At 37.5% G+C, this 72,089-nt stretch overlaps 1 protein-coding gene and 1 long non-coding RNA gene across 5 annotated transcripts; one reads left to right on the top strand and one right to left on the bottom strand.

Annotated features, from left to right (window-relative positions):
- Positions 1-18,828: 18,828 nt before the first annotated feature.
- Positions 18,829-19,608, bottom strand: LOC128091412 (uncharacterized). Its single transcript, XR_008211393.1, has 2 exons — positions 19,442-19,608; positions 18,829-19,225 (listed from the first exon to the last, which is right to left on the bottom strand). It is a non-coding gene; the product is annotated as an uncharacterized LOC128091412 (long non-coding RNA).
- Positions 19,609-19,914: 306 nt separating this feature from the next.
- On the top strand, positions 19,915-69,390 carry TRAPPC8 (trafficking protein particle complex subunit 8). Of its 4 annotated transcripts, XM_052704503.1 has the most exons (31): positions 19,915-20,195; positions 26,019-26,213; positions 28,121-28,204; positions 31,795-31,884; positions 33,230-33,404; positions 33,789-33,942; positions 35,322-35,409; positions 36,006-36,253; positions 37,759-37,874; positions 38,846-38,996; positions 40,138-40,238; positions 41,115-41,220; positions 42,502-42,633; positions 43,777-44,001; positions 45,706-45,814; positions 46,532-46,726; positions 46,892-47,022; positions 48,007-48,081; positions 48,701-48,827; positions 49,816-49,973; positions 50,414-50,856; positions 53,004-53,151; positions 54,141-54,237; positions 55,005-55,073; positions 55,181-55,221; positions 56,490-56,675; positions 57,224-57,325; positions 64,181-64,228; positions 65,560-65,705; positions 67,258-67,347; positions 68,357-69,390. In XM_052704503.1, exons 1-31 carry the CDS (start codon positions 20,039-20,041, stop codon positions 68,589-68,591), a joined length of 4,422 nt encoding a protein of 1,473 aa, XP_052560463.1. In that variant the 5' UTR covers positions 19,915-20,038; the 3' UTR covers positions 68,592-69,390. The 4 variants fall into 4 exon arrangements, with proteins under 4 accessions (XP_052560463.1, XP_052560465.1, XP_052560464.1 ...); XM_052704505.1 differs by lacking the exon at positions 28,121-28,204; XM_052704504.1 differs by lacking the exon at positions 64,181-64,228.
- The last annotated feature ends 2,699 nt before the right edge of the window (positions 69,391-72,089 follow it).

Raw genomic sequence — 72,089 nt, 5'->3', positions numbered from 1 at the left:
TTTAGATGAGGGTAGAGGATGAACTATTCTGTGATCCTGTGAAGGATGCTGGCTCTGTTTTCTTATTCAGGATCTCAGTTATGACTAAGTAAAAATGCTGCTGTCCTTCCAAACAAAAGCTAAGACCCAGATAAAGCTAAAAACTGTCCCAAATACTTCCTTTTTAGATCATACCAATCATACCACAGCAAGATTTGAAGGCCTTTATATACTAGGAGTTGTGAAGTTCATCCACTCTTATAAGCAATTTAAGAGCAAAGTCATCTGGGCTGGGATATTTACTGCACGTGTTTCAGTTCGGGAGAAAGTCCAGTGCCAACAGCAGGACTCCTTGTGCATAGGACTCACAGGAGAGGACAGAGCTGGGAAGCTTAGTCACTGAGGTGAGGTATATTTTTGTACCTGGGACTCTTCTGGCACCTGAGGTAACTGCTGTCGTGTACTCATCTGTTGGAGGCTGCTATGAGTTAGCTGAGCTTTTCCTCAGCTGGCAAAGAACTGCTGCTTGAAGTAATTAACTGGTCTTGTCTGAAATGAAGTAGGAAGCCAGGCCTGTGGATCTGAGAAGGCATAAAAGGTGATGAACTGTGGTTGGAAGCAGTAACTCCTTCAAATCTACAAGCACAGCCAGAATATACCCAACCAAACCTTGAGTGGTAAAGTGTCTGCAGAACACTTTTTTATGTTTACATGCATCAGTTAGGACTATACACTCCCATATAGCCAACTTCAGGTTTGCCACATCAATGCCATGAAACTATACTAAGAGGAGAGTTACAGAGGCCTCAGTTTAGACACTACAGGACTGGGAGGGATATAGCACAGCTTTCAGCTTCAGCATTCTAGACTTATGTGTAGACACAGGCTCCCAAGTCTTCTCAGTCTTCCTATTGGACTGCAGTCAAGCATGTCATCGTGCCTCAGTTCCTCAGTCTCTAAAAGGGGAACAGTTTTTAATCACCAAATAAGGCCGTGGTGAAGGTAAATTAATTACTGCAAGTAAAGAGGCTTGCACTCTCTGATGGCAGGTGTTGAACAAAAGTAAAGATTTATTACTCAAAGATGATGATAGGTCCATTTGAACTTTTTCAGGAGACTGCAGTATTTATGGATTAGTAGCTTTGGCAGGGATAGAAGTTGGGCTGGTGACCTCAGAGAAGTAAAGTAGGGGAAGATGTGTGTGAAGGCATTCATGCTGGAGCTAACATTGTTGTAAATCTTGATCCTTTAATAAAGCTGTGACCTTGGAGTTGACAACTAGTATGCCATGGAGCAATATAGAGCGACGGAACCAGCATGGTAAATCTTAGGCAGTTTTTGCCATTGACATCGACAACATGTAAAAAGAAATCAGGCAGTTGAACATCATGAAACACATTTATTTGAAGCAAAGCATTTTAAATCAAATTTTAGATGAAATCAATGGTCTTGCCAGTTTTTTATTCCTCATAATGAAATGTGCTTGTGAAATGAAATCTCAAAGGTGACAACTTGTAGAACTGCTCATCAAATTTTGCAGTTTTCTGGGGGCAACTGTCACTGAAAAACATTTTAGATCATTTTTGCACAGCTGTTGTACAACTTTGTATAACTACTTTTTGTACAGTAGCTGCTTTGTACAACTATTATTTTGGTAGCTTTCCTCACTGCTGCTGATGCAAGAAGAGTGCACCTCCTACTCAGTGTACAGTGGGCAGCTACATAAAGTTCTGCTGGAGCCATCAGATACACAGAAGCAGAAGAGGAAAGAGAAAACTGTGTTGCTTTTGCCAGGTGTACTACCTACAAGGAATACTTGCAGCCATTGATAGAACTAAGAGGAACTCTTCACCAATGCTAACTTTATTCCTATGTACAAAAAGTTCTCAATTTTTTTTTTTTGTTGTTGTTTGTTTGTTTTTTGTTTTAGGTGTGCAGGAAACCAGAAGTGCAATCATTTGGATCAATCTATTTCTTCACTTTGCTTCTAGGACAGAAATTTGTTTAATTACTCAGATGTTCCCACAAATAAATAGAAAAAATACCAAGTGAATATTACTTCATTTTTTGTTGTTTTTTTTAAAGATGGATTTCACTTACAAACCTCATTAACTCTGAGCCCTGTCTTGCATACACCGTAAATGGAAAGTCAGGTGCTTTCTTATGAGGTCAGTAATACTACTCTTGACAGCAGCCACCATGCCTGATACTGCTTTTTTTTTGTATTTTATTAGACCTGGGCAGCCTGGTCTAGTATTCAGTGTGGAGCTTGATGGCCCTGCCTGTGGCAGGGGGGTTGGAGATTCATGATCCTTGAGGTCCCTTCCAACCTGGGCCATTCTGGGAGCCTATGATTTTTTTGTTCCAATTTGTTTAGTGCTTTGTCACCTGCCTTCAGCGCTACTTTGTCATTATGGATATTCATTAGAGCAGCATGCTCCTGGAATGGAGCTACAATCAAATGGGAGAGGATGCTAAAAAGTTTTATATAAAACTAGAACAATGCTTAAGAAAAAAAAGTCTGAGCAGATTGTCAACACCCCATTAATTGCAAAAGGCTAAATTTTATTGTCCATATTTACCTACAAATCACATGCTTCTGCTGTTATTCAGTGCTCCTTATGTGCTATTTACAGGATTCACATGCACATACTTTAAGAATTATCTGTCTGGAACTTCTACAGTAATAACTTCTGCAGTAATGTTTATGCCCCCAAAAGAAAAAAAGGGGTATTTAATTGAATATTAAGATACTAATTAATTGTTAATATATTTCACTTTGATTACTTGAGTTACTGGGCAACAAAATACTGTTTAACAAAGTTTACTGTTTAACTTTCTACTCCTTAGGAGTAAACACTGCAGCACAGAACAAGATAAGTCATTATGCAACATGAAATAAATGAAATAAATGAGAATGTCAAATGCAGAAACATTAATTAACTGATTATGCAAAAACGAGCAATGTTAATACTATTTATTAAAGAGTCCAATTTGTTGATGCATGGTATATTACTGTGTATATAAATAAATATTAATGAATCAATAAAGTGCTATCATATATGGTTCTGTTTCCATTCTGTGCATGAGTTATAAATTCAAATTACGAAGATGGTTCATAACCTCTGCCCTCCACTCAAACACCATTTTCTTGGTGCTTTTCCACATGAAAATATATATAAATATATACACATATTATTTATGTGTATATAATATACACATATATTATGTGTATACACAATATTTATGAATGTTGAACATAAATGCAGGGATTATGCTAATCCCAGCTATGAATTTGTATCTGCCCACATCCCAAGTATTGTTAGTCTATGTATATTTTATGGTTAATATATTCACTTTGACTATCAAAGAGATTGGACTTGCAAATTCTGCTTTTGTTTTATCGGAAATAAAATCTGTTTGTCATTCAAACTATTTGCTTATTCCTTTATCACCCATTTGTTTATCATCCCAATAATAAATTAATAACAAATAACCCATATACCTGTTGAGATCTGATTCTGCACACTCAGTGGGCTTCAACTGTACAAAGAGGATCACAGTAAGACCTTTCAGCTTTTGTAGACGTTCGGAATTAAGCCACCTATGTGAAGTTATCTTAGCCTAAAAAAACAAAACAAATAAAACAACTACAAATAAAACATACACCCAAAAAAAACCCAAATAAATCTACGAAAGACTCCTATATGAGGCTGCATGTATAAGCAATTCTCAAATAATAACATGTATGGGAACTGTTTTGACTCATGGCCTGAAGCACTGATTGATCACCTGAGGCAAGGACTGGGTCAGCTGTGGGAGCACAGGTGATTTTTACTAGACCTGTGTCTAGTACTAGTGCTATTTTACTAGACCAGGTGATTCACCTGTGTGACTTACAGGGGGGGTGGAGCAAGGCTAGACCCCATTTAAGGGCTGACTGCCACCAGGGAAGGATGTCTTTCTAGAGATCCCTCCTTTTTGGAGTTTTCCACTGTGAGCCTAGATCCTCGGATATGGGTGAGCATTTCATTTTTGATTGTCTCTTTTCCACCATAATAATATTTTCACCTATGAAGTACTATCCTAGCCATTCTACTTTTCCAACTGTACATTTGTTGACTGTGCATAACACAAAAACCCAAATTAGAATACGCAGCAAAGGCTGCACATGAATCTGAGTTATTTCAGTGTAAAGAAATAGCACATGCATGACTTAAAAGCAGACAACTGTAGGGCTTAGAAGGGACCTCTAGATATCGTTGATTCCAACTTTCCTGCTAAAGCAGATTCCCTACAGGTGTCCCACAGTTATACAAGTCACTGAACCTAATAATGCTCATTGTCTTAGCTGTAATTAAATATTTTAAACATTACATCCATCCACACTTCTCAGTGGCAGTGGGAAAGAAGGAAAATATGTTTTTCTTGCAGTGTAAAAAAACAAGTAAGTAATAAGTTTTATTTTTGTTTATTGTCTCCTATCAATAATACTTGCTAGAACTTGTTTTGTCTGTGAATACTCAATGTATTTATTCACCTTACCATATCCTTTCTAATCTGTAGTAAGTGAGACAATGATCCAACAGGTCATCCTCATCTGCACTGGCAAAAATGACAGGAATATCTGGTAATAAGAGATACAAGATTGTTAGTAGCTGCAGATGTAACTGATAGGTCTTTAATAGTACAAGTAATTTGAAAAAGTATTCTGGCTTCTTTGGCCAGATACAATAAGCTTCTTTTATATAGCCAAAACATAGCATAAATGTTTAACATGCATATACATGTGACATATGCTGTGCTAGCAAAAGGTCAGCCTTGCTTATGCATGCCAGCAAGTCAGCATATTGATCCAGAAAAGCATTATCAACCTAACCATGACCTTAAGGAAGAATGGAAGAAACTTCTGAAATACAGACATTTGATTAAAGGCATTAATTCATTGCTATGGTACTCTTAGAGCATGTATGACCAAACTACCAATTCCAAGGAGCCCTCATTAAGCATTAACACAATCTTGCTGAAAATTCCTACCTAGTTTTCAGTACAGAGTATGGTCTTATTGCATGATGGAAACCTTGTTTTCAGGTTACAAAAGTTGTAAAATGTGTGTACATAAAAGTTTCTGTGCATCAGAAGAGCAATAACTGAGCAGCAGGTTTGTCCTCTTAACAAGCAAAGTGAATAATGCATTATTAAAAACTGAAAAAACAAGAAGTGTAGAGACTTTAAATTCAGTAAATTAGAAGCGTTCTAATAATTATGTCGCATGCAATCCTAATATTTATATAAAATATTAGAAAACAGGCAAAACTAAAGCCATTTGATCTTCAAGACTTCAGTCACTGTAGGGTTGTTACATGCCTGATCCATGGATCTAGTGGGTTCCTAAAAGAGAATGCAAAGGACAAAAATGTGAATTTTCAGTATCCGTATATATATATGACTATATATAAAATATATAAACATATGTGCATTTATATACACATAAAAATACGTATGTATGTGTTTTGTAAAAATATATACTATAAATATATAAATAAGAAAAGCTGTCAGTCTTCTTTAGGGAATGTCATCTGTCTCTTAGTATTTGCTTATTTCCAGTGGTTGTACTTGGAAACTGTTTCTGAGGAAAGCATTATTAGAAGTGAGCCAACTATGTTTAGATTATTGTCCTATTCATTCTGAAAACAATACTTTTGAGGATTTTTTTTTTTTTTTAAATAATCATACTTTTCCCCCAAGAAAGATAGCAAAAAGCTGCTAACTTAACAAAATACTATTTTTTCTACAAAGAGGTCACATGGAGCTAAGTTCTACTGAAAAATGTAATTACTGCCAAAAATAGCTCCATTTTAAGTACTACTTGAGCATTATGATTTAAAAATATTAGTACTATATTGATACTGAAATCTATGAAACACTAACAAGTTTTAATTAAAAATTAAAAATTAGATAATTATTTGACCAGTTTAGCTTTACTATGTTGGGTTAACAAACACCAAAGCACTTTGCAATGTCATAATCTTGGTACAGAATTTCTAAGCTTCTATACAGGTCCATATTTTCCTATTGTTTACAAGTTCTCACATGAACTCTCATTTCACTCAGACATAGCTAAGAAAAGAGAAGCAGTAGCTTGTTATGTTTTATACCTATGACTCATTCACACATTGTCCAGACCATTGGTTAAAAGCCTTATATCAACATTACAGCTGTAACTAGGGAAGAATATGTGCTTCCTTCTACTACTGGCACAATTCCTCAGTCATTACTCAAACATACTATCCAACAGGAGCATTGAGCTTATGAAATCAAAAGGAATGAAATAATTATTATTTTGTAGTGAATTTGTTTGTTCCTTACATTGGCCCTTAATATTGCAGAATAAAATCTTGGAGGTTGTAAGGATACATTTCTCGTTTGAGGAGTAGATCCTCCAAGCTCACATCTTCCCCTGTTTTTAATGGTGAAGATCTAGATGACTGTTAAAAACAAGTTTCCCAATTAGGCAGTCCACTTCTGACCTCAGTGAAGTCAGCAGCAAAACATTTCACAAATTCATTGAAGATAAGATTTGGGTTTTGTGTTGCTGCTGCTGCAAGCTATCCCATTTCCTTTAACCTGTGCATGACAGATCTTGTGAAGCACAGTCATGAGTGCTGTGGTTTAACCCAGCAGCAGTTCAGCACCACACAGTTGTTTGTTCGCTCCATGTTCCCAGGGAGATGGGGAGAGAATTGAAAATAGAGCTATTTACTAAGATCGAGAAAGGGAAAAGGATAATTGCTGACAAATATCTATCTATCCATATATATATATATATATATATCTATGAATGTATATAACAAGTAATGCACAAGAAATTGCTCACCAATCCCTGATGAACACCAGTTAGTCCTCTGAGCAGCAGAAGAGAGATAATAAACATTAAGTATAATATATTAATGTTATTCTATAGTCATATTTTAAACATTGATTAACAGACTTGTTGAATCTTGGTGAAGAAATTTCAAATAATACTGACCCATGTGTCTGTACTGTCACTCCAATACAGACAATCATCGTGACTGCAGATGCAGCAGAATGAAACACACTCGTGTCTCAGTCACTTAATTGCAATTTCCTCACCCCATGTGGAAATTGCAAATGAAATTAGTTTTATGGCAACACAGCAATCTGTGCATTGATGTGATTGAGGCACAACAGGAGCATTTGCCAAGAGCGATCTGCCAAATATCAGGAACAATATACAAAGATACATTCTGTGAAACATGATTTTTAAAATATTGAAATTGAAGTCAATATTTAACTACTGTTAATATCAAGGTGTTTACGCAATTCACTGTTATTTTTAAGCAAATTTTACCCACTACAAAATCCATGGCAAGAACAAAAAACAAACAAACAAACAAAAAAAAAAAAAAAAAAAAAAAAAGGAAAGAATCAACAGTATTAACAACAAAAAAATTTTGCTGCTTTTAGGCTCTCTGTAGTTCACAACTCAGCAAACAGCAGCTTTCAGTAGTTTCAGTAGTTCACACATTTGCTGGTGGTTTACATTTCATGGTATTTTCACACTGCTGACAGACTAGCAAGATTGGAGAGTATTGCTTTGCAGCTAGCCAGACAAACAAAATGATAAAATACAGATGTGAATACAGTCAGAGGAAAAATAAGGAGTCAGCACATAAGCTCATAAGCAGCACAAAAAAAATAATGTGTATAAAAGTATGGGGAAGTGAGAGGACTGAAAAGTTCATTAAACAGAAAGACACAAATATGTATTCAAAGATATGGGAGGAAATACTTGGCTTTAAATACATGTTCAAGTAAACATGTATGAATTAAATCTTAACTGTTTTCCTGTTGATGTATGTCCTATCCTCCACCACAATGTCTTCTTTACCATTTGCTCTGTGCCTTGTTTTGATGAATGTACGCGTTCCAGTTTGAACAGCTGCATTTTAAACATTTGCATGAGTAAGTGAAGTTTCAAAGGCTTTATTTAGACCTTACCAAATAGTGGGAATAAAAAAATTCCTCAATTTTATATATTTATGAGGTTTAATAAGTCTGGGTGTAGCCAAGAAACTTACAATTGGGCCATTTGCCTTTTCTCCAGCCAAGCCAATGTACAGTCATGAAGATTCCTTTGCATGGGCTTAGACTCGAGCTTAATTTTTGCAGTGGCACCAGCAGGATATTTTGGAGCACTTTTAGATTTGGAACTTGATAAGTCTAGCAAGAATCAGAAATGTAAGTCTTCTACCACCACATTGGTGGAATTTCTCCATTTAGATGTGCCTTAAAGAAGATCTTAATAGTGTCAGTTCATGGGTAAAACTCTGGAATTATTTGATAACTAGTGATCAAGGTTGCAAACCTGTGCTCCACATTCTGTGCAATTTTCATGTATCTTTGTCATTTTCTTGGCAACATCAACAGCTGGGATTCCTTCAGAAAGGCAACAAGCTTGGCAGTAAGATCAAGACCACGTATTGTTCTTTCAACTTGCAGAAATACAGGAGGGACAGAATCTCTATGTAGAAAGAAACAAAACCACATTAGTTTCCTGCCCAGTCAGGACAGGAAACAGAAGGGTCTCAGCTACAGATGCAGCTTAAGGTTAACAAGGCAAGCACGTATACTGACTGCCAGTTGCCCAACTGGCGGGGATGAAGAAGTCTGCTATGCCAGACTGCATAGAGCCAGCAGTGAGCATGTTACTCAGCCACGATGGGTGTGGGGATGACAGGCACAGACAAACTGGGTGGTGGCAAAAGTCCTTACACCTCTGATAAACCTGCATGTGTGCCCCTCTGCTATATATTACCATCCTGAAGGAAACATGGCAGGAGCAAAACTTGTTTGCAAGTCCAGCCACACACAACTTCATATAAGTAAGCTGTTGGAATTGCACTGAAATAGGTAAGAAGTGGGAACATCTGTTCAGGCACTTCTGCTTAGCAATTTAAATGCAGTATCTTACAGAAGAGAGACACTTAATCCACATAAATCACTGTGGTCACTTGCCAGTCGCTCAACCAACACCAGTTGTCACGCTGAGTCAAGTTTGGATGCTGCAATTCTCACCCTTCTTTGCTACACTTCATGGAAAGCCACCCACCTTTTCTGTCTCCTCTTCCCAACCTGTAGAGCAGCAAAGGAATCAAGTACTTCTCTTTCTTTGATGTTTTAGTGCAAATCCACCTGCATTGCCAGAAAAATATTTCAGCTTTAACCTTTAGCAAAGGTGAATGTTTTAACCTTTGCACCAGAGCTGCTAAGTCAAAGGTCTGCATTCCCCTATTACTGTGCAGACGGTTAACTCCAGCAGAGGACTGGAGTTGGAAGCAAAACCTTCTTTCCACTATGAAACAGCTTGCCAAAGCTTGTCTGCCAATTTCCAACATGCCAAACAGCCTGTGATCTATTACAATAGGGTTCTAGATGTGATATCTTCTTTGGAAGCCTTCTTTGGATAGCCCTGTGGAGCTCTGTAAAAGACAACTAAATCCCCAGTAAGACAGGTGGTGTTTTTTTTTGCAGGAGCACAAATTATTGCACAAAGTGCAAGGAGAGTACAGCCAAGACCCAACATGCTCTCTGTCCAAGGATAAACTCTGAATTGTTACACATGATTTGCCTGCAGGCAGGTTTTAACTTGGATTAGTTCTGTACTTTAGATAGGGTTGAAAAAGTTTCTTTGTGTTCTCTAAATACTCTATAGAAAGACTACGCTTGCTGTGTGAGAGCTTTCCCCTTTTAATGTCTCAAAACATACAGACCATCCTTGGCAGTTTGTTAGCCCTCCCCCTAAACTGTCAGTAGCAAGAAAATAAAGGTAATGTAAAAGATATAAGGGAAGATAAAGAGCATTTACACCTGAGTGCTGTCACTGACCATTGTTATTAGTCAGTGATTTGTTCTACTGACTGTAAAAACAATTAGGATGAACTTCAATTTCAACAATAGAAGATAAACCACCCAGTTTATTTCCATGCTTTATTTGTTGCAGTGAAAACCTAGAGGTAAAAAAAAAAACAAACCAACAAACATCACATAGAGGCCTTAATGCAGCTGTCAAAGCAACCTGCCAAAGAAACTGTTGTCAAAGAAACTGTTGTCAAAGCAACCTGCCAAAGAAACTGTTGTGTTATATTTGTCTGTGATGAGTAGAAATAAGAACACATTCCTTTTAAGTGTCCTCAATTACATGAGCACCTGAAGAACAGAAGTAGCATTGCCAACTATTTCTACAAGGACTGGCAATGTCATGATGCATTTGGTGATGCATGTAGTTGAGTTGGAATCTATCTAGGTTTTTCTCATTTGACTGAAGATTACACCTACTCTGTTAGGTACAGTTAGGGTGTGTTTCAGTATCTTTGGGGCAATGTATTATTTATTATGAAAAGATATTTTTCTTTAATACTGGGGAAATTTGAATGTAGTATTACTAAGAATGACCAATAACTGTGTGTGTGTCTCAGTATATACTTTCCAGAATCCAATGCATATTTTGTTACTTAAATGCTTTTACTGAAGCAAAATTGGGTATGACCCACTTTTGAGTGGGTTTTGAGTAAGAAAGTGAGAAGGAAATACAGTAGATTTGGCAACCCCAAGATGAAAGCATCTGCATGTTCTGTATCTCTCAGTTTGTATCTGGCCTGCAGTAAAACTTGTAATCTCCTGTCAAGTGATCTGCATGGAAATTTCCATCACAGATTTGCTTCTGGAGGCAGATGTCACCCTTTTTTTTGAGCCCAAACTCCATAGTGATGATTATCTCTGCTGAACATTTAAATATAAACAGTTTTGACAGTCATGTTATTAACACGCCAAATCAAATTTGCAATAGCAACAGAAGGATAGCAATATTTCCTGTGCACTTTTTACTCATAAGTTACCTGCTGATGAATAATAAAAGCAAATGTAAGAACATCTTAGAATATCTTAGGTGAAACAAAAAATAATTTTAAATAAAGCTAAATAACAGCATCCATTTTTACAGAAACTGCAACAAAATATGTTCCAGCATATGTGAAATCTTGTCAGATGGAATCAAGTCAATCAATTTTTTTTTGTGAGTTACTGCTTATCTTTAGCACCAAATGCAATATGAGGAAAATTGTAATACCAAGGTTGAACTCTTATCTTGTTTATTGTTATGTTACTTTTGGTGCCACTTGGTTAAGATTTAGATTTCAGTTACACACAAATTTAATTTGTATCACTACATTAATAATATAATGCCATAAAGTATCATTAACCACTGAAAGATACTGAAACACAAAAGCTATGAAAGAAAAATCAATCAGGGGCCAAAACTGTAGTTTTTCCAGTATGTCACAAATTTACAGTTTGATGTAATGAAATACAGTTTGATGTATGGAAAGCATTTAGTCATCAGTGCTAAAAGCAAAACATACTTTTTAAAAAAGCAAATAAGCCCTTAAGTGCCTGTCAATGCTATGTGAAAGTAAAACTGGCATTATAATCACTGATATATGAAGAGGTGCCATGAAGACAGTGGTAATTGGAGCATTGGAGTTTTCAGGAGTTACTAGCAACAATTTTTCAGCACAAAATAGGTACCACACACACAGACCTGAGCGTGGTGGGTAGAGGTAGAACGTTTGCTAGGCTGGAAGCTTGTGATTGCCTGAAGAAAAGTGGTCACAACTGATTACATCAAACAAAGGCAGACAGAGCACAGGCTCAGCCACACTCTTTCATATGCATATGTGATTACACATGAGTAAGCATTACTTATGTGTTTGTATTTACTGGGTGTAGCAATTAGACAGATCAGTATCATGGGAAAGGTACTATACCAGAGGTCTAATGATGGAAGGGCACAATAGAAAGGTGCTATAAAGGGAGGGAAGGTAATCGTTCACACACATCAGAAGATTACAGGTTCACACAGAAAGACCCCACCAAGGAGATCTCCAGAAGAGATCCTTCCCCAGTGGCAGTCAGCCCTTAAATGAGGTCTAAATGCAGCCAGGCTCCACCCCTTCTGGTTGCACAGGTGAATTGCCTTCACTTGTGCTCCTGGGGCTAACCTGGTCATTTCCTCAGGTGCTCAATCAGTGCTTCAGGCTGTGATTCAACAGTTGCCTTACAGTGAGATACACATATGCACATATGTAGATAAATTCTCTACATCTGCCTGGTTTGTTTTCTATTAAAAAAAAAAAAAAAAAAAAAAGAAAAAAAAAAAAAAAAAGGTCAAGAAATATTATGGTCTTAACAAAAATTAGGACATACATCAGAAGATTTAATTACATGGTAAATGTTCCACAGTATTTTAGATATTAAAAAATGCTGTTTTATTAAAAGCTTTTTCTGGAAAAGGAAGGAATGCCAATAATTAAAAGTAGATAGCAATCATAAACATGACAATAAAAAACACCCAAACAAAGCCAAAGAAAATTCAAGTCTAGTAAAACTAGAGACAATAGAAGGAATCCTGAAGCGTAAACACAATAAACTTCTTTATTGTTAGAGTGAAGAAGCACTGGAAAAAGTTGTGCAGAGAGGTGACGGCGACTCCTGTGGTTCTATGAAAATAAGTGAAAACATCAGTAAATGCTTGGTACTAGGTTAACATAAGAAAGCTAATGATGCAAAATATGTTCAGTGGTTAGCTGCTTAGTGATATTTGGTAAGGAGAAAATTAAGTATTTATATCTGATCAGAATATTGTACAACTTGCCAGTCTACAAGCTAAATACTAAACCACATTTATAAGAAACAAACATGGTAAAAAGAGTGCACGGATATCTTTCAATCAATAACTGTAGAAGATCTAGCTGAGGAGTTTTCTGCCTTGCTGAGCATACAATGGAAATCCTGCAAAGTTGAACTCATACAACATGGTTGACCTCATAATTTATAAAATGTAAAAGATGAAGTTCAGTCAATAAAAGCATATTAACACTCTCTAAGAGTTTTGGAAAAAGGCCTCATCAGCTGAATACGGGTTATTCTTTGCTGAACTTAAAAATATATTGATGTTTGCAACTGTGCTGAGGTAATACACTTAGGAACAGTATTTAACTTGATACTTTGTGATCTTCAAACTAAAATGAATTAGTATTGTATAATATTAATAAGGCACATTGGAAAAAAATGTTATGTTACAGATCTTACAAAATAGCATCAAAACCTTAAAAACCCAGTAGCTGGTAATAATTTCATGAATTATCTGGAAACAAATTTAAAAATTAAAATAATGTTTTGGGTTTTTTTTGGTCGGTTTTTGCAGAGCCAAAAGTGCAGAAGAAGTAATAAATGGTGATGACAACTGACATTACAGAATCAATCCGGTTTCCAGGATAAACTGGGCTCATTCAACTATCATGCCTTCTGAAGTAGCCAAATGTAAGCCCAAATACGTTAGTTCTAAAAGAGTAAAAAGTAGCCAAATACAGTGAAAGGATGAGAAGGTTCTAGCAGGCAATATCTTGAAGATACTGATATTTGCCTGCTAGGATGACATCAACAGTGGTTATCAAAGCCATGATGTTTACAGAATGTAATCTCCTGTGAAGGTATATGAGCATCACCTTGACAGAGAAGAACTGGAAACATCATAACAACACAGGGCTGTATGAAAAAACACAGCACATTTTTCCCTCCTGATCCCTAAATGTGGCTTCAGAAGTCTCTTCAGTCAAGGACTAGAATACTTTACTCAGCCTATGACCACAGATTGTCTGACTAAAAGTGCATTAAGGAAACTGGGATAACAGAATGAACAGAGAGATTGCTCCGTAGCAAAGGCTCTGGAATAAATTTTCCTTTGTATATCTTGCACATGCATATAGTGAATATTGCTTCTGGACCACAGCACCTTTTCCCACCCACACAAAAGCCCTGGCTTTGCAGTTGAAAATACTGTCGAAGTACAAATATTTGTTGACAGGCTTACAAAGAGCCCACTGAGCTGCCTTTCCTTCTCGTTCCCTGTCATGCTTAAAAATGCTAAAATAGTAGAGGAGTTTCTCACTTGAGTTTACTGTCATTTATGCAAGTCAAAATGAAGCAAGTATTTCCCACTTCAAAACAGGAGACACTAGAAAACATACGTACATAAGACAGTAATGCTGTTGCTTTGAAATATGATATTTATTTAGTTTCAGTGAGCATCCTGATGGGATGACTCTTCCTCTATTTACCTGCTTTTAATGAAGCTATTATATGAGAAAGTAATCTCCAACAATTATATTATTCAGCATAGCCTTCTGAAACATTAATGTCTTAACCTTTGCTAAAGTGAGTCATAAAATTAAGTAATTGAGTAAGATCAATTAGATGCATACTGCCAGGTGACAGCATGTGTAGCCATTACATTGGTTTTATAAAATAACTGTGTAATCTCTAACATGCCATTGTGCCTTGAAGAACTAGGGAAAATCCTGCTACGTACACTTTAATTGTTAGCATTTTAAGAGAAAGGATAAAATCTTTTGGTTAATTCATGAAATTACTTAATTTCCATGCTTCTTTCATGAAGTAGTAATGAAAAAAAGCAGTACCTGAAATTTATTGTTGGTTGTCAGCATATAGAAAAATAATCTATTGAAAGCCAACTAACTTTAAAAACCCTCTTTAGTACTTTTCTCAGTTCCTTTTGTCTGATGCAGGCTGTATCTGGGGCGTCCATATAGAACCACCACACCTCCCACCTCAGCCACAAGGACTTCCCATCAGGTTTAATCTTTCTAACCTGAAACCATTACTATGCCCTGTTTGTCTAATTGGAGATTTGGATCCAATGCTTCTTCCTGGCAGTACTGCCCAGATACAGCTTTGTAAGTCGTTTTGTTGTTGTTCTTGTTTTTCTTGGTGTTTCTTTATTTCTTTTTCTGCCTATGCCTCCTTTTGTTTTATTTATATAGTATTGCCTGATCAGTAACAATCAGTGCTTTTTTGATCAATTTGAAGAATAAATGTAACAAATGTAACAAATCACTTGGTTTTCTTTCAGACTTCACCTTGTCATGTCTGTTACAAAAACAAGAAGTGGAAGAAAGAGATTATATCCTGTGGTCATGCTTTTCCAGTTTAGGAGCCAGCATTATCAGACTCCAACACACTTTTCCTTCCTCTGTTTCCTTTCTTTCCCAAATAGAAAAATAATAATTATCTGTTCAGTTCTAGTTCCTAACAGTGTAGATGACTCTCTTGTAGGCAATATGCTATCTGAAAGCTGCTGAAAGAGGATATTTACTCTTTCTCCCTGCCTTCCATCTCTTCCCAAGCTGAGAACTACATTCCTACAAATACCAGAGACAAAACAATTCAGACCAGAGTTAATTCCTTTATGCTTCAGATGAAAGTGTATCTCCAGAACTTGAATAGTATAGAACAATATAAGTAACATTTCCCTCATTCAGCAGGAAGACTTATGGGGAAAGATAAATATTAATAAACAGAATTACACACACACTGCCTCTCTGTTGTCAGCTTTTTGGCTGAGCAAACAGCAGCAGTGCTTTCAGTGCAGGAAGCAGTATATGACTGAAGTCACCCCAGAATGGAAGGCATAGCTATGTCTATATTTACAATTAGTGCAGCCTGGAAGTGAATTTTGTAGACTGGATCAGCTGATACTTTTTGCCTTCTGGGCTGAGTGAACGTAATGACTGCACCCATAGAAAGCACTTTATAGTTCAGTTACATCTAAAATCGTTCCTTCACATGAACCCAAAGCATGCTTGCTTCTCATTCAAACCAAAACTGTGACAAAGCTATGTCCTCTATGTTGTCCCTGCATGCCCATTTCATGCCATGTAAGGTTTCATCAGCTCCCTGCTGTTTCTGCAGATGGCTGAGGTTGCTCACAGCCCAGGTTTCCTTTGCAAGACCTGGTCCCAGCTCCTGCCCTGAGCCACTGCTCAGCCACAGTTTGGCGCAGCTCTGGTCAAGTGGTAAGCTGGAACACTTTAAAAACAGGGTTAATTTTCAGATGTCTTAGTTCTTTTCCTCAGCCTATGGTGCACTGTACATCCACTTGAGAAGCAGAGCCAGATTTATGGAGGTAAAAAGTTTTGTTTTGTTTTCTTACATCAGTAAATGAGGCTAAGATTGGCTTGAATTCCTTTGTGAATCCGCTCCTTAAGTAGATATGCACATGGTGGCTCTGAAGATAAATAGGAACGCCCTGTAGTTACTTTTATTGTTGATTTGATTCAGCTACAACTAGGGTTGAAAGAATTATTAAACAGGGCATAGCTCAAAGGTTTTACATGCTATTTGGACTGTTTCAAGCTCTCCCTAAACTCTCCAGACACAAAAAAATGCAGAGAACACGGAACTTAGAAGAACTTTTCCCAAGAGAAATAGGATCATGACCTTAATCTGAAAAATTTCCATGTTTCTCTTTCTCTTTTCTATATTTTTTTTTTCCCCAAAAAAGTAATGATTTTCACTCACAAGGAATCTAAACAGAGTGCTGTCAAGGAATGGTGCAAACTCAAATAACAAAATGGTTACTTGAAAATATTACTTGTCCCATCTTTTTGCATACAACAGAGGCTGTTTTTTTTCTTTGTTTTGTTTAAATTTGTATTTCTTTCTCCTCAGTTGGCCTGAGGTCTGATAGATGAATTGCATCTGCCTGAATGTTAGGACTATTAAATACTAGTAATATTGAGATGGATGACCTTTCTATGACTGTTTAACTGCTTGCTGTGTATTAAGATACATTTTGCAGTTAAAAATTCCACCACTGCTTTAAGTATAGATTTTTTTATTAATATTATTTTGAGGAAAAGTATGTTTAACATGTTTGCTTGGTTTGGTCTATTTTATTGATTGATGGATTTGTAATGCTGTGAAAAGTAATCTGTTTGTGGACAGACAGGAGATTCTTATCATACAAAACACAGGAAATCTCAAATTGATTTTATCCCCAGGAGTAATATCTGGTGAACAATAGAAAACTGCCAGTATTATTCTGATGCATTTATTATTATTGCAGGATTTTACAGTACACAGAGCTTTATTTATGTAACTAAATACCTAGGAAAAATGCCTTATGTGAAATAGTTGATTGTTAACTGAGAATCTGCTGTTCGAGTCATTTTAGCTTTCTCCTTATGCCTCCAACAGTACTTCCTTAAATACGTAGAAATGGAGAACTAGAAAATCTGTTTCAATAAAACAATAGTGAGACACTATTCTCTTTTCAGAGAAAGACTGCTGTTAAGAAACCTTTGCAAGTTCCTCTGTCCTAAGAACGTTGCTGTCTTACTCAGAATATTGAAGTTTAACTGAATAGCAAAAATGTTTAAGTTCAGCACCTCAGATCTTCCAGAAAGCACACACAAATAAAACGAAAATTTTCAGCTTCCCTGTGAACTAGGGTAGCAACAATGCATATGCTAGAAATATAGTTCTGGTCTTAAACCATAATCAAAACTGACTATATTAAAAGCTACAGCATGTAGCTCAAGGAAATTATATCTTCTGCTGTATGTCAGTACTAGACACAGTGTGTCAAACTTAATTTTTGTCCTTGTGTGACTGGCACAAATCCAGGATCTTGTATACGCATGTTGCTACCTTCCTAAAGAGGAAGTGAAGCTGCAGTGCTGTTTCTGAAATTTATCCCAACTGAGATGCATCGATAGAAGTATTATTTCTCCCAGTGGGCAGCAGGTTTATTGATAGTGGTTGTTCCAGACTGGCTGAAGTTTGTAGTTCTACTTTGTCTTGAAGTAAAAGACAAAATAAAGCAAAAACAAAACAAACTCCAACCAGCCAGGCCTCCCCCCCCAGTAAACTAACAACAAGCTTTACCTCTTCCTCTGTCTCACCTTTATGTTTGCATGAGCTGTATCAGTTTCTTACCCAAATACACACAGGACATATATCGTCCTTTCTTGTCCTATCTCTAAACCTACGATGTGAGGATGTGATTTTGCATCACTAGCCATGTGCCCATGTGTGTGTGAAAGACCTGTAGGTGCTGGGGCAGTGGCTGTGGCCCCAGCTTTGGCAGGGAGCAAATCCACAGCCTAAGCAACTGGTCCAGCTGCCTGATGTGGACTTGCTTGCAAAATCACCTTCTAATGACTTCTTTCAAGTATGCTAAAGTGTACCATTTTCCACACCTGGCATGGTAGGGTGGAAGGGAGTGAAAAATCAAACCTGCAGCAGCAAAGCAACAGCAGTAGAGCCTATGCACTTTCAAGATCAGTTTTTTTCAATAATGCCTTCTTTATTTTCACAATTGAGAGAGTGGACATATTTTTGTCTCCATGATTTTCTTTGTTCTGCTTTATTCAAGACACCCTTTCTTACTTTTTCATTCTCTTATCTAGACATCCCTGTCCCACCCTATCACATTACACAGTCTCACTTCTTTCCCACATAACTCCATTTCTGTTTCTCCTCTGCAAAAGAAGCAGTATTTTCAGCTAAATAATCCAGATGGCTAGAATTTGGGATTATGATTATGACTTCTTATCAGTCCCTCTGTAATTCTATCAACTGTTAATCCTACATATTAGTAGGCTGACTTTAAAAGCAAAATTTTGTGCCCAAATTGACAGGCTTGGGAATTATAGAAGTAAAGATGATAAATTATATTTCTTCAGATGTACCTTCTGCCTTGTAAATGATGTTATTTTAATCCTCTGACAGTGGTATTTTAGCAAACAGATCTGAGATACAAACACCCTGAGCTACTGTGTTCCTTGAAGTCGGGGGTGTTACTGTCTCTTTGGTAGAGCAAACGAGTCAGAGGCTGAATCAAAGGTTCTAAGCCATGGGAAAACATGGGAAGTGAAACTGAATCCCTGCTAAAAAGGCACCAGGATGTTCAATATTTAAAAATAGCTTTTAATGTCAAATCAGTTGTGGTTAGGACTGGGACTTCTTTGCTCCATATCAATCCACCAGATGTAGTCTGTGTGCTTTTCTGAAGCATAGGATTAAGGGGGACGGGGGAAATGCACTGTTGTTTCCACATGCCAGGTGGAGGTCCTACTCTATCTCTGGAAACATTATTTTGGACTATCTCTTTGGAGAGCTTCCAAACATGGACGAACCATAAATATCTGCAGAAAGTTGGCCTTTGACTTTTTCTAGTATCCATCAAAACCAAAATATTTTTAATGCCATATTGAGTAGCTTTTGGATAGCATTTCCAGGATCAGCCGTTGAAGAGTGCCCAGAGGAGAGCCATGAAGATGACTGGAGGGCTGGAGCATCTCTCCTACGAACACAGGGTAAGGGAGATGGGGTTGATTAGTCTGGAGAACAGAAAGCTCTGAAGAGACCTCACTGCAGCCTTCCGTACTTGAGGGGAATTCATAAGCTGGAGGGGGACCGACTTTTTACATAGTCTGATAGTGACAAGACAAGAGGGAATGGCTTTAAACTAAAAGGGAGGAGATTTAGATTAGATATAAGGAGGAAATCCTTTACTCACAGGGTGGTGAGGCACTGGCACAGCTGCGCAGAGAAGCTGTGGTGCCCCATCCCTGGAGGCACTCAAGGCCAGGTTGAATGGGGCCCTGGGCAGCTGAGCTGGGAATGGGTTTTCAACCAGGATGGATTCATTCTGTACTATCAACAGAAATAACCTCATCTTTTTGTTTTTAAAAAATCACACGCAGAATAAGGAGAACGATACTCAAGCGCTCCCTGACCTCCTCCTGCTTGTAACCGCGACCACGGCCTCGACTACCACCCGCCTCACAAGATCCCGTCGCTACCTGCCAGAAAGCGGCGGTCGCCGGCGGCTTCCGCCCCATGGGAGCGCGCCGACAGCCCCGTCGTGTGGGGCTGAGCCTCGGCCACCCCGCGGCCACCGTCGCCTCCCCCTCCGCCCCGCCCCTCGCGGCCAATCACATGAGCGAGCGCGGGGGCCGCCGGGACGGGCGCTACCCGAGGCGCTCGGCGGAGGCGCGACATGGCGGCGCGGGCCGCCTGCTGAGCGTTCGGCCGGCTGCGGCCTCGGCAGGAGAAGCGGAGCTCGGCGGAACGAGGTGACGGGTCCTGCTTGGGCTCCCCGACGGCGGCGGCGATGGCACAGTGCGTGCAGTCGGTGCAGGAGTTCATCCAGGACTCGTTCGTGCCCTTGGTGGCCGCGTTGTGCAGCGAGGAGGCGGAGCGGCTGACCCGCAGGAACAACCTGAGCTTCGCCGAGCTGGTGAAGCCCTTCTGCCGCCTCACCTCGGAAGGTCGGTGCCGGCCGTGGGGGTGGGGAAGTCGCCGCCGCTCCCTTCCTCCCGCGGGGGCGAGGGGCAGGGCGGGGAGGAGCAGCCTTACTCCGGGCTACCGGCGCGGGGCCCGGGCGTCCCGGGCTGGCCGGGTTGCCCTTTGGCTGGGCTGCTTCCATTTGTTGGGCTTTTTTTTTTTTTATTATTTAATTTTTGCTCTGTGTAACCTTGGAAGTCAGGCTGTTCTTGGAGGCATGGCAAAAGGCGGCAGGGTCGAGGGAAAAGGTATCTTTAAAGCGTGTTCGTCCGAGTTGCTGTCTGCCTTATGTTTGGAGCGGGTGCTCTGGCTGTGTGCCTTCTTGCTACCCAGCTTCAGAAAGCGTGGCTGGTCTTGCAGCTGAAGTCACAACCAGCATTCTGGAAGGAGTTTACACGGGTAGATAGCGGTAGGACAGGGGGAAACGGTTTAAAACTAAAGGGAGGGAGATTTAGAGTAGATGCTGGTGGGGAAGCTCTTTACTGAGAGAATGGTGAGATGCTGCTGGGATGGGTTACTCAGGGAGACTGTGGATGCCCTATCTCTAGAAGTGTTTAAGGCCAGGTTGGGTGGGCCCTGGGTAGTTAGTCTAGTATTTGATCTAGCAGCTGACAGCCCTGCCAAGAGGCAAGGGAGCTGGAACTTGATGACCCTTAGAGTCCTTTCCAACTCAAGCCATTCTATGATTCTTTCACCTCTTGTTTTGTCATATGTACTTCTTTGTTGATGCTCCTGTGAGTGGGGGCTGTGCAGGCAGAAGGGGAGAACTGAACTGGTTATGTGTCATAAATAAAAACAGCTGTATAGAATTCCAGTAAAACTAGGAATTGACCGTTTCAAAGAAAAAAAAATCAGGTTCTTTAATATGTAAAACAGGTATTAACTTAATCTAATCTATGCTTTTCAGTCCATTCTTTATCAGAAAAGAACTGCAGAACTGCTCATCAGTGTGGCAGTGCGGTGGCTTTTGTCATATTAGGTTTTTGGCAGACACTTAGCTCAGAGAGACTTCAGCTTTGTGTCTTGTGTTGAGAAAACAGAGCAAGAAGATGAGGCTTGTGCTGTCTCTGAAGCTAGGTGTTTTGTGTTGTTGTTTAAGTGAATAGCAACAACTTGAAAGCCAGTATACGTGAAAGTTTACCTTTATTTTCTGGCAAGCCTAGAAATCATAATAGTCATATTTGAGCATTACTTCACTATAATTTTTTTTTGTCTTTTTATAATTATTATTATTTTTTTAAGTAGGGAGCATATAAACAGGAGTGGGAACAGCTGTTTATGAGGGTGGATAGTGATAGACAAGGGGGAGTGGTTTTAATCTGAGACAGGGGAGGTTTAGATTAGATATTAGGAGTAAGTTTTTCACACAGAGGGCAGTGATGCACTGGAACAAGTTGTCCAAGGAGGCTGTGGATGCCCCATCCCTGGAGGCATTCAAGGGATGTGGCTCTGGGCAGCCTGGTCTGGTGATTGGTGACCCTGCACATAGCAGGGGGTTGAAACTAGGTGATCATTGTGGTCCTTTTTAACCCAGGCCATTCTATGGTTCTATGATCTTAGCACTCCTGAGCTATGTGGAATGCAGCACAGATTAAATAAAAACAAAACCGCAAAGGCAGAAGATCAGAGCCTTGAAGTTTTGAAGTTCCTAATATTATTAAACATCTGTTTTGGTTCCTTGATTAAAAAGTAGAAAATAAAACGAGGCATACTGCTCAAAGTGAAGCAATCATTCTGAAGGACTTTCAGTTTTCTTGTTGCTCAGTTGTAACTATTTTTGTTCTGACTACTGTAGCAGTTAAGGAACCTTCAAATCTCATTCATCCACGGTATTTCGGTGTAAGTGTAGATCCCTATGCCATATCAGTGCCTATAAACTGAACCGTTGTTCCTCCTATTTTTACTCTCTAAGGAGTTGGTTATGGCTAAAGTTTAAATTCCCTCCATGTGCTGTAAGACTTTGATCTTGTTAGTTGGTATACTGGTAATGCTTTTCTGTATTCCTCTGAAAGCTTGCGTAGGAAAGCTCTACTATTTAAATTTTATTAACTCATAACTTGATATTTCTGTGATAGGTGTTCTGTAGGTTCTATAGAGTAGTTGTATAAACAAACAAACATGCTTGTTTTTATCTAAATCACTGTGATCCAGTTTTCATTTCTTAAGCACAGGTGTGAGATTGTCAGGAGGAACGTTTGGGAAAAGACATCCTTACTGTTCTCTCTAAGCTGCCAAACTGATAGTGAAAAGTACCCTTCTGAAGGCCTGACCCAGGCTGGGAGGGCTGATACGCTGAAGTGGTTGCAGTGAGGTTTGTGACCACCCTACTATATGTGCTGTCACAGTGTTCAGCACACTGCTAGCTGGATTGCAGTTACTCCAAGTCTGCCTTTTTCTGCCAGCTTCATGGAAAATGCATTGCTGTATGCAGTAAGCAACTTCTCATGGTGGAAGCTGGTATGCATGTGAGGGTAGGCAGATTGGTAATAAGTACTTTTTCTTCAGACAGAGAACTAGTTAAGTACAGTAAAATTGTTGTAGAGTTTGCACAATAGTAAGTAGTTTCACTTATCTTCCAAATACAAGGATGTCAGTGACAGGAAAGTGTGCCTGTTGCAGTCTGCACAATCACTGTTGTATGAATTCTGCTAACTGTATCCCATATATGAGATTCTGGAAACAGTAAAGTTTTTTGAATTGCTATGTGATAGTAGGTTTGGCCAGCCATTAGCATTTTTCCATGGTGCTTTTCATTGCCAATTGAGAGAGAGAGGCGCAACGTATAGCATAGTAGATTGTGTGCATGTGCACCTGCCTCCAATGACTGTTTTACTATTTATGATTGTTTTGCTGACTTCAGTTTTGAGCACTAATTTTCTTAATAGGGAAGGAAATAGAGTGTAGTTTTCTTATTAGTACTTATTTCTTTACCTGGTGATGACTTCACTGAATTTGTAATATAAGCTTTTGTATTCATGCACGTCATTAGTGCACTGATGTTGGTTCTTGAACTCTTCTGTTAATTGAGAAGGTCCTTCACTGGTTTGCTTCTGTGTTCTTAGTTCAGTTACAGTATAGATTCTTCTCTGTAGTCTGGGGTTTCTGTAGTTTACCAAGGACTGCATGTTCCTCAGTGCTCTCCCTTAGAGAAAGTCCTGCTCTATATTCAGAATAGTTGTTCGTCAAAACAAAGCTGGACTTTCTGCTGTGCACTTGTTGCTCATTCTTCAAACATTAAGAGAGATGAAGGCACAGACTGCTGCTTGGCTCTTCAGGTGGTATTGAACCATTTGCTTCTTGCTGTTGCTGAGCCCAAGGAGATCTGCTAATTTCAAACAGAAGCCCACAAACATACAAGATAGATGCAGTGGCCCTCTGTGCTAAGTACTGGTCAGTACTAATTGACTGATGAACTTCTGCCCCTGAATGACTTGATGGGTTGCAAGGATATTTTTGGCTACATCAACATAAGCAAGTAGTGATGTTAGGGAATCCTGAGTGCAAGTTAAGAGTGCTTCTAAATGTAGTAGTATAGATGGTGGGTTCATAATTAAACTACTCTTGTTATTGAATGATAAATAATTAAAAAATATATATTGAGAGAGCAACTTCATTTTTCCAGTTAAATTTTGATTTTTAGACAAAAACAAAATCCCAAACTTTCTTTCTTGAAAGTAATAAGGGCTGTTACAAGGTGTATTGTAGATTTTATACCTTCATACTTATTCTCAAAGCAGCAGTATTTTTTTTTTTAACTGCCGTGTTTGTTGGTGATGGTTGCTATTGAATTTAACAAACACATTTTGTGTAGGCAAGTTTTGTTTAACATAGCACCTCTTTTTTTTTTTTTTTTTTTTATGGTGCTCTAAAAATATTATGTGAATTAATGCTGTCTTGGTGGAAGTAGTAGTATATAGCTGAAGGAACAGGTGTCCTTTCAAGATAGCTGTGGTTACTTTTTAGCCAAATCATTTTTTTGCCCTTGAAGTGTAAGGGAGGAACTTCTCATAGCTGTCTGATTCTAAGCTTTAAATAAGGAAGTGTAGGGGGAAGGCTGTTTATTTGGTGAGCTTAGTTTGATGTTAAAATTCTTTTAGTGAGCATTTTAGCCAGTGCTTGAGTTTTCTCGACTTCTGATAGGAAAGATATTCTAGTGCACCTTATTACCTTGGACAAAAGACTGTCTGAGATCTCATTATATATTTCCTTCAGTAGTCCACAATCTATTGTAATAGATTGTAATATTATAGATACAATATTGTAATAGATTTTTATTAGGGATTAAGGCAAGAATTCTGAATGTCCAGTTATGTTCTTCCTGGTAGTGCTTAGGGTTGCACGTATGCCAAAAGACTCATCTGTATCTTGTATGTGCATTTCTATGTTTCCCATGTTTATGGCTGTAGGAAGGACAGCGGGGATGAGCTTTCTTATAGCTACACTGGTAAAGACAAATTGGTCTCTTAGTTCTTTGTCCCTGCTGGTTCCTCTTACTTTTAATCTTTTCAGCAATCATGTGGCTGTAGTGTTAGTAATTTGAGGATTAATAATTCATCTATCTGATATGGTGGGGGAGGGGGAAGAGGAAAGTACAATTCTACAAATGGAGCTCTGTGTTTACAAATTATATGAAGCTCAATTATTGCTTCTGGTAAAATGTAGTGCTATCTGTAAGATAGAGGAGAGATTGTAGCCTGGTCATTTTTCTAGAAGGAATGAATAAGCTAGAGCTTAAACTGGAAGGTGGATCAATACAGATAAGTGTAAAGACTAACTTTCTTGTGAAGGGTTTTCTTGCTTTTCAGGACACTGACAGGTCTTCTGATGCTCACTCCCATGACCTCCCCTTACTAAACCAAATAAACAATAACTAAAAAAAGCAGACAAACAAACAAACAAAAAACAAAAAAAAAAAACAGGAAACCACAAAACAAAAGCAGGGACGTGGGGATTAAAAGTAATTCCGTATTATTAGAGGAAGAAAGTGTGATCTCTACCTGTGATAGTTTAGCTTTTATTATATGGAAAACAAAGGAAACTACGTACGTGCATTTGTGTGCCATTTCAACATTAACCTTCTATGAAATATTCTTGTTTGATAATCAACTTTGTTGAACTTTGACTTGTCCTTTAGGCTTGGTACTAGAATTCAGATGCTTGTTTCCTGTGGATTTGGGACGATTTCTTTCACAATGTTCTCTGTCTGGTGGATTTCTTAGAGAAGTACCTCTTAAAAAGAGGACATCATTTTGGGGATAAGTAACACAAAGCCCAGGCAGCATAAACCATGGTGTGATGTTAACATAAGGCTCATGTTATTAGTGAATCCACTTATCTTTTGGAGTACTTTTATTGGCAAGCATCTACTTAATTTTCTCTAGACAAGCAGTCTCTCTGAACTAACTTAAACACTTGTCATTTGTTTGTGGTTCTTGCACAAATGTTGTATCTGTGGACACTTTCTCTGTGTTGTTTTTGTGGCTGCATGCAGCAATCCACTGTTTTGTGCAGGCTTCTGTGTAATTTGGAAACCAATATTTAAAGTTCATATCATTTCCTTCCGGAAGGCTTCTGAACTAAGCTCTGCTTACCTTTTTCAGTTCGTCTAAATGAACTTGATGTTGAGCATTAAGTAACTTTTTCCTTCTCCCTAATCCCTACTTCATTCTTTGGCGCTTAGTTATTATGGACTGAGATATTAAATTGGTAGTGAAGTTCAATGGAGAAACCTTGAAGAAAGTTTGCTGGAGAAATGCTAATTTATGTTAACTATTGTAACAACTGTACTCTTTTTTTTTTTCTTTCAGTTCACATGAGAGATCCTAATAATCAGCTTCACGTAATTAAAAATCTGAAGATTGCTGTCAACAACATTATTACTCAGCCACCTCAGCATGGTGCCATTAGAAAGCTTCTGAATGATGTTGTGTCTATCAGTCAGCCTGCTGAAGGACTAGTAGCTAACGTAATCACAGCTGGAGATTATGATCTCAACATTAGTGGTAAGTAATGATGTTGTATTTTTCTGTAATTCAAATTAGTTTGTAATGTAAGGTTTCTAATCTTGCTATCAAGTTTGTAGCATACGTTAAAGTTGCTTTCAGAATTGATCAGTTTGATAATTGCAGTTTTCAGTATAAAAATTGACTCGGGTAGCTTTGTTTTTATACACTTCAAAAGAATAATTGAATGCAATTAGTAATTCCTAGGTTAAATTTGTTTCCTGGTGTTGTAGTTCTTGTGAACTTCTGTTATATTAAAAAAAAAAAAAAAAAAAGTTATGCTATAGAAAATGGTCTCAATTTGGTTTTCTAATTAGCTTATCAGATTAGAGGATCTTTTTTTTTTTTGACAAATCTGCAATACTTACCTGTTACCTTTGGTTGGATGAATACCAGCAAGGTTATTACTAATGTATGGGCTTACTTTGAAGTGAGACCTCCGGCTTATTTTGTTGGTCCCCTCCTGCTTAATGCTTACAGTTCATAAAGTCGTCATGAACAATTGATGGATAAAGAAGTTTTGAGGAAAAATGAGCAAATTTTTGCCTCACTGTCAGAATGATCAGAAGAATGGTTTAGCAATGTTGGTTTTTTTTTCCCCAATCTCCAAGGGTAAGACATAGTGAATAACAGCAATTGAGATCTGATCTTGAGAGCTGAGAAGATTAAACTCCTCCCAATTTAAATCCTAATCCATTAAAGCCTTCGAGTACATACTTAATTCAAAGCATGTATGCATTGCCCTATTTAAATATAAGTCATTTGTTGTACGTAGTTTGGCTTACTTGTGCATAGTTAGGCATGCAGTGAGGAAGTTGAGTCTGTTATAGGAAAAGACAGAGTTCTCATAATTTCTTTTTAACAGCAAATTCATGAAGATTAGTAGCTGATACTGTATTTTTTTAATGTTGATAATGAAAAATACATAATTCTACAACTTCAATTCCTAATGTGAGAAGCTACATCTTCAACTTCATTTGATGTATCAGTAGTAAGACTTGGCTCTGAAAACACTCTTATTTTTGAGAGCTGTTTTCTAGTTTCCATGCCTCCTTATCTGAGAAGTTGGGTTATTTGCTTGCTGTTTTAATTTGAAAATCTTTGTCTGTTTGAGTTCGGGAGACTGGAAGACTCCCAGGAAAGCAGAATTGTTTTAGTGCAGAGAATGTGTCTTAATATTCCTGTTAGCCTCGGTTTTAAAGCAGGGGAATAGAATGATTGTGACTTTATCATGCTATTCTTTGTAGTGTTGGAAGAAAATATCTTTCCATTTGTTTTCCATGTCACATCTGAGGCTCCAGCAGTAAATAATTCTCACATATTGTCTCTCAATCGTTAGGTTCTTATTTCCATTCACAGAATCACCAAGGTTGGAAAAGATCTTCAAGATCATCCAGTCCAACCATCCACCTACCACCAATAGTTCTCACTAAGCCATGTCTCTCAACACAAAATCCAGATGGTCCTTGAACACCTCCAGGGTCGGTGACTGCACCAGCTCTCTGGGAAGCCCATTCCAGTGCCTGACCACTCTCAGAAAAGTTTTTCCTGATGTCCAGCCTAAATCTCCCCTGGCACAGCTTGAAGCAGGCAGCCATCCAGCAGCAAACCTTTTAACTGTATTATCACAAGCTGAGAGATTTCAGAAATTGGTGCCTTAGTCCTGCTAGAAAGATACAATTGTATTTACATATAACTATTTCACATTGTGAAATGTGTAGGAGCCTGAAATGTTTATGTCTTAAATTATCTGGAATTAAATGTCTGTCCCTGATGGTCCTGAATAGATTATATAGATAGATTTTTATATATAGATTTTTCTCCTTCATGCTACCAGAGCATAAAAGCCAATAGCGTGTTTGAACTTGACCTATTTTAGTGTAATAATACCATGTTTTTTCTATCAGATCGCTCAGTTAAAGCTAGTGTTCCTTGGTACAATAATTGGAAAGAGACTTTCATGGAACTGAACACATCCACGGTTTATTCAGGTATCTTTTGTGGTTGGTGCCAAATTGCCCTTTATATTTCTTTCTCTATGTGCTCCATCCACCTCTTCTTACCATCTTCTACAACTATGTAGCACTTACCTTGCTGTAGATGTGTGTTCCTCCATTTTTTCCCTAAAATAAATGAATTTGAAGTGCTGGTGGTGGTTGATTAACTTTTCTTTAAACTGAATTTCTGCTGCTGTTAACCTAAATCATTTGGCCTTTCCATAGAGTCCTATCAGTGTGTAGTGGTGTGGCAAGGGAAGTGATTTGAAGCTATAAAAGCACTGCCTTCTTTGGTCCTATGGAAATGTGTACAGTCGCTGTTCTGAATTTCAAACATGTTTTCCTGCTTCTCCATAGATTTTTTTTTTTTTTTCCCCTCTTACTGGATAGAGGTGCTTTGCAAACTGAAACTGAACTATGAACTGTACCAGAGCACGTCTCTCTACGTTGACATTCTTTCTAGTGTAAGACTTCCTTTAAAAAACAAAAAGCTTTGTGGCACATCTGTAAGACTTGTTTCTACCAAAATGCATTGGCTATTGACCTCTGAACCTAAGCAAAGCTTGATGTTTTGATCTATAAAATGGCCAGATTTTGGTGTTTTTCAGTTTTAAATAGACATAAGTCACAGAATCACAGAATTGTAGGGGTTGGAAGGGACCTCCAGAGATCATCGAGTCCAACCCCCCTGCCAAAGCAATGCCTTTGGTTAGTAATAGCTATTGTTTCAAAAGTGTCTTATTGATGTGCTGCCAAATACTTTCTAAATGTGCTAGGATACTGGTATCCATCAAATTCATGTTGTTTTGTGAAGAAACAAAAACACAAACAAACAAACAAACCAAAAAAACAGATCTGAACAAATTAGCAGGGTACTTAAATTTCAGCTCCTCTTGTTTAACCTCCTGTAAACATATACTGGAAAACTGAAAAGCATACAGACCTGTGTTCCTGAATGACAGTGTTGCTGTGCGTTGCTGTAATGTTAAATAATATGAAGTTTTTCCTCTAATACTGTTTTTATTTTCAGTAGGGTGCATGTTTATTTAAATGTCTTATATAAACAGTTACAGCCCTGAGTGAATACTGTTTAAGTTTATTGTAGGTATGTTGAGGGAATTCAATTACATTTATTAGGCTGAATTTGAAAGGGTGAGAAATAGATGTAGTGCATTCCTGTTTGTGGATCTGTCAGATTTCTTAAACTTCTGTGCTTGAATTCAACAAAAAGAGAAGACTGAAATTAGAGCTTGAAATGAAAATGCAGTTAACATTTGGATTAACTTAAAATATGAGTTGGAAAAGCTGCGGGTACCCCATCTCTGAAGGCATTCAAGGCCAGGTTGGATGGGGCCCTGGGCAGTTGACGTGGTGGGTGGCAGCCCTGCCTGTGGCATGGGGGTGAAACTGGCTGGGCTTTTAAGGTCTCTTCCAACCCAAGGAGTCCTGTGATACTTACATTCTATAATTTTTACCCTAATCACAGAATCATAGAATTGCTGAGGTTGGAAAAGACCTTAAAGATCATCAGGTTGAACCGCAACCTGACCATACCACTGTAACTCTTAACAACCCACCGCTAAATCATGTCCCTGAGCATCACATCCAAATGGTTTTTAAACATCCAGGGATGGTGATTCAATCACCTGGGCAGCCTATTCCAGTGTTTAACCACTCTTTCTGTAAAGAAGTTTTTCCCGATACCCAACCTAAACTTATCCTGGTGCAACTTGAGGCCATTTCCCCTCATCCTGTCTCCAGTGAGACCAATCCTGCTCTTGCTACAATCACCTCTCAAGTGTTTGAAGAGAGCAATAAGGTTTCCCCTCAGCCTCCTCTTCCCCAGACTAAAAACAGCCCTGTTCCTCAGTCACTCCTCATAGGACACATTTTCAAGCCCTTCACAAGCCTTGTTGCCCTTCTTTGGACCTGCTCCAGCACCTTGATGTCCTCTCTGTACTGAGGTGCCCAAAACTGAACACAGTACTCAAGGTGGGGTCTAGTTTAACTTTGTTTTATTTGAACTCTCACTACAAGGCTTTATTATACTTCTGAAAAATATGTGTGAGTCACTTTCTCATGGCTTGTTTTAGTAACAAACTATTTTTCTTTATTCAAATACCTGGAAAAAAAAAAAGTGTGTTTATTTATTTATTTATTTATTTATGCACACATGAGAGGCTTAGTAAAACCAAAAGCTTTTCTTATACCGTAAATCAAAGAGCAATTAGTTAGAAAGATGATATGTGAACACTAGAAATTTGCCTTCTATTGATCCACTTGTAATGTGAGATGTACTGAATAGTAGACTGGGTTCAGTTGTAGGATGTGAGTATATCTGATTCTTCTGTGCATGACACTGATATAAGATGGCTGGATAATATAAGATGAAGCAAAAAGCATTAACTTAGTGCACTAGAAGATAATTGCAACATACAAATTGAATTCAGTTTTGTTGAAGTCTGCCAGAAAATTAAAGGTTTGGGAGGTGGCAGGAGGAGGTCAGTTTTAGAGAGTCTTTACCTGAGTTGAATTGAGCAATAGGTATTCTTGGTGCCTTATAAGGAAAACAAATACCTTCAGAAATTAATGTGTTTTTCTGTACCAGCTATTGTTTTCTAATTTGCAGGTAAGTTTACACTGAAAGTTTAGAATCCATTAAAAATTTACTAGTTTATCTCTAGGGTCTTTTTTTTTTTTTCTGTGTAGGCGAAGGAGATGCAGAGTTAAGATGACAGTAAAGCAGTTCTGAAAAGAGCAAGTATTTCATGGCTATATTGTTGTAGGAAGAATCAGACAAGTTTCTTAAGTTTATGTTCTTTGAATATCCCACAGAATCACAGAATCACAGATATCCCAGATATGCTTTGCTTCCCTTAAGCTGATATTCTTAAACATTGAAGTCTCTATTGTAAAAGGGTGTTTATACATGACCTGTTAATATAATAAGGCACCAATGGACAGCGTAGATCTGAACTGTTAGCTTTTTGGATTTCTGCTTGGTCAGCTGACAACTAAACTGTTGCTATTTATTTTAGCCAGGAGAAAGGAAGAGGACTGCTGTCAAGCCAAGTCACAACACTTTCAAAAAGCTTCAGAAAAACTGTCAGGATAGGGCTTTGGTAATTCTTGGTTCTTTTACACAGTTAATTTTTAACTTTGCTTCTCAGTTGTTAACATTCCTACAGAAGGCAAATGCAATGATAGAAGAACTTCGTTTTTTGTTTTTTTTTGTTTTTTTGTTTTTGTTTTTGTTTTTTTTTCACTTTCCCAAGTCTCTGTTTTTGGAGGGTGGTAAGGAGTTCTTACACAAACTGAATAGGTGAGCCTAAATACTGAAGAAGTTGGTACTTAAGATGCTGTTCAGTTTCACAGGATTTGATTCAAAGAGTTAATTTTTCCTCCCAGTGTATATTTTGAAATTTATTTTTCAGATTGTTCTCTTTCTTTATTTGCCATGCAAATTCTGACTGTTTGCAAGTTTTACTTTCAGGTGTAGTATTTCATGTTTCCTTTTTTATAAATGACTAAACTGAAATTTGGCTAAGTAATTACATTTAGTATTACTTTATTGTGTATTTCAGCTACTACTCCTTGGTTTGAGTCTTACAGAGAATGCTTTCTTCAGTCCATGCCTGCATCAGATCATGAGTTCCTAAACCACTATGTTGCATGTATCCTTTAAGTGTTACACAAAGCTGGCTGCAGTAATGCAGGAAACTTTGAAATTTTAGAATTGCTTTTTTGCCACAGTGCTTTGAAATATACCCTTTTTGATATGTCTGAGTATACAGGAAAATTTTGTTAAGAGTTTGGGGTTTTCTTTGTAATAAAATGCACGCTTCTTTGTATGTCAAACTGAACTCTAAGCTTATACATGTTACTTAAGCTTACTCATCCTAGAATACTTTCTGCTATAGCTATTTAGGTGTCTGCTGGCTATACCTCAATCACAGCAAAGATCTATGTGCTTGGGATGTACCTGTGGCTTTTCATAGCATTGCTAGCAGATGATGGAGGGAGGGAGATTAGAAAGGGTATGCCAAAAAAAAAAAAAAAAACAAAAAAAAAAACCAACAACCAGACTTTCAGCTGTTTGAGGCAAAAAGAAGTCTGAAAAGATGTCTAAATGTGTTCATAGCATTTTCGTTACCATGACTTAAGCCTGACTCCCTTGTCTGCAGGGAAAGTGAAAATATACAGTGTTTTATGTTGTAGCTGCTGTTAAGCTTTACTTTAAGGATAATGCTGTGGTTTTCGTAACACTTACTCTGTTTCTAATTAATAAGTAACTCATTACTGTGAATCTACTAGGCTATTTTACTGTGGTGGAATAGATATGTTGGTCACATTTGAGAGAATCTTATACAGAATTAATCTGGCAAAAAAAAAAAAAAAGATTCTGACCCTTGACTACTACATTGCAGTAACAATTAGACTACAAGTTGCTTTCTGTCATCTTTGATTTAATGTCTTTAGTTTGGTGAACAGATGTGGCAGAGCAGGTTGTTCCTTATTAGTGATAATGGAGTTGCATTAAGGTAAAAATTGGAACGCATCTGCTTTTTATACAGCAGGTGTTGCTATCTTTATGAATGCTGGCTGTTATTATTGCTGAGGTGATACCTTAAGGAAGCTGCATTCTCTTTGAGCATTTGAAAATGAAGTGCACTGGAAGTGAACATCTGTTTTTTGTACAAAAAAACAGGTTTCATGTTTGATCTGGATCTGAAATATTACATAAAAGTATTAGCTGTTGTGTATCAGCTTAAACACGGATTCAGTTTCAAAACTGGAACAAAGTTCTTGTTTCAGTTAAAAATGTTAGCTAAACAGCCATCTAAATACTGTTTCTATTGAAATTTAGAAGGAATTCAAGTTAAACGTGCTCTTATGGTAATGTGTTTTATGGGCATAAGATAAACAGGATGTGTGCAATGTTTATTTTATACATTGCCTATTTTATCATCATTGGCTGTTCTTGAGTTTTTTGGGTTAATGACCTTAACATGAGTTTAGGTATGCTTGTAGTTTCTTCGAGTGAACCAGAGCCTGTGGAGCAATTTCTGAAGCTGTCGCAAGAACAACATCGTATTCAACATAGTAGTGAATACTCTTATCCAAAATGGTTTATACCAAACACACTCAAGTACTATGTGTTATTGCATGATGTAAGCTCAGGAGAAGAGCAAAGGTAGGTGGTCTGCCTTCAGATTAACTATTGAACTAAAATGTGTATGTTTATAAATTGCTGCTGGGATTAGACACGCAACATTATCTGTTAACCTGTGTGCAGTTATCATGGCAGCCTTCAAGTAGTATTTTTTATCTAATTTTTGTTTTATATAAGATAAAAATAATTAGTTTTGGCTTCTTGAAGTAGAAGGTTTGTTTGCTGGCGTGTCGATTTAGTTCTCAGAGATTGTTGGTTTTATTCTTGTGCCAGGAACCAGTTTAAATACGTAAATTTTTATTCTAAATTCTGTGGGTAAATAGTCTAGCGTAGCTTGTGGTAAACACTTCAAATGGAATTGGTTGAATATCAAGACAGGCTATATGTTACTGTTTCTTTTTTCAGAGCTGACTCCATTTATGAAGAGATGAAGCAGAGGTATGGAACTCAGGGTTGCTATTTGCTGAAAATAAATTCTCGAGTATCTAACAGAGGAACAGATGAGCAGATACCAGACCCTTGGAGCCAGTATCTTCAGAAAAACTCCATTCAGAACCAGGTACTGCAGTGTTTCAAAAACAACTTATAATGTGAATACAAATGCCCATAGGATTGTTTCTTCTGGAAGGCAGGGGAGACCTTATAGCTCTCTGCAATGATCTGAAAGGAGGTTGTGGTGAGGTGGAGGTCGACCTCTTCTCCCACATAACTAGAGACAGGATGAGAGGGAATAGCCTCAAGATGTGCCAGGGGAGATTCAGGTTGAATGTGAGAAAAAAATCTCTGAAAGCAGTCAGGTGCTGGAACAGAATGCCCACGGAGGTAGTTGAGTCACCTCCCCTGGAGGGTGTTCAGGCAACATGTAGGTGTTATGCTGAGAGACATGATATAATGCGGAAATATTGGTGGAGGTAGATGGTTGGACTGGGTGATCTTAGAGGTCTTTTCCAACCTTCATGATTTTATGATTTTTAGTTCAGTTAAATTTTTCTTTAGTTTTATGTGTATGTTTCCACAGAATAGGTTGTGTAGCTATGTAAAATTCAGATTTTTTTTTTTAACTTGTTCTTTGTGTGAAGATGTAGGGCAAGTCCTCTTCTAAAGAACTGTCCTCAGTGCACCTTGAAGTCACTACCTGACTTCAAGGAGAGACTACCTGAAATAACAGAATGAAAGGAAAACTAAAATAATTCCTGAGGTTGCCTGTGATGGATAGCAGAAGTGTCCATTCGTACCTTCATTTTGATTATTTTCTTCAGTTTCAAAATTCTTGTTTTTCCTGCTGTCCTGTAGTTTGCTACATGGTTCCTTTTATGGTTGTTTCTTGCAGTCAAATCTAGTCTCTCATTTTCAAGAGTGGCAAATGATAGTGTATGCTAGTTCAGATTATTTGTTTCTGTTTGCCATGAAAGTTTGTATTTTTAACTTCAAGACCAAAAATAATCCTTCTGAATTTTCCTTTTACTGTCTTGGCTTTCTAACTGTACACAACTGAAAAATGTGTGAATCATAGTTCCTTACCAAATCTAGTTGGTACTGTCAAAGCTGTACCACATTGTGTTGATTTTTTTTTTTATTTTTTTTTTTTTTAAGCTTGTTCAGGAGTTGTTTTAATGAACATATATTTACTGTTGTAGGCATGACTATGTAAGGGCTCCAGTCAGTTACTGAAGCTGCTTGCTTTAGTTGACAGTGTTACTATTTTGAGCAAACCAGAAGATACTTGCTTTCTGTTGATTATATCTGTACAATAGTATGGGACCTTAAGGACTCAACAAACTGCTTCAGTGAATATAAATGAACATCTAGCTGAGTGTGCTTTCTTTTCTAGTGAACTTTAAATTAACAGCTGCTACTTACTGATTTTTTATTTTATTTTATTTTTTTTAAAGGATGTTCTCACATTCTTAGTCCTAACTTCTTTTTCCCTTCTGGTAGGATTGCTACGAAGACTGTCCTTATACTGTCATTTCAAACAAGAATACTGATCACTTAATATCAGATGGCTTAGATAATGAAATTAAAGGTATTTTTATAACTTCCTTCAAAACTTTACTGTGATAGCTTTTGTAAAGCTGCCTTGTGTGCAATAGCAATCATTCTGAGTGGTGGTTGAGTTCGGATGTGCACTTAAATGTAGTGGTACGTTACAAGAGTTAAACTGTTTAGAACTTCATGAGTAACTTTTTGAAAGTAATTTAATACATTAAGATAAGTGTTTGAAGTCTAGAAGCTTTGTCAAGGTATAGAATAAATGTAAGGTAGTTACTATTTATTTTTTTTTTTCGATTTTAGTTTATAGACTACAAACATTGCTTTGTATACTGTGATGTAAGTTGCATTTCCTTTTTTCTTTTTGAAGGGAAAGAAAGGCATGTAAAATGAAGGTTTTTAATAGGAATATAGAAGTGATTGGTTCCAGTGTGTCCTCTGTATCAATTGCTGCATTTCCATCTTCTTATGAATGCTTGACTTTGAATTGAATGCTTTCATTGTTTTCTTTGCAGAATTCTGAATAGTGAAAGCACTGAATGAAGTGAACGTAATAAAAATTACGTTTAAAACTGCAGATGTGTAAGTAACAATATTTACGAGGGTTTTGATGTTTCAATCTTTTCATAGATGGCCTGTCAAACAACTTCAAGACTCATCCCCTTCAACTGGATCATCCCAGCAGCAGTTTGGATAGCACTGATTATGTGAAGGCTACGACGTCGTTGCAGGAATCAAAGAAATCAAACTCTGGAACGCCTCATGGTGCTTGTTTAACACTCACGGATCATGACCGAATCAGGCAGTTCATACAGGAATTCACATTCAGGGGACTTTTGCCACATATAGAGAAGACAATTCGGCAACTTAATGATCAGGTCAGCATTTAGTCTTGTAATCAAAAGCAACAGTAGTATAACTCCAGCTACCCAACAATCTCTTGTAATATTACTTCCTTGTGCACCTAATGATTCAATTATTTTAGTGAAAGCTGTAAGGAAATTGAAGAGATTCAAGTTTTTGTTTGGTTGGTTTACTTTAAAAACAAACAGCGCACTGCTGAAAAAAAACACCTCTACCAACAGAACTTCATTGCAAGGTGGCTCATTGTGAAAGTCTGCCTGAGCTGTTGCAGGGTTATTTCTGTGCTTCTAAAATCTTTACTTCTGCTGGACTACTCTAGTATGAGGACCAAAATGTACTTTTCACTTCAACATTTGAACACACCAACAAAGCAGGGACGTGTTTCTCCATCAGTAATTGTCTCTAGAAAAGCTGCATGCTTTAACTTCCAAGAGAAATGCATGGACATCCTAAATCATGCAATTCTATTTAGGTATCACTAGCTGAGAATTAATTTCTCAAACTGTGTTTTTCAGAACTGTGGTACCTTCAAGTCTTTCTTTGGAATTGTAGTATCTTAACTAATGCCATGCCTATGTTAAGGCAAGGACATGCATTAAAATTGTTCTCGTCACAGTAAGATCCTTTCTTTTGTAGGCATTTCACTTCTATTTGGTCTTAAAGGACTGGACCAATTGATTGACTTAAATTAGTACCATCAAATTACTGGATTTAGCAGTTGACTTGTAGGAAAATATCAGCCTGCTAACTGAAATCTCAGTTTTAAATGAGTTGTCTGGTTCTTCTATAGTTTACACTGTGAAGCTTGTTGATACTACACAGCTGCTCTGATTTGAGTTCTGGGATTTTGTTTATGCTGGCTGCTGTCTTACACTGTGGAAGTTTTAGGATGAAATAAAACATAGCAAATGGTCTTACGGGTAGGATTGTAGTAATATATTCCTAATAACTGTAGGAAAAACATGATGTTAATGTTTCTTTTTTTTTTTTTTAATTACTTTTTAAGAGAGATGTAGCTTTATTAGACAAGGGGAGTGGTAATTCCCTGTTTGCAATGTGGTGGTAGGTACTTCAGATGATGATGTAAATAATGTTCTCTGTTGATAGATATTATTTAGTGTTGATTTCAGATTAACCAATACCAAAATTTGATACTGTTAGATTCTAGCAAATACATCAAATCTTTGCTTTTTTTTCTTGATTGGAATGTTGTAGAATCAAAGAATGGTTTGGGTTGGTAAGAGCCTTTAAGATCGTCTGGATTTGAGGTCATGTCTGAAGTTTACAGCAGCAGCAGTCAGTTTCAGACAGCTGAGGTTCATTATGTATGTGAATTGCAGCTTCAATCTGTGTCTGATTCATTCACTCAGTGTAGTGTGTTTTTTTTTTTTCTGCTTTCTAAGGGGAAAAAAACCACAATTTGGGAAGTCTTAATAAGGCTTGGGTTTGTAGTTGAGCTTAACTTATGTTAATATTTCTTTTTGCCATGTAGTACTCGTAATTCATTGTCTCTTTGCAGCTAATATCCAGGAAAGGCTTAAGCCGATCATTGTTTTCTGCTACTAAAAAATGGTTTAGTGGAAGTAAGGTTCCAGAGAAGAGCATAAATGAACTGAAGAATACTTCTGGTTTGCTGTAAGTTGTTTCAGTCATTACCTTTAAATCCAAAAATGGGAATGCCTCTCTTTCTTCTGAGGGAAAGCCTGTATTAATGGTATTCTGCAAAGCAAGCTGAAGCAGCAATACTATAAAAGACTTGGAATGGTCAAGAAGTCATAAGTGTTATGCCTGCCTTTGAATGATAAAGGTGTAGCAAGAACTTAAGAGGGATAAGAGAAAATGTTTACTGAGCCATCTTCTATATTTATAATGAGCCTTTGTAAGGTACAAAGTACATATTTTTCAGATTAATACTAATAAATGGGATAATATGGCCTCCTGTAAGATATTTAAAAATCCGTATAAGTATTTTCTGTTGTTTGAGCCAAACACCACGTAATGAGCTGTTCGTGTGGTTATGTGACTTAACCCAGTGGAGTATTGAATATGTTACTTCTGCAGGTGCATTCTGGAGGTAAATTAAGGGGCATATCACACTTCATACAGCTGGTTTTACGCTAAATACATGTCTTAAATTTTGCTAAAGTATTTGTTGAGCCAAACTCAACGTTCCCGAAACTTGAATACAACTTTAAATTTATGTGCTTTGTCTTAAGGCTCACGAGCAAACTATTGTCAGTTTCAAAGACTGTAGTTTTATTCTTCCTTCTTTTACAGATTTCTTTAGCTCTAGCAGTTAATAATACTGAGCATTTTCAATGATAACTGCATACTTGTTTTAGAGTTTCGTACAAAGGAATGATTTCTTTAAAAGTTAGTGGGATAGCAAATCTTGTTTCACTGCTTTCTTGCTGATTAACCAAGTAACCAGTTAACATGGCAGAAAGGAAGTAGCTTTACTTCTCTTGATAAGTTTCTTTTGGGTAACATTAAAGCAATGCTAATCTTATTCCTTGTCTTTGAATAGAAATTAAGATGATAATAGGGTATATCTTGCTTTCTTTGATGTAATTACAACTTTAAATTTAAAATATTTGTATTCATAGGTATCCCCCAGAAGCACCAGAGCTTCAAATCCGGAAAATGGCAGACTTATGCTTTTTGGTGCAACACTATGAACTTGCATATAGCTGTTACCATACAGCAAAGAAGGACTTCTTAAATGATCAGGCAATGCTTTATGCAGCTGGAGCATTGGTTGGTATTTCATATAACCTAAATGTATTTTCATAGTAATCCCTATTATTTGTCTGAAAGTAACAAAGTGCAATCCCTTCTGTCTACCATCTATAAAGGTTTTGCTAAACTTGCTATATCTTCAGCAAGCCTGAAGGTACTCTCAAAACTGATAGCTGCTATTTTATGATGGGAAAAATTGGAGATTTAATTCTTTAAAATGTGAAATACAGAAAGGAGACTGTCTGTAATGCAAGCTCCAGGAAAAATAGATCATATTCTTGAGTTATTAGACAAGAGGCAAGTTTAAGTGGGAAATAATTTTACAGCGCTTCTTTTTAGCAAAACATTGACTTCTTGACAAATACATCTCTCTAATTATGGTAGTGTACTTTTTTTTTTTTTATACTGAGTTTTGTGGGATGTTCTTTGAGTTCTGAGAAGCTGTTTTCTGGAACTTCAGCCTGATTAACTCAGATTTAAAATTTTATTTTGTAGATCTATGAAAGTATTCTTTTCACAGTCCTATTTTGAATTAAAACAGCAACATATAGTATATTTTTTTTGCAGTACAAAGAGTTGCATTGCATTTTGCTAATCTCAGAAGTTATCTTAATTACTAAATAAATGACTGATAGAGCTCTTGATAATTAGATTTTGAAACTTAAAATCTTTAACTGTAGAAGAACTTTGCTATTATGTCCCCGTAAGAAAGGAGCTATTAGAGTAGAATAAAACTAAAATTTCCTTGGAAGCAAAAGAATGTAATGTCTTTTAAGAAAACTTGGATGATCCTCATTTTAAAAGAGATGTAATGTTATCAGAAAAATAATTCCTGCAATAGGAAATTGACTCTTGAACTTACAAAGTAGTGCTTAATCATTGTTTCTTCATACTGTTGTGTGCTGTCGACTGAAAATCTTCTGTAAGTGCATAAGTTGTGCTGCTGTCTGATGAATTCCAAGCAGAGTCATAAATAGACTATTGCTTAAACCTTGTATCAGCTATAAAAGTGTATGTGCTCTACACTGTGCTCTGCACAGTGTATGTCAGCAATTGATTAGATGTATTGAGCTAGTAGCTGTTGAAATGTTTCTCAGTATTTTGATATCTGCAATTTGTTGAAAACAACTGTGGTGACTGTGCTGACTTGTCTTTGTAGGAAATGGCAGCAGTATCAGCATTTCTTCAGCCAGGAGCTCCTAGGCCTTATCCTGCTCATTATATGGAAACAGCAATTCAGACTTACCGAGATATCTGCAAGTACGTTGTTTATTTTTGTACCAACCTAACAAACGATGAAATTCCTGGTGGTTTAGCTTTCTTTCCTTGCACACTGGTAGTGCCAAATAAATCATATCATAAAATCATAGAATAGCTTGGGTTGGAAGGGAACTCGAGGGTCATCAAGCAAGGCTGCCAACCTCCATATCCTAATACTAGATCAGGCTGCCCAGAGCCCCATCCAACCTGGCTTTAAACACTTCCAAGGATGGGGCATCCACAAACTCTTTGGGCAGCCTGTTTCAGCACCTCACCACTCTCTTGGTAAAGAACTTCTCCCTCATATCCAGCATAAATCTTCCCTCTCTCAACTTAAAACAGTTTCACCTTGTCCTGCTATTATCTAACCTTGAAGGATAGAAGTGAGCTGACTCACTTCCTGTTTATAGACTCCTTTTAGGTACTGAAAGGCTGCAATGAGGTCATCCCACAGCCTTCTCCAGGCTGAACAAGCCCAGCTCCCTAAACCTGTCTTCATAGAGGTGGTACTCCAGCCCTAAAAATAAATAAATCAATCAGAGGTCGATAACCTCTTTAAGTAAGATATGCTAGCTTATCTTGAAAGGAGATGTGTGGTGTTCTTAACGGAGTACTTATTAAACTTATTTCTCGTTGTCTGATTTCTCTTTTGTCAGATCGTTTAGTTGACTGGGTTATTTTACTTAGCTTTACTCTGTAAACGTAATGCATCCAAAAACACTTCCTGGCTTTGAACTGTAAAAAGAAATAAATACCCTTCTTTTAGTAGGATGACGAACTTAATGGTACAAGTGTCAATATGTGTTTTGCAGGGACAAAGTTTTTCATAGTTTCTTTTTGAGAAGTATTTATTAACGTTGTTGTTTTCTGCTTCAGGAACATGGTTCTGGCTGAACGCTGTGTACTACTTAGTGCTGAAATCTTAAAAAGTCAGAGCAAGTATTCAGAAGCAGCTGCTCTTCTGATTCGTTTAACCAGTGAGGTAAAACACTAGCTTTTTCCACTTTTTTTTCCCCCTCTCTTGTCTTCCTTCTACATAAACACTTCTTGGTGACATTTTAATTCTTGTTCCAGGATACTTGCTATCCAAGATAGCAAATGACCAGGTATAAATTGTTTAAGTAACAAAGCTAAAACTGCAGCTTAATTACTGTGAATCTTTAGAATTTTACTGTGTAGGTGAAAGTTAGCCTGAATGCTTCTGTAGTATTGATTGATTTAAAGTGTGGAAATAGCTCTGAATTGTCCACAAAGGGTCGTCTTATGTTACTACTGGTATTATGTTTGTTTGCATTTTTTTCAAGCATCTTCTGTATAGCTTAGAGGAAAGTCTTAACTGGTAGTTGATTCTGGCTTTGTAGCCAGCTGCACCAAGCGTGGTACTTGTGAGACGTTCCCCAGAATTTGTTAAGTTTGGAATAAATTTGCTTAATTCTGTAGGTTATTCTCTTGAGTGTCTTTGTAGCTGTATTTTGGCCCTTCCAACTTAAATTTGGTACCAAAATTTCTAGGTGAGCATATATGTTATTGAAGTAAGGAATTTAAATGCTGCAAGTTGTATGCAGCCATTTTACTACTTTAAATTTTATGTGGTGTGCTTGCGTTGCTGTTTGGAAGAAGCAAGGGAGATCTTTATAGGATTCTGTAAAGCTGTCTCTTAGTGTGTTTGTAGTCCAGACATGTATTTGTTAACAGTAGTCCTAAGTAGATCAGTAGTGATAAGTAGATCCTGTTTGGATTGGTTAGAGTAATATAGCTTTGTCTTGGCATGAGAGGAGAAGGTGGTAATGGTAAGAAGTGTGTTTCCCTGTAGGAAGGAATTCTTGTACTTGTCATCTAAATTCACTAAGTTACACTTAACGTTTTTTCCTTAATCCTATTAAACTTACTGTTTGTTTCTAGTATCTGCAGAAGGAGGGGAAAAGGTAGAATGCTTCAAATTTGGGTTAGGAACTGTGGCGTGAGTAACTGAAGAGGAAGAAAGTTTTGTCTTGCCACTCATAAAGAAGCAGGTTGATAAATCTCCTTTGGGGAAATAGTAGCACATCTCGTTATGACGATGATTGTACCTGTAACAAAGTGAAAAATACTTTTAGTCTTAATTTCTTTTATAAGCATACATACAATGTTCAAATGTAAAATGCTTCTCAATTTTATAGCAGTTACAGCTTTTCTTTTCCTGTTAACATTAGAACAAGACTACAGATATATTTATGTTTATATTTGACTTTGAGGTTAATTCTCTTTTTTTTCTTTTAAATAGGATTCAGATCTTCGTAGTGCGCTTCTGTTAGAGCAGGCAGCACATTGCTTTATAAACATGAAAAGTCCCATGGTCAGAAAGTTTGCATTTCATATGATACTGGCTGGCCATAGGTTTAGTAAAGCAGGACAGGTGAGTATTATCTTTCCAGATGGATAATACCAATTTTTTTGTACTTCATCTGAATAGAATGTTATTATGGGAAAAGATGCTTAGCTTCTGGTGCTTTTGTTAGAAGTATTGAGCTCAGTAATCGTCTAAAAATGATTTCTGCATTAATCTTTTACATCTGTATTTAAAATGATGCTGAAAATCACTGACTTGAAACTTAGTGATGTGTTTTTGATTTCTGGGTTTCAACTTTATACCCGAATAAAAAAAATCTCATACTATATGAAGTAGAATCTCTACTCATGAAATGATTGAGTTGCAGAAATAAGGTTTTGCTAACCCTAATTATAATAAGAACCCTTATTCTAATAACTAAATTTAGCCTGTTTTCCTGGTGTCTTACCTATATGCAGTGGAGAGGTCAGTGTGTATGAATAGTTAGTATGCAACAAACTGGCGTCTAGTTACAGCTGCTTAGACTCAATTAACAACTAAACCAATGCAAATGGGTTTTACGTTCACTCATATTACTGTGTACGCAGCTTTAACTCTGTGATAAACTGAATTTGAACATGTCTTACATGCTTTATATTTGTCTCAGTTGTGTAATGGCCTCTACAGACAACTTGTGTTTGATTTCTTTTGAGGTTAGTCACTAGAGTTCAGTTCTGAAGCTGTAATCTTGTTTTGCATGTACTGCAGGGCTGTTGCTTAACTTGCTGTGTGTTTTGTCTTATGTGTTTAGTTTTTTTTTTTTGTAAGACAGCAGTTGAATGGAAATGTAAGTTCATTTAGTGAATGAAATGTATTAAATATAGTTAAGTCTTGAAGCATGGCATTAGAGCTCTGCAAACTCTAGCAGTCTATTCGAAAGCAACACAGAACACTTTTTATAAGCGGTCTTCTCTTATTTGTTTTAACTTCCTACCTGTTACTACTGTTTAAAAACATGAACTTTGTGCAAGGTAGGCACTGTACTGTAGGAGGCAACAGTACTTCTGTGCTTAAGTTAACATTGACCAGACACTGAGGTACAGTTCTGCAAACACTGTGCTTAGCATAGTGTGGTTGGTAAATACTTGTGATGTGCTGTTCAGTCCTCCTGACACTACAATTACGATGTTTGGTTAATAATTTTACTTTTTTTTTTTTTTTCTTTTGCAGAAAAAGCATGCCTTACGTTGCTACTGCCAAGCCATGCAGGTTTACAAAGGAAAAGGCTGGTCTCTTGCAGAAGATCATATTAACTTCACTATTGGTCGTCAGTCATTTACACTTCATCAGCTTGATAACGCAGTGTCTGCCTTCAGGCATATTTTGATCAATGATAGTAAACAACCTCCAGCTCAGCAGGGAGCTTTTTTAAGAGAGTATCTCTATGTTTATAAGGTAATATCTTTTCTTTCAATTCCTGGAATGGTCAGCAATTCTGTTTACAGCAGTTCTATATTATGTTATCAAATGATTTTCTGTCATACCTGCTTTGTGCCAGGGTCATATTTTTTCTCCAGTTGATATGTTTCTTTTTTTTAGATTTTAAAAAACAAACTTGCTGTATCTGATGTGTGCGCTAGGTTCATTTCCACTGCAGTACTAGTGTGACTCCTATAATGTTCTTATTCAGTTAATGTTTCATTTTGAGGTTCATTGCTGAATTGCAACTTGTGACAGATCTTCCCTAGAGGAAAGGGGTCTGTTTTATTTTGATCTCTTTATAGAAGAGTTAGGGTTTTTTGATAGTATGTCTTTGTTAAAGACTAGATAGATGTGTTACTTGCTGATGCTACTGATAAAATATTTGGTTTTGATTCTTGACAGATCTTGTGGTGCCTGTTTATCCCTTGTTCCTCCCACATGTAGTTTTAAGCTTCACAACAGTAGCAGGTTTTCTGAATTATGAACTATCTTTCAATTATTTATTACTTAGGGTAATTCTGATTGGTGCTGAAAATTGGGAAAAGTGGTTGTTCTTAAAGCTGCTGCATTTTGATTATTTGCTTAAGGCAAATAATTTCTTATCTACTTTCTCAGTAGATAGGAAAAGCAATTCTTAGATTTTTTTTTTTTTTTTACAGGTAAACAAATTCATGGGCAGCAGTCTTGCTTTCTTTTTCCTCTAGAAGTGTAGTCTCAGCAGGAGGATGCCACCTTTTTAGTGCATTGATGTGAACTTGTTTTTTTTTGTTTGTTTGTTTGTTTGTTTTTTGTTTTTGATACCTTGAATTTTTACCTGGCAGGCTACAAAATTGTTGCAACTACTAATAATAACAACCACCTATCCAAAGTACGGGTTTTGGTTACAGACACAGTTGTTTGTCCATGAACATGCTTTATGGCAGCCCCTTACCAATTCAGCAGCAAGAGATTAGCATGAATATTGCTGTTTTTAAAAAACAAAACAAAAAACCTGAGTTGAATCCAGGCAACCTCCTCTGGTACTACAAAGTGCTCCCTATCCCTGTTGTAGTAAAATTAATCTATCTTAAACTTAAGTAAGTAATTGAATTAATGTGGAAGTTCATGGGTGATTCTACATTGCAGTGTATGCCATATGCCTTACAGGGTATTTAGTAATGATAGCTCTATGCAACTTGTAGCCTTGCAGCTACTTTCTTAAACCTTACAAATAGAATTTGTCATGTTTGCTAATTTGTGGTAGACCCTTCTTGAGATTAGCATTTAAAGCCCACAAGTCAGCTGTGCTCAGAGTCTATATAATGGTGGTGGTATAGTGAACATAGCTTTTCCGATCTCGTGTTAGACAAGCTTCAAGTCTTTAAGCTTGCAACAGCCATGGATCCACAACATTGATTAGAGTGCTGGATTCAAATCTTTTTTTTGTTGTTTTTTTTTTTTTTTTTTGTATGGACTTCTTGAGCTTTAAGATGCTATTGAGAGAAAATGTTATTTAAAGAGTGTCAAGACAAAATGAACTCTCAAAGGAGTTAATATGAAATGATTCAAATAAAAGTATTTTTTGCTTAAACATCAATTGCATAAAACTCAATCTCCTTATCATTCAAATGCTCCAACGTGCAGCATGTACATCAGGTACGTATGATGACATGACACTGTTTTCCTCCTTTACTCCAGAATGTAACCCAGCTGTCACCTGATGGTCCTTTACCACAACTTCCTTTGCCGTATATTAACAGCTCAGCAACACGTGTTTTCTTCGGGCATGATCGAAGACCAGCAGAAGGTTAGAAAATTTTGTTAACAGCTTTAAATCCCTTATCTGTAGAAGTAAAACATATGCAAGTTCTTTAAAAAAAAAAAATAATAATAATAATCTGTTACATAAAAACTATTGTAGCAAGGTAACTTAAGTAGGATTCCAAAAAGAAAAGCTTCAGCTTAGTAACTGCTCTCTAAATGTCTTCAGACTTCCTGTATGGATATGAAATCCACATACGCAAATGTGCTGAATGCCATTCTTTTTCAAAGCCTTTAGACTTCAGTGCAAGCTTACAATGAACTTCATGAAATTGATTTATAATGTTGAGCAAATGCTAAGTGCTAGTGCCAGTACTAGAAATGAGCTTTCAAGTTAACTTTTAAGTTTTAATCTTTGGAACACTATGATTCCTGAATGTAAAGCGTCTTGAGTGGAAATTCTTATGTAGACTGTGGGACTGAATGCTGGCAGAAGGTGAAAATAAACCACAAGCTGAGTATGCCACATAGCATGCTAAAACCGTGGGATTCCACACTTTGAAAATGAAAATATGCTCTAATCATCAGCAGTATTGTCTTCTATATGTGCATTTCAAGAGATCTGTCAATCCAGTGACTAGTTGAATAATGTGGAAAGTGGTGGCGACTGAGAAAATAAATATTTTCTAACAATACTTACCAAATTTTTAGTGCAGTCCTTTTGGCAACTGTTGAGTGCCACAGCTTGCCTTATTCTTCCTAGGTGAAAAGCAAGCAGCAACACATGTAAGTCTGGATCAGGAATATGACTCAGAATCATCACAACAGTGGAAGGAGCTTGAGGAGCAGGTTGTGTCTGTGGTCAACAAAGGAGTAATACCTTCAAACTTTCAACCGACGCAGTTTTGTTTAAACCGTTATTCAGATAACTCCAGATTTCCACTTGCTGTGGTAGAAGGTAAAGCTGGAATTTATTCATTTATCCCTGGATTATATTTGTACAGTGTTTCCTATACTGCTGTAGATTGAAAGTTTTTATGCAGTTGGCCTTTTGAGTTTGTTGAACTTTCAGATTGTGATGGAGGTAGATTGTTCTCATTATTTCCTTGCATTCCTTTAATAGAACCTATAACTGTAGAAGTCTCCTTCCGAAACCCACTGAAGGTTCCACTGTTGTTGACTGACCTTTCACTGCTGTGGAAATTTCAGCCGAAAGACTTCAGTGCTAAACATGAGGGAGCAGCAAAAGATCCAGTAAGGAAAAGAGTTTTGTCTTTTGCAACCTAAACCTGACAACTACGCTTACGGAATTTAAGTTTTCAAATTCTCATGGTGTAAGAGCACTTGATTTAAGTGTAGATTTAAAAAAGGGAGGGGGGAAGTTAATTACTGTGGATTTTTATGAGTCACTTGAATTTTCCCATATCCCAGGGCGCAAAGCAACCGATTTAAGTTTTTCTGTAATGAGTATTATAAAGCCTAATGTAAAGCAAAATACTTCAACATCTTGTTTTATGTGCAGCATACCTATGAAGTCAAAGTAGGCACCCTGACCAACAGAAATGACTGGTAGAGTTAAGAAATGTTTTATCTAAGCCTCTTTCTTACGCTCTCTATGTTGAATGTAGTGAAGACTCTGTATTCTGAGAGATGGTGCTGGTGCAACACAGGAACACCTAGATACCTCTACTAGAATTTAAAATCAATATTTTTAATATTGTGGATGCTCTGCTAATTACTGTTTAAATTGACACTTAAACTAATGTTGCCAAAACTCTTTTAAGGACTCTTCTAAATACCATATTTTGAAGATCTTAATGCATTCTAATATATGGAGTGTTACAGTAAAATTGTTAATGTGGGTTCTTAAACAAAATTTTTAATAATGTAGTGATGTGTACATGCTGCAGGTTAGACACTTTGGGCTGTGTATGAGTAAGTCTCAATGATTACCATACATCTGCCCTTCTATCTGGTCTGTACTACTACTACTGCAATGATACTGCGGATACTTCTGTATCAGTGAAAATATGAATTTGAGCCATTTTCACCAGGAGGTCTTAAATTTCTCTCTTAAGTAAAAGTTTGAGTTCTCAGCTGCTGCTTCAATTCAGGGAGCTGGTCTGCTATCTGAAATATATGCTTTCTTTTTCCTCAAATGTTCTAGGAATACTGCGAGAAATAATATTTAATCTTTTCCTACTCAGGAGTAATATCTGAAAAGCTTTTTCTTTTCAGGGAACATGTGATGATGATATGATAGGAACAGAAGCAATAGCAGAATTTCTAATTAATAGTGAGGAGACAAAAATGGTGAGTAGTGTACTCTATTCAATACTGAAAAGACTGTTTTTAAGACTTAGAGTTCAGACTTGCGACCTGAACTCCTGGTAAAATTTAGGAAATGTTACTGATGTGTGAAGAACTGGATCTTTTAAATCTTATCCATGTGTATAAATATCCAAAAGGAAAATGTAATAGGACAAGAGGTGTTGGGCATGAGCTGAAATGTAGAGTGTTCTGTCTGAACATTAGAAAATACCCTTTACTGTGCAGGTAACAGAGCATTGGCACAAGCTACACAGAGAGGTTGTGGAGCCTCCCTTAGAGGTGTTCACAACCTGACTGGGCAAGCAGCTCTAGGGGATCCTGCTTAAGCAGAGTTGTTGGACTAGGTGACCTCCAGAGGTCCCTTCCAATCGAAGCAATTCTGATTTCTGCCTCTGTTCAAGTTAATTTTTGTGACAACTTAGGATTCTTTCTTAATGTAACAGACACTTCCCAGTAAATGACTTAGTTATTGTCTGTGGTTGCATCTAATGCAACAATGAAGTATCAAAAGTAGCCATGATTCGCTTAAATACTTGGACAATTAAATGTAATAATACTTTTTTAGTAGCAACAACAACAAAAATTTAACGTATCTCCACAGGCGAGACTAAAGCTCTTTCCCCATCAAACAGGGGAGCTACATATTCTGGGAGTCGTTTATAATCTTGGCACTATTCAGGGTACTGTGACATTAGATGGGATAGATCCTTCTATTGGATTGCAGTCAGGTAAGTACATTGTTCCCTCGAGTGTGTCTCTGGAAAGGGGAGATGTGGATTCCATGGAGTAGAACTAAATCCTGTTTAATATTTGACTATTATGTTGTGAGGTCTGTCTTCAGATAAAGAGACAGAAATGGGTAATAACTGGAACAGGAAACTAATGAATTGACACCTGTAGGAATCCTGGGAGAAAGAAAATAACTTCTGCCAGATGCATTCTTGTGCTACTTTTAAATCTACGGAAATTCTGAAACATTTAAATCAAAATGCAAACATTCCATCTAGGGTATCTGTAACAAGTTTTGACTCCTTTGCTGTTTATTTATTTTTTTCCCTTTTTCAACTTTTGTCTCAGTGTTGTACTAAAGTTCTTGCTATAAATAATCAGACTTAAATTTATCTGATAGTTCTTTTTTTATTTTCTTTCCTTTATATTAATGTATAAACGCTTTAATTGCATGCTGATTAATCTGCTTTAAGACATTCGTCTGACACACTAAAGAAAACTTAGCTCTTGGATAAAATAAGGATTAAAATACTTGAATTAACATACTTAAAAGTGTCTGAAAGAAATAATGAAGCTTGATTAACTATCTCTGAAGTGAAAATCTTATGGCTGAATCTCTGGAATAAAAATCATTTGAAGAGTGCTGGCCCCTTTTTGGAAGGAAATGGTTGATGCTATGTTTCTTCTAGCTTGGAAATTAGAAAATTTAATTAATCATGTTCACTTATTAATTATCCTATTCAATCTGGTGTTCCTATTCTCTTTGCTGCCAGGACTGTAAGCATTTATAGAGGGCAGAGTTAGTTTACAACGTGTATCTGGCTCTCTTATTTGCAATAGCAATGCGTTCTGTGTCACAGTAGTTCTTTGTGAGTGATGCTGCTTAGTCAATCTACAGTAACAAAAAAAGGGAAGTTCTGATCACTTTTTAGAAAAAGTTACTTCAAGTATTAAAAAAAAAAAAAAAGCTTTTAAAAATTCTTTCAGGGAAATTTGTCTCCAATGGGTTATCTGTACGAGGACGACAAGACTTAGAAATCCAAGGGCCTCGACTTAATAACACAAAAGAAGAAAAAACGTCTATTAAGTATGGACCTGATCGGCGTTTAGATCCCATTATTACGGAAGAAATGCCTTTGTTGGAGGTATGCAGTTATTTTTCTATTCATAGTATTGAGCAAATTGCTGAATGTAGAGCCACAAATCTGTTAATGTTTAAATTTTTCCTGCTAATTCATGACCTGTTAGTGCCAAGTCTGTATCTTGTTTTCCAAGAGAAACTTATGGCCTTCAAATTAAGATTTGAAATTGTCACAGTCCTCTTAGAATGTTTAGTTTGCAGTATTTGTAGCCAAATTATTATGGGGTGTAGGCAAGAGGCAGAAAAGGTTTTTTTGCCCTATGTCCAGAGTACTTCAAGTGAGTTAATTAAAAAAGTGGTTGTTCTTCCTGGAGTTATTAAAGTGGTCTACCTGGTTAATGACAGCACTTACAGTTTAAGTGTTTTGGTTGTTATTTTTTTTTATGTCTATTTGTAATTTGATTCGATGTTCAGAATCTTTTCCTCCTGTTCTTTCCAATACAGGTGTTCTTTATAAACTTTCCTACAGGACTTCTCTGTGGAGAAATCAGAAAAGCATATGTAGAGTTTGTGAATGTGAGCAAGTGTCCTCTTACAGCGCTGAAAGTTGTGTCCAAGCATCCAGGATTTTTTACTTTTGGTGCAAATACTGCTGTTCTAACACCACTAAGTCCTTCAGCTTCTGAAAACTGTAGTGCTTACAAGACTGTTGTGACAGATCCTACCTCTGTGCGTACAGCACTGCTATCTTCAGCTTCTTCTGTAGACTTTGGGGTTGGCATGGGAGGTCAGCCTGAGGTAATACATGTCCCACTTCCTGACTCAATTCTTCTTCCTGGGGCATCAGTGCAGTTGCCAATGTGGTTACGGGGACCAGATGAAGAAGGAGTTCATGAAATAAACTTTTTATTTTACTATGAAAGTGTTAAAAGACACTCAAAAATGTGGTAAGTTATCTACTTCTTTTGCTGACCTACTCACTGGGATGTTAATAAGCACATAAGCATGAGCTTTAAACTTAATGAGTTGCAATGAAGATGTTCAAGTGGCTTGTCTGTAATTGTAAAATAATATTTCTATAGTGTTACTTGATTTGTGTGAAGTGTGAAGTACATGAAGTATGATTTACACACTGTTTTATGGAATATTGTTTTTTCATTTTTTTTTTAATGTTCTTGAGACATTGGGCAGTTGAGTTTGATACCACAAGCTAACAGTATTTTCATTGAATTAAAGTTTACTTATTACTTAGTCTCAAGTTCTGCCCTTGTCCCAGGCTATAAAGGCTCAGGAGAACTTTTCCGAGAAACTAGTTCTTCAAAGATTCAGGAGTAAATAGTTATTTGTTCTGGAAAGTGAAGACATCAGCATTTAGAAAGCCATAGCATAGTTTTATCGAACAGTTACATTAAGAAATGAAGACTCTCTTACTCCTTTCTTCAACCATTCTATACTGTTTTTACAAGACTACCTTACAGTTGTTACAGTTCAAGTCTAGAGCTGAAAATTAAGTTTTAACAAGCTTTATTTAGTTTTCAGCCTTGTAGGAAAACTGGTTGCAGACTTAATAAATGTAATTATTTAATTTTCTGAGGATGATTCTACTACGGAGCTGCATAGATTGTTAAATTTGTTTGTTGGGAGAAATGTGCCTCAGCCTGCATTAAGTAGGAACGCAGACTAGAAGGAATGCATCTGTTGAGTCAGGACTGGGAATCTGTCTGTTGTATTATACATTTCAGGACAGTGGTGCCTTAGGTGAGGTGTAGTCCAGTGTACTTAATGTCAGCTTGTGGCTAGAGCTTGTTTTCCTGGTTATTTCTGACAAGGAAGCTGAACTCGCATTGTGAGACTGCTTTATCACGTAAACCAAAGCAAAGTAAGCTGAAGATGGTCAAGAGTAGGTCAACATCTTCCTGGAATTAAATTACAAGTTGTTCCTTCAGACTTCATACTGGCCTTTCGGAAAATACAGACAGACTTTCACTTGGCTTTATTCCTTATTCCTGCAGGTCAGCTTACAGATTTTCTTGTTTGTTTGTGGCTTTTTTTCCAAAGAATGGAGCTTATTTTTCTCCCTTGATTTCATAGAATTCAGGAAATGAGGTGTTAGAGAGAATGGGATATGGTTACTTAGACTGTATTTATTCTCTACTGTGTTGAAGTTTCCAGGGAGACTTAAATATGTGAAATTGTCTAATAACTGTTCTGTAGACTGACCATGATTCTTAAATTTCTGAAGGGTGGTTTAATTTGTGCCACTTGTAAGTTATGCTGACACCTGTATATCGCTGAGGATTGTCTGCAAGTCTTAAGCTTATCCTATGGATTGTGATACTATATTGAAATGCAGTTTAGGAAACCAGCAATATCTTTTTTTTTTATTCTCTTGAGACAAAAGTATTACACTCATGTATTTAGCAGACAGTACATGTCAAATGTATACACACCTCTATTTCCATATGAATGTTACTGTAGTGAAGAAGCTTATGTGTTTTTACGGGGTCCAAGAAGTTTACATATCTTCAGTAATACAGGAAGATAACTTTTATGAAGGTCTTGCTGGCCTCAGGGCTGAATGCGACTGGAAAGAAGCAGAACAGTGCTGGCTCTCAAAGTAAACTTTGAAAACTCTTAATTTTGTCAGCATTTGTTGAATGCGATAGTATTCTGGGAGCTTTAGTGAATGTTTCTGCAGGAGATGTGGCTAATTACTAGAGGGCCTTCTATGATTTATTTGCTGGAAAAACTGCATTTTATGGTAACATTAAATGGCCTAATCACTTCCCTGTGTCTTACCTGGAATATTAACAAGGTGTTTTTCAACATGGTATCATGAAACCACCATTTCTCTAGTAATTTTGAACTGGGTAAGAATCTGTGTATTTGATAGGTGCCTGTCTAGTGCATTATGATTGTTTAGTTTTCTGTCAAAAGTGTGTAATAGAAAAATATTGTCTTGATGATTGAGGGAAATAAATAGTCTAATGACCTTAATGTTGATGAGAAATGTAAAAGCTGGACTTGGTGAAGTGCTCTGGACAGCAGTCCCGGTTCTTCAGAATGTCTTTCTCCTCTCTTTCCCATTTCCTAGTCATAGAGTACTAAGACACACTGCAGTTATTTGTACTAGCCGGTCTCTGCATATTCGAGCTACTGTCTGCAGAAGTAATGCACTTGAAGATGAAGAAGGCAGAGGGGATAACATGTTGGTATTTGTGGATGTAGAAAATATCAATACTGTAAGTTCTTATTTTTAATAGTGATACTGTTCTTCAGTTCAGACATGTGTTAATCTCCCCAGTAGAGCCAATACTTAAAGCTTTTTTGTACTATAACTTTGACTGGAAATATTAAGTAAGCCTTTCATACTTAATTGTTCCAATTAATGTTAGAGTTTTCTTTCCAACAGTAAAGCTGTGTGTCAAAACTGTGGGAATCTGCTGTAACTGTTTCTACCCCTAAGTGTGATCTCGAGCCTTTTTCTTTGAGCTCTTAGCAGAGCAGGTGACATTACTTCAGTCTCACCATGCTATTTCAAACTTGAGTACTCAACTTTTTTGGTTAACATTTGTTCCCATTTTTTCAACCATAAAGCAAAGTAGTTGAGTGCATTGCTTATTAGAACTCCTGGGCACATAAATGGTGGTAGAATCACAGAGCTGATCTGTCACTTTGTGTTGTGCGTATGCTTTGGTTTTTCTTCAGCTACTAAGGTGAGGAGGAAGGAATGTGCTGTAAAGCATTTGTCAAATTTGCAGATGGCGCTATGTGAAACTTAATTTTCCATTGTCATCTCCTTTCCCTGAAAGAAAACCAACCCTAAATGTTGTTTTTTCTCATATGTAATAAAAATCCTAAATTCCTGGGATTTAGTATCTTGCAAGAATGCTGGAGTAATCTTTAGAAACTAAATGCTGTTGTGGATAATGGTCTCTGTTGGAGGTTTTTTATAGTTTCTAAAATGCCACCTTGGAGGGAGTTTTTCTTTGAGATTTTTTTTCTTTCTGTAGTTTCACTTACTAGAATTAAATGTCTTGGATTGTTTCACATTGTAGTGGGTCCTCAATCCCTCCTTATCTTTCTTGCATATTGTATTGCACGTGGTTTGAAATGATGAGTTAGAGTTTCTAGTTGTGCCATTTTGTGACAAATGCTTACTTTGCAATGAAGAACCTGATTGATCAACTATGACTGATCTTATCTGACATCTTTTTTGTTTCCTTTTTAGAGTGAGACTGGTGTTAAAGAATTTCACGTAGTACAAGTTTCAAGTAATAGTAAGCACTGGAAGCTTCAAAAATCTGTTAACGTGTCTGAAGACAAAGGTGTGTATCCCTATAATCAAAAGGACAGTAAGTCCAGCTTCTGCCTGATGAGAAAACTAGTTTTCCAAGGAGCTGAACTTTGAGAATAACTCAGTTGTAAAAATTGTATGTCCCTTTTGAACATATTGAAGTGACCTTAAGCTAAACCTTAATTTTAAAAAATGAGTTTAATTTACAGGTAAATTATTTAGCTGTTATAGAGAAGTACATGTCTAGATTGGCTGATAAGTTGCCACACAGGAGTAATGTTTCACAGCATTCCTTTATTTTAATTTATTTATAATTACCATTGTGTTTAACTGATCAGTAGAATATTTGACAAATGTTCTATTCGGTTATTAGAAATATGCTACAATTGCTAGCATTGTGTATCCTGCCTTAGCTAATATAATTGTTTCTTTTTGAAAAGACAAAATGAAGGCAACAAAAAGTCAACTGTTAATTGCATCTAACAAATGGTATCTTTACATGTATGCTGATGCTTTTTCTGCCTAAAAATGAATCTAGACGTGTTGTCTTACTGCATTAATAATGAAGATGAACTAGGCATACTTTTTGTCATCTTTCAGTTCTTTCAGTTTCTGTCAGTCTCCTTCAGTCATATAGGTAGGATAGGTTAGCAGAAGATTATTTGCCTGAGTAGATATGCTACTTGAGTGTGATTAGTGTGTTTTTTTTAATCTGAAGTTCGAAGGCTGGCTTGTTAATAAGGAATTCTATGTAATTATGTTGGAGGCAAAAAAAAAACTTGCTACTCTTTCTTTCAGACACTAAACTTGCTAGCAGAGAGAAAGCAAAGTTGTGCTTTAAAGCAGTGAAATGCAAAAACTCCGAAGGTAAGTTTTTCTGAATATGCTAACATTTATGAAAAAATAGTCGATGTTGTGTTGAAATTGGGATTTGTCATGATGCTGAGAGGATGCTTTCTTTTCTTATCCCTTAGAAAGCTACACATTTGCAGACATCGTCTTTGGAAATGAACAGGCAAGTGAACGGGTGGAACTACATACTTGTGCAGCTATCCTACTGAAAGCCTCTTTTTAAATGTAAAAGTATGAACAGCTCTCCTTATACAGAGAAGATTATATGATAGTCTAGTGTTTTTGGTTGCTGACTTAACAGTTGAAGTCTTTTAGGAGTGCATTGAGATGGTAGCTTTTTTCCTTCTTTTCCAACTCTTAAGAGCAGTTTTCTAGTAGTTATCTAGTAGAAATCTGAATTTCATTTTTCTCAATTATCTTTTTACTAAGGTAAGTTAAAACTTCAGATTACTCTTGGTACTCAGAATGTTTTTCCAAGACTTGAGAAAATAGGACATTTGGTATCAGTTCAGAAATCTACACTGAGACAGTGGATGTGATCAGGTGGATGTCAGTACTAGACTACTTGTTTTCTGCATATACATCTACCTTTTAAAAGTCAAACTGCTTACTACAATTTAATTTATAAGCATACAGATCGAGTTTGGGACTAAAAAATCCAGTTAAGCTTCCCTAATGGACTTCAACTTTCTTCTAAGAAAAGGTTCTCTTCACTGGGGTGTTGTAGAGGGGTCCGTCCTTTCTAGCAAGTTAACTACTTTTGGCATAATTTTCTCATTGAGTTTGAATATTCTGCTGAAATTAGCAGCTTTGCAACAGTATATTCTAATCTAATCCCTCTAAATGGAGGGATTAGGAACCTGAAGTTTACTTACCATGTTTTGTCCAAGTAATATTGCTGTCAATCTTAAAACCACCAGTTCCTTAGTAAGCTTTTGGTGTTTGGAAATGCTTAGTGCGAGTGATGACCCAGTACTTCTGGCTGTGCTTCTTACAGTATGAAATATACTCTGCAGTCTCTGTTATTGTGAGTTAAATGTGCATCCCTAACTCTAGCAAATGCTTCTAGTTAATTAACCTGAAGAAAGTCTTATAGCAATAATGATTTGCATGTGAGTTAGCCTATAGGGGACACGCCAACTCTCTTCACCATACTTGATCATGTAGTGGCATGTCTGGTGGAAATAATTAAAGATCTTATTTTTAAGTTCAGTCTTTGTGGTTTTAGGCCAATATCTTTAGCTGTATTTCACTGTGTTTCCTTGGAGGTGTTTCTGCATAGTGCTAATCTCAGACGTAGAAACCAAAATGTGTGGCATCCTCTAGGTTTGCAAAGAGCTGCTTGGAACTCAAATGCTATGATTCCTGTTAAAGGATATACTTATGTCAGCTTACATCCTGTTCTGAGTCCTTTTTCTTTATTTCTTGCAGATAATAAGTTCAGCCAGTCCATGTGCAGACTTCTTTTTTCAAAGCTTATCTTCTGAATTGAGAAGAACTCATGTACAATCTCAAACACACGCATCTCAAAGGGCTGTGAAGCAATCATTTGATGAGGCAGTCAGATTGATACAAAGATGCAGTGAAGTGGACTTGAACATTGTTGTACTATGGAAGGTATGTTGTTTTTTTTTTAAGTTTTGCGGAAGTAGGTTATGAAAGTAGGTAGATGTAGAAAATAATAAATATGGCACCTTGAACTTTCAAGCATGCTTAGAAAAATTGTATCTTTAAGTTTTGTATAAAATAAAACTAATGAACTAAAGTAAGCAGAGGTAGTCTTAATATTGTTAGTTTACCAACTGTACTTGAATGATTTTTCCAATGTCCTAAATGTATCCAGTTTTTAATGTTCTGTTTTTAAAAAATAAAACTGAAAATTGTGAATTTTGTTATGCTTGCTTCTATCAGAGAATTGTAAGAGTGTGACTCAGTTTGCTTAAAAGAGGACACAATTATTCAGAATACAAATAATATGTATGGCAATTAACAGTCTGAACCTGAGTTATGTGTGCTTACAAAGTTAAAAGCATAAACATAAATTCATGAGTCATACTAGCATTGGAACAACTCATCTTCCACTTCTGGAGAAAGTCAGTAATTCTGTATTAAGAAGCTTATCATTTTAAAAAAATGTTGTCTGCTAATGTCTTTGTATTTTGTAGGCATATGTTGTGGAAGATAACAAACAGCTTATTTTGGAAGGCCAACATCATATTGCCCTTAACACAGTTGGGAAGGAGGCATTTTCATTTCCTCAGAAGCAGGTAATCTACTATGAATTTTTTCTTAGCAGATGCTTTGCTTTCCCCCCAAATGGACTTGATGTGCCTTCTTGTAAACAGAAAAAAATGGAACCACTTCCTGTAAAATATAAGACTTGAGTAAGGTGCCACTATTTGGTTGTTTCATTAACTGTTCTCTGTTATTTCAGGCTGGGTCTAGGAGGTTATTAGTGGTATTATGTCCAGTTGATAGTGAAGTGATGCATTTATTTTAAAGAGTTACAAAATTAAAATTATTATGCACAGCTTCTAATTGAAGATCTTTATTGTAATGTCTTAAACAGAAGAGCAGAAACACTGGGGGAAAGTAGCAAGGCACTGGAAGTTTCAATGGAATATATCAACTAATAGTTTACTATTTCATGTTCCATATGTACTATTTCATAGCCTATTTGCTTATGCAGAGAAATTAACATCTGTAAGAAACTTGTGGGTATTTCTTGTTATGTGAAACAGTAATAACGATGGAAGTTAAATTGGTGTAAAAATATGTATGTTAGACACAGTTTTTGCATTATGATTAATATGCAGAACAATATGTCTAGAGTTCTGCTAACCAGTATAATGCTGCGTTTTGTTGTTTTGGTGCCAGTCTTCCAGCATTACAGGATTTTCCTGTTAGTCCTTTTGTACTGTGGAATAGATGGGATGGGACATGTAGTTTGAGCTAAATTGCCTGCTCTTAATTCCCACTGGGGATAAAAGGAAAATCAAGGCTGAATTTCTGAAGAGGATTTTTTTTCCTCTCGCAAAAGCAAAAACCAAAACCTTTGCATGTATGAACTCAAGCTGTGCTGAACATTATTTTACTGTATTGGTCTAATTACATCTACTCTTACTGGTGTTTTCTTCCTTCTTTTAAGATGTATGTAGAACAATCAATAGCACTAAATATCTGAAATTAGGAAGTAGAGTGCTGTGAACTTCTGCTCTTGATCTCATTGAGGTCTGGTTCTTGCAAGTCATTGGGGAGAGAAGCAATAGGAACGAATCACACTTGTATCCTAAAACAAACTTGGCATGAACATTAGACATGTAGGGATGGGGACTTGGTTTTTTTTTTATGTTGTCTGTATCTAGATGGCTTAATTGAATTTAGTTACTTCAAAGTAAGTGAAATGAATCCTGCCACCAGTAACAAAAAGGATCGGGATGTATTCACAATTCATTTTGACGGTTGAATGCTACTGTTCTACAGATTATAGAGACCACATTCTCAACAATGTTCTTGTTACAACTGCAAATAGAAGTTGCATTGATTAATGTATTTGCTTTAAGTGTAAGGAGCCAATTTTCAGAACTTATTTGGAATCGCTCTGTGCCTCTGAAGCAGAAATCTTTCTGCACTGTCGTGCAGTTGAAATCTAGTTTCTAAAGAGGATAGTGTTGTTTTGTTTTATTCTTACAGTATATGTTTAATTGGTACATCCTCATGGTAACCAAAGCTCAGTCTGAACTTAGACTTCAATAGCTCATTATGTCAGGACTGTTGAGAACTGAAGTCTTTTACACTCACTTTGTTTTGATTGGCATGTTTTGTCACAGGAGAGAAAAGAAACTCCTGAGATGGAAGGTGAAGTAGAACCTTACAGTCATCTAGGTTGAAAAAGATATCCAGGATTACCAGATCAATCATAAACCTGTCCTACCAAGTTCCATCACTAAACCATGTCCCTTGTTGCCCTATTCATGCATTACTTAAATATCCCCCAGGGAAAGAGAGTGCACCTGTTCCCTAGTCAGCTTGTTTCAGTGCTTAGCCACCCTCTCCATTAAGAAATTATTTCTAACATCTAATCTAAAGCTTCCTTGTACAATTTGAGATCGCTTACTGTCATTTTTCACTTGAGAAAACAGGCTGACACTCTCCTTGCTAAATCCTCCTTTCAAGTAGTTGTAGATAGTGATGAGGTGTCACCTCAGGTGTTGCTTCTCCAGATTAAACAATCTCAATTCCTATAGCCACTCCTCATAAGTCATTTTTTATTTTTTTTTCTAGTCTTTTCATCAGTTTTGCTCTTCTCTCTACACATTTGAGTAATTCCTCACCCTTGTAGTGAGGAGCCCAAAACTCTATGCAGTATGCAGACTTTGATCTCTTTTGTGCTGTGTACGAGGGGGTAATTGCTTTACTAGGCCTGCTGGCCAGGCTATTTCTGGTGAAAGTCAAAATGCCATTGGCCTTCTTATTCACCTGGGCACACTGCTGGCTCATACTCAATTGACTGTTGACCAGAACCTACAGATTCTTTTCTGTTGGCCAACTTTCTAGCCTCTCTTTCTAAGCATATAGTTGGAAAGATATAAAATATAATTGGTGGTATGACTCAACTGTGGGACCCAGCATTTTAGCAATGTTAAATGTCCAGTCACATGACAACTCATCAGTTTAGATGCCTCTCTGCAAAGCCCTCCTACCCTAAAGCAGATCATCAGTCCTAACTACCTGGAAACTTACTGAGGGTGCTCTTGATCACATCATCCAGATTGTTGATAAAAAAATGTTAAACTAGCCCCAGGTCTGAGCTTTGGGGAGTGCCAGTGGTGTCTGGCAAGTGGTTGAACTGAGCTGTATGCATTATGACTCTTTGAGCCTGGCCAACCAGCCACTTTGCCTAGGAAATTACATATTTGTCCAAGTTGTGAGCAGACAGTTTCTTGTGGAGGAGAAACTGGGGACAATGGTTCCAAAAGCGTTGCTAATATCCAGATAACATCCACAATCTTTTCCTCATCTAGTAAGCAGGTCAGCATTTCACAGAAGATTAGGTTAGTCAGGCAGGACTTGCCTTTTATAGACCTGTGCTGGCTGCTTCTGATCACTTGACTATCTTGTATAATAAATGATTGAAACTTCGCAGCAGTTAAATATGTGGAATGAATGAAGGAGTTTAAAGAACCCCTGAAATGGGATTAAATTAGGCTATGCGGAGGAAATAACATACTTCATCTGTTAACGTTTGCATGTTCTCTTTGAAATACTTAGCTCTTGAATTAAGGTTATCCAAGCAGTGAAAGGGGATGAGGGAAATCCCAAATTCAAACTTCCAACAGTCAAACAGCATCTTTGTAAATCTGTGTTCTGTACTAGTCATCCAGCAAGGTTGGAAACTAGACTGTTCCTGGGTGTCTTGGGCTGACACAGAAGTAGTCTGTTTTCTGAGGATTAGACAGCAGAGGGAGATGGAGACGCATGCTTTTTACTGCTACTTTATACGGTTTGATAAAGGGCTGCTCAGTTCTGCGGAACAAATCTACGCGCAAGCTCTGAACAGTGGAGTCAACTAGGATGCAGGCGTTGTCGCTCTGTGCATTTCTTGTTGCTTTCCTTTGTTATTGTTGCTCTTTGATATTTTTTTTTTTTTATTCTTTACTTGAGGAAGCTTTTTCTTCCTGCTTTAGAAACCAGCAGCAGAACTGTTGCTTCTGGCAATGCAGCAATTCCCAACCAAGAGCGGTCTCACAATAGATCTGGAGAAAACATAAGACTTTATTCATTTCCCTTGATCTTACTTATTTTAACCCTCTAAACAATTACTCCAATCTTAACTGGATTCTTCAAATAACTTGCTCTTAATTTTGAGGAGGGTTAATTTCTATGTACTTAATGACTTCTGCTTTGTCAATTGTTGTCTCTCTGAGACTAATTCTTTGCCTGCCCTTAAGGGTTTGGTTTGGATCTGTCCAAACTTCTAGGACTTGTCAGAAAAACAAAGCTTTACTAAACATCTGTAGTAGAGAAGCACTAGATTTGTTTGTTTTTTTTTGACAGTTTCTGAAGTTCTTCAGACTGTTGCTGGCAGACTGGTAATTGGGTGTGCCAATGCATGATCATCTTAAGGTTTCTAAGCTATGATGTTAAGTCTGACTGAGATGCAAGGACAGGTAAATTCTATTTGGTTTTTGTGGAACACATTAATGCATACAACCACAGGCATGGAATAGGAAGCAGGATGTTGTTATTTGTTTTCCGTAACAGCACAACTTGCCAGAGTACTTGATTTTAAAAAAACAAAAAACCAAAAAAACCTGTCTGTTTTCCATAAAACACAAATAGCAGAGTTGAGGAAAGGTTTAAAATGCTTCTGGCTAAAATTTCTGTATGTACCTGCATTAAAAATGGTAAAAGTAAAGTGAAATTCTGTGAGTGCTTTATCTGGAAGCTCAAATGCATGTGTTTTGTTCCCATAGGAATCATAGAATGATTGAGGTTGGAAGGAGCCTTTAAGATCATCTAGTTTAAGCACCCCTGCTATAGGCAGGGATGCCTCCCTCTAGACCAGGTTGCTTGGAGCCCCATCCAGCCTGGCCTTGAGTGCTTCCAGGGAGAGGGCATCCACAGCCTCTCTGGGCAACCTGTTCCAATGTCTCACACCCCTGCAGTGAAGAATTTCTTCCTGCTACCTAGTCTAAATCTTCCCTTTTCCAGTTTAAAACCATTTTCCCTTGTCCTGTTGCTACCTGCCCTTAAAAAGGTCCCTCCCTAGCTTTCCTGTAGGCCCCTTCAGTTACTGGAAGGTCACTATAAAGTCCCCTCAGGGCTTTCTTTGCTCCTGACTGATGAGCCCCAGCTCACCCTGACCTCATAGGAGAGGTGCTCCAGCGTTTTGATCACTGTGGCCCTCTTCTGGACCTACTTCAACAGCTCCATGTCCTTCTTTTGTTGGGGGCTCTAGAACTAGATGCAGTACTCCAGATGGGATCTCATGAGAGAAGAGTATAAGGGCAGAATCACCTCCCTCAACCACCTTCCTGCTGGTCACACTTCTCTTGAACCCAGGATACAGTTGGCCTTCTGGACTGCAAGTGCATACTGCTGGCTCACGTTGAATCTTTCATCAACTGATGCCTCTAAATCCTTCACCTTAGGACTGCTCTCAGGCCAACCTGTGTCTGTGCTTGGGATTTCCCTGACCTTGCACTTGGCCTTATTGAACTTGATGAGATTGGCATGGGCCCACCTCTCAAGCCTGTCCAGGTCCCTCTGGTTAGTTTCCCTTCCCTCTAGCTTGTCAACTAGGAATTCAGTATGTAATTAGATTGAACTGGATGTTCAGTACATAATTATAAATGTTAAACCTCTTTCTTTGTGATAATAGTAATGACTACTGTGCCTTTGCAGCTTACTGATTTTTCTGTCATTGGATACAGATATGTTTTTTAAAACTGCAGAGTTTTTATCTGTTTAAGTGGATGAGTTTGATTTTTAAATTTCTATATTTGAAAACATTTAATTTTTTGTTCTGATCATGTTTAAAAGCACATTAACCTAATTATTGTGAGGATTGTTTTTGAAATTGAAAATTTTAGGCTGTCTGATATTCCTTAAACTCTTCAAAATGATTATATGTGAATATACCATTTTGATGCATCTATTGGAAAGGATGAAATTCTCATGTTGGAAGTGTTCTCTGAGGTTGAGCTATATGTTATGGGTATATCTGTATATATTTTGTTGCCTATTAAATCTGTCATATAATTCAAACGATGCATTGATTAATGTGTACGTTTTGACTCTTCCAACCTCAGTATTCTAGTTGCAGGAAAAATCTAAAACTGATGTGAAAAATACACGATTTCAGAAGTATAAATAATGATAATACACAATTTTATTTCAGAGTAGTGAAAAACCTCTAACACTTATGGTCCTTTTTTTTTTTTTTTTTTTTTTTTTTTGCAACTACTGAATATATGAAGGTGGGGAAATCCTTCTACTTGAAACAGTAATCTTGTTTTATTTTAGGTGCATATCTTTGAATTATGGCCTTTGTAGATTGTGGCTTTGGGCAACAAAAAGCTTTCTAAAAACAGCTTTACTAGCACAAATTGTACCATTTGTAGCCATTGGGAGACTACTTTGGGAGCATTGTGGTTCTGCTGGTACTGTCCATTTCATGCTTCCAATTAAGAAACCCAGAAACCTGAATGCTGCTGTATACCTTGACATTCTGGTCAATCTTGTCTGTGCCACTACCATTATGTATGGATGAGATTTTTCCAATTGCATCTAAACCATTTTTAAAGGGGAACACCTTGAACACTGTTGTGGCCTTCTTGTATGCAATATGTGGTGTTTGCTGTCTCCTTGCAAAGCCTCCATGAACCTAAGAAACTGGAGTAGATTAAGAGGTTGGCTTTAGGTCTCAACTTTTGGGTTTTTTTTGTATTTTGAAAGGCAGAACTTCATTTGAATTGGTGCTCTAGGAGCTGAGCAACAAAAAGCCACCTGTTTAATTTTTAGTTTAGTTTTGCTTTACTTCTAAGTGTAAATAGCTGAATGTCTTGAGGTTTTTACTTCATGCATTTTTGAGGGGAAGGTATAGGTCCCAGGTGGATATGGGCATCTTTTTTGCAGCCTTGATTCAATTTGTGAAGCTCCAAAGTAGGGAAGGAATTTAATGCATCTTTCAACTTGGCATTTTATTAGATGTCTCTAAGTAGCTATCTGATCTGTATGCAGATCTTGGTTAACATTTGGAAGTGCTTAATTCTCTCCAACAGCATTAGGTGAGAGAAACGTGCTAAATGTCTTGTTGTAGTCTTTGTTCCAGATTAAAAATAAATAAACAAATTACAAAAACTAGACATTGAGCAGCTCAAATTGCAGGAACAGACATTGTTAGTTGAATCTGACATCTAGAGGGTGACTGGAATTAAAATTCAGCCCTGTCATGGTAAATTGTTAATCTTGCTGCCTTTCAGCAGAGTAGGAGTATTGGAACTAAAGGCTTTGAAATATTAACAGCATTTTGCACTTTCACCAGTGAATGTTCCTGTTGTGTTTCATGATGTCTTTGTATATTTGTAGAGATAAACCTTCATATTTGTCTCTTGTAGGGTTTAAAAAAAATACTCGGGAGTTCTGATTGGGAGGACTTGGAACAGGTAATTCACTCTAGGGCACATTACAGTGTGTAGGATGTTGGCATGTGGTTGAAGTGGGAGTTTGAGATTAAAAAACAAAACAAAAAAGTAATGTGAACTCTAGAAGCTAGTGTTTATTCTTCTGTTAATTTCCATCAAATTAGGTACCTATTAGGTAGGGAGGAAATACCCAATTCATTAAAACATTAAAGTTATATGATGGGGGAGAAGTGTATTTCATACGTTTCAAACTCAGTTCATTCATTTTCAAACTAATCTTCTTTTCAGTAGTTAAAGGATTGCAGGGGTGATTGGAAACCTGATTGGTTTAGTTTCCCGAGTATTTCAGCAAAGGTTTACAGATTGTTTGCTGATTTCATTGAGCCCAGTGTGTATGTTTGAGTCATGTTTTGTTGTCTGTCAACTTACAAGGCACAACTCAGCAGTGTTAATTGAAAAATATTTCTTTGTGCAGTGTACTGACTTATTGGTGTCTCTCAGTCTTCCTTCACTCTCTTTAATAATGGCATTGTTTGCTGCAATTTTTTTTCTAAAGGTGGACTCTTTTTTGCAGAATAGGTTCATAAGGCCTTTTTCTCAGTAAATCCTGCTTGAAAAATAGATTATGTTGAACACTGTTCAACAGAGTAGTGATGTAATGCTGGACCAAATGCAGCCTGATTAACTCACTTGGTGTTGCATCTTTCTGTCATCTAATTTCTTCTGCTTCAGAGGTTGGATCCCAATCTTACAAGCAGAATCAAAGTAGTGTCTGTGCTTTACTTGGGCTTTCAGCTGGGGATGAGGAAAGGCAACTTGTATAGCACATTCTTGCAAATCTAATTTGTAAGGTAGTCTGCCTTTTAAAATCCTTCTGTCATTGTTAGCATGTTGTCATAAACTTCGGGTTTGTTTTTTTTTCTTGTGGATCTGTCTGGAAAACTTGGCTACTAGCTTTCCTTTTAACTTCCCAGTGTAGGTGATAGGCTCTTTAAGTTACAGCTTTTGAACTAGGGAACTGTCTGAATGCTATCCCTGTTTCTTAAAAAGAAAACAACCAAATCCCAGCAAATCACCACAACTCTAGCAGAATACTTGTGTGAAACTTGCACAGATGTTCATGTGCACCTGTGAAACCTCTCAAAAGAGAAGGTAGCAGAAGTTGTATCGCTTCTCATTTAGCATGCTTAAATACAGAATGTGTTGGAAAAAAGTTACTATGATGTCATGGGCTTATATTCCTGAAGTTACAGTTCATAATTAAAAACTTGTAAATTCTGAGACTGGATTTTTTGTGTTGTTTCATAATGCCTTGTTTCAATGCTTTAAGTGTCATTCTGAATTTATTCCAGGAATTACCAGAAACAGCACTCCTAAAGTTTTTTCGACCCGAAAGCGCACCAGTACCTGCAAGACCAACACCAGAGCAGCTTTCCAATCTTATCAAGACAAGTCTTCATTACCCAGAGTCCTTCAATCACTCTTTCCACCAAAAAAGGTTAGCAGGATGGCTTTTTTGTAATCTTTTAGAATATTATTAATTTGATATAAATCCTACTGAGAGATGAACATAGATCATAATGTGTAAGATAAAACAGTATGAATGCCTCAGTTCAAGGAAGGCAGGGGAAAGTTCAGTGGAGGGCTGCACATATGATGAGAGGCATGGACCACCTCCCTTATGAGGAGAGGCTGAGAGACCTGGGACTGTTCAGCTGGAGATGACTGAGGGGGGGGGGGAACCTCCTATCAGTGCTTGTAAATATCTAAAGGGCAGGTATCAAGTAGATGGGGACAGACTCTTTTCTGTGGTGCACAGCAACAGAACAGTGGGCACAAAAGTGGAGCACAGGAAGTTTCTGAAGGTGCGTGAGGAAGAACTTCTTTACTTAGAATGTGACAGGGCACTGGAAGAAGCTTCCTAGAGAGTTTGTGGAATCTCCTTCAGGTATTCAGTACTTGCCTGGATGCTTTCCTAGGGATTCTATTATAGGGAGCCTGAGTTAACAGTAAAGTTATACTGGATGATCCCCAGAGGGTACCTTCTAACCCCTACAACTCTGATATGCAGGAGGGAAAGCTTGCTGAGTTCCTAAATGTTCTGCTTCAGGAAGGTATAGGTAAATTGCAAGTTCAATGTAGAAAAACAGGTTGTGGTATTACAGTTTGCAGTTCTAGTTTTAACTACAACTGTCTCAAGCAGCAAAATAAATGTTCTGAGTTTGTGTGTATTTTTGAGGAGTGTCAAAGGAAGAAGCAGCATAACTACTTGAACACTAGCAGGTAATTCTAAGTTTTATGTTAAGAACTGTTATGTCTACAGTACCAGACTTGATAACTTGAACTATGGCTGGAACTTCATTTAGAAATGGAAATGGTAACAGTTTAGGTCACTTGTGTCTTGTCTCTTGGAATAATCTCAAAATTAATCTGTTTAAAATGCTAGTGTGAATCAGCTGCAGCCTGTAAAATCTTGGGCTCTTCCAAAAATAAAATGATGTGCACGAACTCCTCAAGTTTGTTTCTAGACACAAAAAGTATTTACAATTATAGCTATTTAGATTTGAGTTGTGTTTTTCTGAGAGCTCTGCTGTGTTTATACTAGCGTTTACTTTAGTTTCTGGCTGTATAAGTTGCCACCAGAGGTATTTTTTTATTTACAAAATCTTAACATTTTCAACACTTCATAAGGTGGCATATTTTAATGACACTTATGAAGCGTGTATCATTCCAGAAACAGGACCAGAAACAAATCTCATTTTTTCTAGTAGCTCTTCTCTTTTTGATCAAGTTTAGAATATTCAACTGTTCAGCAATGGCAAGGGCTTCCAGTGAAACACATCACTTGTTGCATAAATAACTATTTCAGCTGCAATAGTTTGTATCGCTGTCTGTAAATATCTTGGATTGCTCTTTCTGCAGGATTATTTATAAAAACAATCATACTGATTGTGGACAAACATACCTATGAGCTCTATTGAGGATAAGGGCTTTAATTAACACTAAACATATGCACTGTTTGATGTGCAACTACTTACTTCTCTTTGCAGCCTCTGTCTGGTCCCTGTTACTCTCCTACTTTCCAATTGTTCCCAGGCTGTTGTAGATGTGATGATTGATTTGCGGCATAAAACAACAAGGTAATGTATTCATGTTGATTACAAACATTTTTTCTTCTTAGTTCACAGAATCACCTGGGTTGGAAGGGACCTCAAGGATCATGTAGTTCCAACCCCCCTGCCTGGCAGGGCCACCAAACGTACACATTCAGATCAGGTTGCCCAGGACCCCGTCCAACCTGGCCTTGAACACGTCCAAGGACGGGGCATCCACAACCTCCCTGGGCAGCCCGTTCCAGGGCCTAACCACTCTCCTTGTAAAGAACTTCCCCCTAACATCCAACCTAAATCTTCCCTCCTTCAACTTGGATCCATTTCCCCTAGTCCTGCTGTTGTCAGCCCTTCTGAAGAGTTTACTCCCCTCCTGGGTGTAGGTTCCCTTCAGATATTGATAGGCTGCAATGAGGTCACCCCGCAGCCTTCTCTTCTCCAGGCTGAACAAGCCCAACTCCCTCAGCCTGTCCTCATAGGGGAGGTGCTCCAGCCCCCTGATCATCTTAGTCGCCCTCCTCTGGACCCTTTCCAAAATCTCAATGTCTTTCTTGTACTGAGGGCTCCACACCTGGACACAGTACTCCAGATGGGGCCTCACAAGAGCCGAGTAGAGAGGGACAATTACCTCCCTGTCCCTGCTGACCACCCCTCTCCTGATGGAGCCCAGGATCCCATTTGCCTTTCCAGCTGCCAGAGCGCACTGCTGGTTCTAGTTCTGGTTCTAGTTCTAGGAAGTCTTTCAAGTTATAAGGGAAATTATTGTAGGCAGTCAATCAAAAAGAGTCAATAACTTCCGGGATTCCAAAGAAGGCTGACAGTTGGCACTCTTGCATCTGAAGGTGGCGGAAGTAGTAACTTAATTTTGTAATTCCTGACTTTTGAGAAGAAATTTTGAGAGAATGTAAACAAATTTCTGTAAAGAACTGATGATGGACACAAAGTACCTTCTGAAATTTTGGATAAATGTTAAATAAAGGGCTTGTATAATCTGTTAATGTTTCAAATGCAGACAAGTAATGTTTATCTTCTTTTTCAGCCCAGAGGCGCTAGAAATCCATGGATCCTTTACGTGGCTTGGGCAAACACAGTATAAGCTTCAACTGAAAAGCCAGGAGGTCTATAGCTTGCAGCTGAAAGCTTGCTTTGTTCATACTGGTGTCTATAATCTTGGAACCCCCAGAGTATTTGCCAAGCTAGTGGACCAAGTTACCTTGTTTGAAACAAGTCAGCAGAACTCTATGCCTGCACTGATTATTATCAATAATGTTTGACCACTTCCTGAAAAATCATACTAAAAGACAAAATAAATCGGATTCTTTTCTTATATTGCTGGTTGACATTTTGCTGCAGTTTTTTGAAATAGCACCTCGAACATCTAACTTGTTACTAGAGATCGTGTAGAAAAGAAAATAGCAAAATACTCAGACTTGTCAATTTGTTTCTCAATGCAACGCACGTTGGACTGAAAATACGTTTATCCTTTTGTATAATGTATTTCTTCTCTGGTAATTAAGATATTCATAACACAAAGTAATCTTCAGCTCCAGATCTGAACATAGTTCTATGTCCTATGCCCTGTCAAAAATGCAGCTTGGCTGCTGTTACAACTTCCAGCATGGCGTGTTTAATATTTGTGGCTGTATTAGGATATGGTTCAGGAAGAAACCCTCACTGGCTTTTTCCTGTCAAAAGCCATTAGTCATAATAAATCCCAACCTTCCTGTGAGTTAATAGGGTGTCTCCAAACTGTTTCTCAATTCTTTGGTTTAAAAATTTGTTTTGAGTTTTCAAGTCTATGAAAACTGGTGACCATTCGAGGTTCACAATCCCACCGAGGGTGTTTCAAAAATAATTTTTTCAACTAGTTTCAGTATTTTTCTCACTCATCTCAACGCAGAATGCACTATTTCACAACCATGAGATTGTCATTTAAATTGTCACTGCTTTATTATGTAACTATAACAATTGATCTGTTTTAAAAATTAAATCTACTCAAGATTTTCAAGAAATGTATTATATTTATAACAAATGTACTGTAAATAGAATAAAACATACATCATATTCACTGTATGGAGTGTTGCCTTGGATTTTTTTACTTCCCTTTTATACAGCTGTAGCAATTTACAGGTGCTGATTTATTTTTTTTTTTTGTATAAGAATTCCATTTTGTACTACTTTATCCTCGTCTTGTTTGCTCAGGTGAAGTTCTTTTCCTGTTGTCATTGTAGCATTGGTGTACATGGCGAATCACAGAGGTTGCTGTATTTGCCCTTTGAGTTCTCAGAGTTTCTGGAAGCAAACCTCAGTTCTGCATGGGGAATGTCAGTTTTGTGATGGGGAGTTGCTGTGTGAAGCAGTCGAGTGCAGCAAAACCAGTGAAGAGTTAGGAGGTGTGGCTTATGATGGATTACCTGAGTACAAGGAAATCTGAACTACCTAATGGCACCTAAACTTCAGGCTATCTACCATACCTTGCTGCTGAAGAAGATTCCACCATAGGATGACAGTGACTTCTGGAGGTAGATTGACTGTTTCATAAAAGTTTTTTAGATGCTTTTTTCAACTCTTATCCAGTACTACTATTTGACAGTCTCCTGGATTTAAAACTTCCTGAGAAGTCTTTGAATCTGGTCACAGTATGTGACCTTCTGTAGTCATACTTAATGACTCTGGCTTATGCTGACTCTTCAACGGAATAGGTGGATATTATATAACAACAAAGGTGTTGCTTCTGAGACTGAGTGCTGTTCTGCTATTGGGCAGATTTGAAGGATACCCTTTCAAAATGTTTCTGGGCATTGCAGTCTTACACTATGTCATGAGTTGGGGCACTCCTTTTAGAAAAGAAATCATCGTGCCCATTAGTGCTCAGCAGCTGCAGGTCGCAGTGTTTTAGATCACAGGTGATGTGTTTTCAGTGCTTCCGCCACTGAAGTATTTTGAAGAAGTAGCATTATTCAGAGGATGCTTCCACAAGAGTTCTGTGATGTCAGTCAGAATTTAACTGATTTTCAGACTCTGAAGAAAACACAACAAAATGTTATCTCCTTGTGATTTGGAATTTCTACTGTTGTTAAACAGAAGGCTTACCGCAGGCTTCACTACGGAAGCTATCAGGCTGAGCTTGCCTGGTCTATCACTCGTCAGTGATCCTAACTTTGAGTGAAATACTGCTTACTGTTTCTGTTAGTGTATATCTAGGTTCTGGAGAAACAAGCAAGCAAAAAACCCTGTTATAAGATGAATTATATTATTCCATGCACTGGAACAGACTGCCCAAGGAGGCTGGGGATGCCCCATCCCTGGAGGCATTCAAGAGCAGGCTGGATGTGGCTCTGGGCAGCCTGGTCTGGTGGTTAGAGGCCCTGCACATAGCAGAGGGGTTGAAACTAGATGATCATTGTGGTCCTTTTCAACCCAGGCCATTCTATAATTATGTAGCTCAGTTTGAAGAAATAGTGCTTAGGCAGATCCTTCATGTTTTTCAGTGTTTATAGGATTAGGGTAAACTACTGTACTGATGTGGCAGTGGGTTATAGGAGCTAGAGTATTAAGTCAGGCAGCCCAGATAAAACTAGCAATGTTTTCAACATGCATTTAGGAGATGCTTTGTGTATCTAGACATGAACTTTCTCTATGTGTACTAAGTAGTCTTGACTGCTCAGCTTGGCAAAGCGCAGTAGTACAAGCTATTTCAACCTCATAGGTTTTGTAATATCTTCAATAGGCCCTGAATGAGACTTAGAAAGCATGCAACTTTTCAAGGCATTGTTTGAGACTGGAGAGAACATCAGTCCATGCATTTAATGGTTTTTATGCTTTGCATCACTTCCTCCTTCTTCCATCACTTCCCTCTGGAGGGAACACTAGTATTTGGGTCCATTGTGTATATGAATAAATGGCATTCACAGTATTGCAGCTAAACAATTCATTTACAGACTTTTCCTCACTTTCCTTAGTAATTCAGGCAGCTGGTTCTGTATTCCTAATTCTCCTGTAAAGCAGTTAAAATCTTGTAGCAGTAATTGCAAAAGAGAAGATAGAAAGTGATTGCTGTCAGTCAGGCAAGGTAAGTGAAAGTGAACAAGTGTGCAGTGTGCCAGAGAAAAAGAAGGGGGCAAGTTTAGTGAAACCAAATAAAAAGAAACAAACTGAGCAGCACAAGGGCAAGGTGAGGGAGGCAATATGCAGTACCTTTTCTCAATAAAAAAAAAAATAAATTCAAAGTTTGTATTGATATTGAAGACCTATCTAATTTGTTGTTCAGGCTGTCAGTCACAAGTCATCATAGTTGGTGCTTACTGAAAAATAAAGCTTTTATTCTGTGAGCAAGTGAAGGCTGTTCAAATGCAACTAGACTGGCTGGTAGAATAATGGGGAGAATGTCCCATGTAAGCTTCACAAAAAGGCTCCCTTCTGTGCTTCGGTTACAGTGTTCACCTGGAGGAGGATTTCCTAGATAATACTGGTAAGGCACACGACTGTGAAGGAGCAGGGAAGTGACTGTTTCTCTGTAGTGATCGTTTCTCTGGTGAGGCTGCACCTTGAGTCCTGTGTTCAGTTTTGTCCCCTTCTCTACAAAAAAGTCGCTGAGGTTCTGGAGGGAGTCCAGAGAAGGGTAACAAAGCTGGTGAGGAGTTCGGAGCACAAGTCTTATGAGGATCTTATGGGGAGCAGCTGAGGGAGGTGTGATTGAGTCTGGAGAAGAGGAGGCTCAGGAAACCTTATCGCCTTCTACAACGACCTGAAAGAAGGTTGTGGTGAGGTGG

Source organism: Tympanuchus pallidicinctus, unplaced genomic scaffold (genome assembly GCF_026119805.1).
Source record: "Tympanuchus pallidicinctus isolate F22 unplaced genomic scaffold, pur_lepc_1.0 scaffold5, whole genome shotgun sequence".
Classification (NCBI taxonomy): Eukaryota; Metazoa; Chordata; class Aves; order Galliformes; family Phasianidae; genus Tympanuchus; species Tympanuchus pallidicinctus.
This window is presented reverse-complemented; position numbering and strand designations above follow the sequence as displayed.

Coding starts and splice junctions, on each gene's coding strand:
- TRAPPC8 (XM_052704503.1), top strand. CDS start 20,039: ATGGCACAGTGCGTGCAGTCGGTGCAGGAGTTCATCCAGGACTCGTTC. Junction 56,676..57,223: donor ACATTGTTGTACTATGGAAG/GTATGTTGTTTT, acceptor TGTATTTTGTAG/GCATATGTTGTGGAAGATAA. Junction 67,348..68,356: donor TTGCGGCATAAAACAACAAG/GTAATGTATTCA, acceptor CTTCTTTTTCAG/CCCAGAGGCGCTAGAAATCC.